Source organism: Carettochelys insculpta, chromosome 28, assembly GCF_033958435.1.
Source record: "Carettochelys insculpta isolate YL-2023 chromosome 28, ASM3395843v1, whole genome shotgun sequence".
In the NCBI taxonomy this organism is placed as follows: domain Eukaryota; kingdom Metazoa; phylum Chordata; order Testudines; family Carettochelyidae; genus Carettochelys; species Carettochelys insculpta.
In genome coordinates, this window is record NC_134164.1 from 16492075 (window position 1) to 16561185 (window position 69111).

Consider the following 69111-nt stretch of genomic DNA (forward strand, 5'->3'; position numbering starts at 1 on the left):
CTATTTTGCTCTTTTTTGGCACAAAGGTTCTGTTGCTGCCTTTTCCCAAATTTGTAATTGTGCCCTTCCCCCTTCTCAACGTGCCTGGAGAACTTGCAAAAGGGAGAATTCTGCCTGTCCAGGGTCCTCACAGGTGCTCTGTTTAACTTCCCCAGGTTTGTGGGTGGGCAGCATGAGTTTTTTGTCCAGACAGACCAGGGCTCCACTGAACCTGTCTCTGACTTTTGCTGTCCCCACAGGCAGGAGTGTTACCCGAGGAGAAGATGAAAACAGCTTTTGCAAGATTGTTCCCATAGTCCCTTTTCCAGCCACCTCAGTGGCCTCCTCCAGCCGGGTCACCGAGAGCTCTGGTGTGGTGGACGGGGACAGGTAGCAGGCGAGTTCCCTCCCACCTGCACTTCAGGCCATCCAGTGCAGGCGGGTCTGCTGCTCTGTCTCAGTGTCTACCTTTTTGCCACACTTCCCTCCCTGCCAGTGAAGGGGCAGGGTTTGGAGGCCAGGGTGGGTAGGTGGCTGTGGAGGTGGATAGGACTGTTCCAGTGTCTCTCCCTGTGGGGGAGGGAACTGGTCCTGTCCATGCTCCGGCATTGCCTCAACACCCCAAAGCTGGCCCCAGAGATCTTGTCCAGGTTCCAGAAAATGCTGCTGGGGGTTTCCTGGCCAGGAAGACACTGGTTCTGTGTAGGAGTCCTGAGTCTGTCCCTGGAGGAGGGAGGCCAGGGCCTGGTCTGTATTTGCAGCCACATCCGTGCATTTCACCTCCAGGCTCCGCAGAGACTCATGTGCTGAGCGGGTAGGCTGGTGTGGAGCGCATTGGCCAGCTTTCAACTGCAGCATTGCCCCCACTTCAACCCTGTTCCTGCTTGGCCACTGGGGCTTGGGCTGTGATACAAACCCTTGTTTATATGTTGCCCCTGTTCTGCAGCTGACTGCAGAGGATGCCGTAACACCTCCCCCCACACCGGGGTGCTCTCCCAAGGGCTGCATGGAGAAACCGAGGGGCTTCACTCCTTTCACTGTTTCTTGTAGCACCATTCCCCAGGGGCTGCCAGGAGCAGGCAGAGCCCATGAGGCCCTGAGCCACCAGCATCTGTGCAAGCAGCCTCACTCCTTCAGCTGAAGACACACCAGCCTCCTGAACACCACTGAGCCCCAGTCACTGGGGGAGGGGAGGGACAGTGCCCCTGTGCAGAGGGCGTGGGTCATACGCTGCTCTGCATAACCAGGAGACTCAGCAGCAACTAGCACCAATGTAAAATGGCCCATCCCTCTGCCAGCAAAGCTCCACCCCCACGTTCCAGTGTACGCTGGGTGAGAGCTCATGGCCAGTCATAAAGCCTGATTGTGTTACCCTGCATCCCAGTGACACTGCATCGGTGCAGGGAAAGCCAGTGGCAGTGTGGAGAGAGGTGCTGAGCTACCCAGACAGCATCTGGCCAGGGTTCTGGGAAGCGCTCGTTGCTGTGCCTGGCCAATTGGAACCAGATTCAGAATCAAGTGGCTCTCAGGAAAGTACTGAGCAAACCCTGCACACCACAAGTGTTACCTGCACAAATGTCTTTATCCCTTCCACACTCAGGGACACACTCGCGTTTACCCAATCCGGAGGGCTCAAGGCACGACCCTCTTCATTTAAACTCACACCCTTAACCAGTTCCTAGGGCTCAGGTGTAATTCCCTGCAGGATCTGTGCCACAGAAAAAATCTTATGCAGCAATATTCTTATTCTTATTCTCTATCTATTTACACTTACCGAGAAAGCAGAACACATGCCAAGAACACAGTAGTGGTGAGCGTGATCCTGATCAGGCAGGCAGACTTCCCCTGTTGAGACAAACAAAGTCACTCTCTGGCTGATTGCTACACCTCAAGGTTTTAGGGAGGCCTCCTGACGGTGTTCCTTCTTCCCTTTCTGCCCACCTTCTTTCCTGCTTGATGTTCTTTTCCTTCCCTGCTTTTTCCTTCTTGGACCCCAATTTAAGAAGTGAAACGTGAGTCCTGCTTAGCTATACCTTGGTCAATTATTTTAGGAAAATTTTACTAACCAATCATAACTGAGCATAACAGAATTGCCTAACCAATAACCCACCACCTTAACTGATTTGCACCTAGCAAAATTAATTATACAGCAGCCAGGAGCAATTACAAACCAGACGGAGATTATACAGAAAACAGAAGAAAAGTGAAGACAATCATCATAGAATGGGGATTTCACAGCCTCAGCTATTGCTAGGTCGTTTGCCAGATGAACTGTTTCTTTACCTGGTGATAGTGGGTGGCATTAGGATGTGGTCTTCTTCTTAACAGCCTGGTGTGACACTGTTGTACTGAAACGTAGATGGAATGGGAGTGTGTGACCTCTAGCTACACTATGGGTGTCCAACCTTTTGGCTTGCCTGGGCCTCATTGAGTGAAGAGGAATTGTCTTGGGCCGCATATAAAATATATAATATAGTTGTAGGGAATGTGGCAGAAGGAACGCAATGCTGCTGAAGGCTGGGAGGAATGTGTCTCCCAGAGGTCATCTGCATGAGAATGCAAAGAGCGGCAGGTGTGACACTGAGGCTGGGAGGAATGTGTCTCCCAGAGATCATTTGCATGAGAATGCAAAGGTGTGCATGTGTGATACCTTTTCAGAGAAAGCCTAATGGGTAGCAAGTAAGCCATGAGATTTGGTCTATTGTGAACATGTAGTTGTAAAATCACAATTTAAGCTGACACTTAATGCGGGAGTTGTGAGATCTCACCTATGCTCTGGGTTGTTGTGGGGGACAAGGCAGTCACCATAGTTGTGTAAGACATTGATTACACAGGGCTCCCTGGTTTAAAGCATTGTTGGGGGGGATTGGATTGGGCCGGGGCTGGGGCCATAAGCCTGGCTTGACTATCCCGCCCCACCTGTTGAAAGATAGAGCTGGATACTAGGGTGTTTGTGAAACCCCATATGAGAGATACTAAGAGCTGAAATCACAGAGTGGCAGCTGAGGCCATGCAGAGCTGACATCACAGGGTTCTGCCTTAGGGTGATCCCAAGCAGTGGGGTTGGGAGTGATGACAGCAACTGGCAGGCAGCCTGTAGGAGCGGCAGTGGACTGGTGGCTGGTGGGCAGCTGGTAGGAGCGGCAGTGGACGATGGCGACTGGCGGGCGGCTGGTAGGAGAAGCGGCGGACTACAGCGACTGGCAGGCGGCCGGTAGGAGTGGCGGCGGACAACGGCGACTGGCGGGCGGCTGGTGGCAGGAAGGGGAGGCTGCAGACAAGTGGACAGCTAGTACTGCCCTGGTGATGTATCTGCGGGCTTTGGGTTTGGGACTGCACCGCAGAGGGTACACCCTGTAACTGTGTGTGGGGTAAACGGCCAAGAGCCCCAGCAAGAGACTGGGTTCTGCTGCATATGGGGATGGTATCTGGGTAAAGGGGGTTTGTCTCTTCTTTGCTTAGATATACTGCATCTGTCACTGTAACCTTGGGGTAGGTTATGGTCATCAAACAAGCCATTTCTATCTCAGACTGTGCTTGCGAGGGGGAGGGGAGAACCGCCAGGCACCCAGCACAGGGGTGAAATTGTCCCAGGCCACTGGGTGGGGGCTCAAGCCGGTTGGTTGTATCCTTGACAGGAAAACCCCACGAGAGTTGAACCCGGCCCTTCTGGCAGGCATCTGGCATTAATAGAAGGGTTACATAGTTAATATATATAAATCACATAATAATGTTAAAAGTTTACGATCTTGTGGGGCCGCACTACTAGCTGTCCAGGGCTGCATGCAGCCCGTGGGCCGCAGGTTGGACACACCTGAGCTACAGAGTTAATGGCGGCTGCTGCTCTCTATTCCAGCTGCAGAAGAGCTCTAGGCCTCGCAATATGGGGAAACCATATTGGTTATACTGCTACCCAGGGCAAAGGTAGAGGGTTCTGGAAACAGGGGACACCAGAAGAGGAGGGAAGTGGAAATGGGTGCACTGGACCAATGGGTGCCAGAACTGGGGGCCCCAGAACATGGGATGCCAGAACTGGGGGTGCTGCAGGTGCCCCAGCTCGAAGCAGGATGAGCACCAAAGGCTGGGCTGCCATCCCAAGCACTGTTCATGGTTTGTTTGGGATCTGGCCCACCCTGGGCAAAGACCAGGAACTGTGTGCACCATGCCAAGCTGGCGAGGGACACGCCTGCCCTGGCCTCTGGAAGGTGGCACAGAGATACCAGTTGGGGGCCTCTGCCCGCTGGAGGGGCTGGTCCAAGGTGGCTACACTTACACCTGGGTTGGTGGGCAAGGGGTGGGCAGGAGTCAGACCCAACTGGAGTTGACACCCCCACCCAGGCGTGCAGCACAGTGGTGGGAGGGACTGGCCCCTCTGTGCCCAGGTGGGCCCCCAGCTTGGCCATACTGCAGGGGTCAGGCTGTTAGTCACTTCAGTGAGTGCATGGGTCTGGGGCCCAGAGGACATCATGACACCCCAGGTGCAGGCGGAAAGAGCCCCAGAGAGACCCTGATCCTGCTGACCCATCTGGCCCAGAAGGAGGGTGGGAGAGACTCACTCAACTGCAGAGCCAGGGCCCACAACTGCGCCTGTGCCGAGCCCTGGGGCTGTCCCACTGGGCCTTGATTTACATCAACAGGAAAGTCCTGCCCTGCTTCGCCCCAGCTTGAACACAGACGCCCGGAACAGCGATAGCAGCGTCTCTGCAGCCCAGTCAGGGGACTTGATGTTTCCTTGCCATCTTACCACAGCAATGGCTTCCCTTTACAAGAGGCTGGCAGCATTCTGCCCGCAGCTCTGCCTTTTCGTCCTGCTCACAGGTAAGGTTAGCTCTGTGCGGGGCTGGTGGCTGGCGCAGGCGGTTGTAACTCTGGGGTGGAACGCTGTAGAATGTCACTTGCGACTGGGGGCTCAGTTGTTTCTGAGCATTTCAGCCCACACACCTGGCAGCTTTCAAATTGCTTCAGCCACTGTTTGCGCATGGCAAATGTTCATGGGAAACAGTCAGTCCTGTAGTGCCTGAAAGACCAGCGCTAATAGATAGATCTGTCAGGTGCTACAGTACTGGTCGCTTTTTGTGAAACTGCAGAGTAACACAGGTCCCCCAAGGGACTTTTCACAGGGAAGCTGGCACTGCCACAGTGTATGCAGCAAGGTGGGATCCCAGGAAGCCTCACACTGGTGCACCTACTGCCAAAGATGCCCAGGACTTTGCAGAAACCCAACACAGCACCCAGCAGCCCCGCTGAGACTTGAGCTCAGAATGCTGCCCATTACACCATGGGACCTACTAAGCAGGGCTATGCTAGGAGGCCTTGCTGGGTAGGCAGAGTAACTTCTCCCCTTTTCTATGGCTGGAGCCCCTCTTGAGCTGTGCTGGGGTAACCACCCATGGGCAGGCTCTAACCTGGGACCTCTGGAGCTCTGTGCAGGAGCCACTACAATTTAAGCTCAAAGCCAGCTGGCTCTCAGCAGCGGCTGCAGAGGAGACTGGTTCTGTCTCTGTGTAAGTGGCCTGGGGGCCATTCTGAGGGACGGCGACCCACCCCTAGTTGTGTAGGCTACATCAATATTCCCTTTCTATGCTGAACCCATTCCTAGGGGCTGTTATTTCCCTGGGGCATACACACAGTGTGATGCTACCCGGAGGGCTGCGCCTGACGACTGAGCTCGCATTTCATAGAACCACCAAAGAGCAAGCTGTGCACTGGAGCGATGTGGTAAACAGCATGGTGCTTCCTGCCCAGCTGCGACAGGGTGTCTGGCGGTGCTGGGGTTGGGCTGGCGAGCGCCGGTGGCTGGGTAGAGGTGCTCCTCTTGGCAGGAGAGTCATGGCAACATTGGCAGCTGGCTGCCCCCAGCACAGCTCCTTTGGGAGTGGCTGGTGTGGGGCACAACAGCTGCAGGGTTTAAGGTGTGCCTACACCAGGCTAATACACTGTGGCACTGTCTTGGAGCCCAGGAGAGCTGATCTGTGCTGTGCTTTCCAGCCCCGCAGCAGAACCCCCCAAGCCTGCCGTAGCCGAGCCGGGCCAGCCCTTGCCATGCTGCAGGTTTACTGCAGTGTAGATGGGCCCTGAGTTCCAGGGCCATGCCAGCCCTCCTGGGGAGTGATGTCTTTCCATTGCCCCTGCCATGGCCTTAATACCAGGGGCACCCCATAGTGAGCCTTGGCCTGGCCCCAAAGACCTGAGTCTCTGCTTCCCAGCCAGTTCAGCTGCACCACATTCTGTCCACATTAAGTCTGACCCCCAGCACCCTCACATGGAGCCAGTGTGGTTTAGTTCATTCACAGGAGGGGCTAGTGGGTATAAAATTGGGTGAGTAGCTGCTTGTAGACAGGCCCTGTGGGATGTGGGGTGAGGGTCACAGCTGGGAGGCCAGGCAATGCCTGCCCTATGGACTCCACGTGCCCTGACAAGTCAGTGAAAATTAGGGTTTGTAATGCTGGCATTCTGAAATAAGTCTCTACAGCAGCCAATGAGGTGGGGTGCACAGCATCTGTGGTGTCCTCACACATTACTATCTTTATCCTCACACCCAGGGGTGGGGGAAGGCAGAAGAGTGCTCAGCCCTGGTTTAAACAGCTGAGGAATTGAAGCAGAGGTCTACTTAGGAGCCTGGGTCTCTCAGTTGGCCGAGCAACAGCCTTTTACTCTGTGGGTCCAGGATTCAAGCCTCTTTTTGGGCAAACTAATTAGGGGGCTGGAGTGCATGACATGAGGACAGGCTGAGGGATTTGGGGTTTTTTAGTTTGCAGAAGAGAAGAGTGAGGGGAGATTTGGTAGCAGCCTTCAGCTTCCTGAAGGGGGGCTCTAACGAGGATGGAGAGGCTGTTCATAGGGGTGACAGATGGCAGAACAAGGAGCAATGGTCTCCACTTATAGAGGGGGAGGTGTAGGTTGGATATGAGGAAAAACTGTTTCCCCAGGAGGGTGGTGAAGCACTGGACTGGTGGAATCAGAGAGGTGGTAGAATCTCCATCCCTAGAGCTTTTTAAGTCCCGGCTTGACAAAGCCCTTGCTGGACTGATTTAGTTGGGGTTGATCCTGCTTCAGGCAGGGGCTGGACGCGATGACCTCCTGTGGTCCCTTCCAGCCCTGGGATCCTAGCAGTCTATGACTTGCCAAAGGTCTGCAGCAGAGCAGGAGAGGCCCCTCAGCTCCAAAGTAAGTGGCTGAACTGCCACTTGGGAATGCTCAGGGGGCCCACCAGTGCTAAGCCCATCCTGCTACCCCCCCGCTGAAGCCAGGCAGCGTGGAGCCCATGTGACCCCCCAGCCCATGCTGCTGGCTGCTGTGGAAGGGGGGCAGAGCCAGCACATCTTCCAGTTGGGCCCCTGCTCCCACAGCACCTGGAACATGTGTTGCCATGATGTGTGTCTGGGCTGCATGGCGCTGGTTTGTGGGGCAGCGGAGGTGGTTCACTGAGGGCCTCCAGCAAGGCCTCTTCGTATCACGCCACTGAAACGCCTCTCCGCCTCCTGTCTTGCAGGCGAGATCTCAGCCTCCGGAAACACCACCATACAGACGACAGGTCAGTGCAGCTGCGCCGTCCCATCCTCCAAATCCCTCTGTGTCCCTTGGGCCTCACCTCATGTACCTCAGGCGCCGCTCTCCCACCCGCCAAAATACAAGCTGGCTCGGGAAACGCACACCCCAGTGAGCTGAGGTGGCTGTGGCTCCTAACGACTGCCTGTGCTTTCCCCATTCCAGCAGATCACACATTTCCTTCTTAAAGATACCGAACGCTTCAGCGGTCAGAGAACGCATCACCCAAACCACTCCCCATGTCCCTTCTCCTCCCCAGCGATAATCCGTCTGGTCCTTATAGATGAGCCCATAAGAGGGGGAAAGCAATTCTCAGCCCCCTCCGATGGACAGCTGTCCTCTGACAGTACCTGCTGTTCAGGTAACTTGTGGCCTCTGGCTACAGAATTTGCCCCATCCACAGAGGGGTGGAGCCAGAGAAGACTTATGTGTCTGAACTGGTGTCTGCTCAGCGTGTTCGAGCCTTTTGTGGCTCCCTCCCCTGGGCCTTGACACGCAACCAGACAGACAGACCCCAGCAAACCTACACAAGATCCAAATCTCAATGCCAGAAGTATTGGGGCTACTTCCCAGCTAGCACATCCCAAGCTCTATACTCCTGAGAGCACCTCGATGGTCTGCTCCCAGTGCCTACATGGCACAGACTACACAGCCTTCACCCCTTGTGCCCTTCCCAGCCCTGACCCTGCAGAGCCTTCACCCCTGTGCCCAGCCCAGCCCTGACCCTGCAGAGCCTTCACCCCTGTGCCCAGCCCAGCCCTGAGCCTGCAGAGCCTTTCCCCTGTGACCATCCCAGCCCTGACCCCGCAGAGCCTTTCCCCTGTGCCCATCCCAGCCCTGACCCCGCAGAGCCTTCACCCCTTGTGCCCTTCCCAGCCCTGACCCTGCAGAGCCTTCACCCCTGTGCCCAGCCCAGCCCTGACCCTGCAGAGCTTTCACCCCTGTGCCCAGCCCAGCCCTGAGCCTGCAGAGCCTTTCCCCTGTGACCATCCCAGCCCTGACCCCACAGAGCCTTTCCCCTGTGCCCATCCCAGCCCTGACCCCGCAGAGCCTTCACCCCTTGTGCCCAGCCCAGCCCTGACCCTGCAGAGCCTTCACCCCTGTGCCCATCCCAGCCCTGACCCTGCAGGGCCTTTACCCCTGTGCCCAGCCCAGCCCTGACCCTGCAGAGCCTTCACCCCTGTGCCCAGCCCAGCCCTGACCCCACAGAGCCTTTCCCCTGTGACCATCCCAGCCCTGACCCTGCAGGGCCTTCACCCCTGTGCCCATCCTAGCGCTGACCCTGCAGAGCCTTTACCCCTGTGCCCATCCCAGCCCTGACCCCGCAGAGCCTTACCCCTGTGCCCATCCCAGCGCTGACCCTGCAGAGCCTTCACCCCTGTGCCCAGCCCAGCCCTGACCCCACAGAGCCTTTTCCCTGTGCCCATCCCAGCCCTGACCCCACAGAGCCTTCACCCCTTGTGCCCAGCCCAGCCCTGACCCTGCAGAGCCTTTACCCTTGTGCCCAGCCCAGCCCTGACCCTGCAGGGCCTTTACCCCTGTGCCCAGCCCAGCCCTGACCCTGCAGAGCCTTCACCCCTGTGCCCTTCCCAGCCCTGACCCTGCAGAGCCTTTACCCCTGTGCCCATCCCAGCCCTGACCCCACAGAGCCTTCACCCCTTGTGCCCAGCCCAGCCCTGACCCTGCAGAGCCTTTACCCCTGTGCCCAGCCCAGCCCTGACCCTGCAGAGCCTTTACCCCTGTGCCCAGCCCAGCCCTGACCCTGCAGAGCCTTTACCCTTGTGCCCATCCCAGCGCTGACCCCACAGAGCCTTCACCCCTGTGCCCAGCCCAGCCCTGACCCTGCAGAGCCTTTACCCTTGTGCCCATCCCAGCCCTGACCCTGCAGAGCCTTTACCCCTGTGCCCAGCCCAGCCCTGACCCCGCAGAGCCTTTCCCCTGTGCCCATCCCAGCCCTGACCCCGCAGAGCCTTTACCCTTGTGCCCATCCCAGCGCTGACCCTGCAGGGCCTTTACCCCTGTGCCCATCCCAGCGCTGACCCCGCAGAGCCTTTACCCCTGTGCCCATCCCAGCCCTGACCCCGCAGAGCCTTCACCCCTGTGCCCAGCCCAGCCCTGACCCTGCAGAGCCTTTACCCCTGTGCCCATCCCAGCCCTGACCCCACAGAGCCTTCACCCCTTGTGCCCATCCCAGCCCTGACCCTGCAGAGCCTTTACCCTTGTGCCCATCCCAGCGCTGACCCCACAGAGCCTTCACCCCTGTGCCCATCCCAGCCCTGACCCTGCAGAGCCTTTACCCCTGTGCCCAGCCCAGCCCTGACCCTGCAGAGCCTTTACCCTTGTGCCCATCCCAGCGCTGACCCCACAGAGCCTTCACCCCTGTGCCCATCCCAGCCCTGACCCTGCAGAGCCTTTACCCCTGTGCCCATCCCAGCCCTGACCCCGCAGAGCCTTTACCCCTGTGCCCAGCCCAGCCCTGACCCCACAGAGCCTTCACCCCTTGTGCCCAGCCCAGCCCTGACCCCGCAGAGCCTTTACCCCTGTGCGCAGCCCAGCCCTGACCCTGCAGAGCCTTTACCCCTGTGCCCAGCCCAGCCCTGACCCCACAGAGCCTTTACCCCTGTGCCCAGCCCAGCCCTGACCCTGCAGAGCCTTTACCCTTGTGCCCATCCCAGCCCTGACCCTGCAGAGCCTTCACCCCTGTGCCCAGCCCAGCCCTGACCCTGCAGAGCCTTTACCCTTGTGCCCATCCCAGCGCTGACCCCACAGAGCCTTTACCCCTGTGCCCAGCCCAGCCCTGACCCTGCAGAGCCTTTCCCCTGTGCCCATCCCAGCCCTGACCCTGCAGAGCCTTTACCCCTGTGCCCTTCCCAGCCCTGACCCCACAGAGCCTTTACCCCTGTGCCCATCCCAGCCCTGACCCTGCAGAGCCTTTACCCCTGTGCCCTTCCCAGCCCTGACCCCACAGAGCCTTTACCCCTGTGCCCATCCCAGCCCTGACCCTGCAGAATATTTACTCTGTGCCTTCTAATTTTCAGTCACTCAATAGTGAGTATTAAGTCTTCATGTGACCCTACTATTTGTGAACTCATTAATGACTGTTCAGCCCAGTTCAGGAGCCCCAGGTCTTATCACAGAAGGGGCAGGTGATGTAGCTGTTGGAGGCATGTCTGGTGCAGTTTTTGCTGCTCTTTTCTTCTCCGCCTCTCCTCGTGTGCGTTGTGGTGGGACCTCTTAAATTGTGCCACCCTCCCTCACAGATTACTGCTCTCCACAGGGAATGGTCTCAGACCAGGTTCTCCCAGGTGTTGGAACTGATGCTGCACTTTTTATGTGTGCCTCAGCACGTCCTTGTATCACTTCCGCTGTCTCCCAACACTCCTCTGTCCTTCCTCCAACTCGAAAAACAGAATCTGTTTTTGAGAGGTGCTGATGAGACATCTGAACCATGTGACCAGTCCAGCAACATTGTTGGTGAAAGATAATGGCTTCGATGCTGGTCATGTTCGACTCTTCCAGCATGCTAGTGTTCGTGTGCCTGTCCTCCCAAGAGATACTTAGAACTCTCCTCAGGCACCATTGACGATACTGTTCAAGTGCCTTCAAATGATGCTTGTACGTTGTCCAGATTTCACATAACCACTACACAGTATTCAAGGAGCTTTGTCTTGTCATAGATGTCCAGGTTCTTGAAAACCCTTTGTCTCAGGTGGGTGAAAGCAGATCTTGCATGGCTCAGATGATGCTGGATTTCTGCATCAATGTCAACTTTAGTGGAAAGATGACTTCCAAGGTATGGGAAATGCTCCACATTTTCCAGCAGTTCTCCGTTAACTTCAATGGAAGGTACATGAGATTGTCCTCTCTGCAAGGTTTGGTGGAGTATCCTGGTCTTTTTGATGTTCATTGTGAGGCTGAAATTCTTGTATGCTTCAGCAAAGGCCTTTAAGATGGTCTGAAGGGCTTGGGGAAAGTGCAGCAAACATATTGTCATCCGCGTACTGGAGCTCCATGGTTGAGGTGATGGAGGTCTTGCTTTCAGCCTTGAATCGCCTGAGATTGTCTATAGAATGAACGGGAAGCTTTTCAATCTTCACACCATCTGGAAGCTTGCCATCAGTGAGGTGAAGGGTCTTGCTAATGAAGATGCAGAAGAGTGATGGGGCAATGGTGCAGCCTTGTTTGACTCTTGTTTTGACCTCAAAGGAGGCACGTTGGGATCCACTGTTGCTCAATACAGTGACATTCATGTTGCCATGAACCAGCCCCAAGATGGTAATGAATATTTTGGGGCAGCCAGTCTTTGAGAGGATGGTCTCCAGGGCACTACAACTGATTGAGTCAAACACTTTGGTTAGCTTTATGAAACACATGTGTAACCCTTAGTTTTGTTCACAACATTTTTCTTGCAGTTTCCAGGCGGTGAAGATCATGTCCACTGTTCCTTGGAATGGTCAGAAGCCAACTGGAATTCTGTGAGAATTTCTTCTGAGAGTGGCAGGAGTCGATTTTCATTGATTTGAACGGAGATTTTCCCTGCTGTTGCCCGGAGGGAAATGCCACAATAGCTTCCACGGTCTGACTTGTTGCCCTTCTTGAAGAGACTGATGCTCAGTGTGTCTCTGACCCCTCACAGCATCTGCTCCCCATCGCAGATATCGAGAATCTGGAGGCGGAGTTGTTTGTGGAGCTCTGGCCCACCTTCTTCGAACACTTCAGCAGCGATTGCATCTAGTGCCTTGTTGCACTTCATCACTGATGGCAGCCTGGACCTCACGCAGGGTAGGAAGTGTTGCAAGATCATCCCTAGGTGGCTGGTGAGGGATTTGGTCAAGGGATTCTAGGACCAGAGTGGAAAGGCCGTTTAAGAGCTCGTTAGAGGGCTCCCTCCAGCAAGTAGCAATGGTTTCAGTGGCTTTCAAGAGTCAGGTACCATCCTTTGATCTCAGGGGATGGATTCCTTGGTTCATAAACAGCTGTGGTAGCATTGAAGAAACCTCCTTTTTCATTGATGTCTGTGAGATGCTGGCTTTCTTGTGCCTTCTCGGTCCACCACTGTTTTTTCAGAGTCCCTGTTTTACGTCAGACTTCTATTTTGGCCGTGGCATGTGCTTCTCTCTTCATTGTGCAATTGATGTCAATTTGCCAGGCCCTAAAGGCTTTCCTTTTCACCAGAGTCAGGCATTTAATTTCCACATTGTTCTCATCAAACTACATCTGATGTTTGCTGGACTGGTAGCCATTGGTTTCTCCACAAGCTCAATGATGGCATATTTCAACTCATGCCAGTGTTCTTCCACATCTTCAGGGTGTACTGTCAGCAGCTTCCTTTGGACTGCTGTCTGGCAGTCGCTTTGTCTGATGGGTCCTTCAAGCCTTGTGCATTGATCTTTTGTTGAATCAGTTTCCTCTGAGTTCTCCGTTTGATGACAATCCTAACTGCGATTGTGGGTCAAATAAGGCAGTGATTGGTCCAGCAGTCATCAGTTCTAGTCACTGCACATGTGAGGAGGACATCATGCCAATTCTGAGCACAGATGATGACTTAGTTTATGAGGTGCTGTGCTCGAATCAAGGATGTTGCCATGACGTTTTACTTAAATTTGTTGTTCTGGTGGAAGAGGGTGTTTGTGATGACAAGCTCATGTTCCACACATTTTGTCAGGAGGAGCACTCCACTAGAGAACTCCCTAGATCTGCTGGAAGTGCTCCTCCTAATGCACCCCAATATGCCATTAGCCTTCTTGGCTACAAGGGCCCACTGTTGACTCATATCCAGCTTCTCATCCACTGTGATCCCCAGGTCCTTTTCGTCACAACTGCTTCTTAGCCACTCAGTCCCCAGCCTGTAACAATGGTTGGGATTCTGCACTTGTCCTTGTTGAACCTCACCAGATTTCTTTTGGCCCAATCCTCCAATTTATTTAGGTTACTCTGGACCCTATCAATACCCTCCAACATATCTACCTGTCCTCCTAGCTTAGTGTCACCTGTAAATTTGCTGAGGGTGCACTCCATCCCCTCATCCATAAAGATGTAGATCAAAATCACCCCTGAACCAACTCTTGAGGGACTCCACTTGCTACCAGCTGCAACCAGACATTGAGGCATTGATCACTCCCCACCGAGCCTGATGATCTAGATAGAGAAACACATCTCGCAGAGCTGGAAGGGACCTCAGGAGGTCATCAAGTCCAGTCCCCTGCCCTCTTGGCAGGACCAAGCACCATCCCTTCTTGTTTTTTCAAAATCTATTTGACCCAGATCCCTAAATGGCCCCCTCAAGGATTGAACTTACAACCCTGGCTTTGCTGTTGCCAACTCCTTTCCCAATGGTTGTCTGTCAGAGGTCCATGTCTCTTCCAACCTGGGTATTGAAATCCGACAAGAGAATAATCTTCTCTTCTTTGGGGATGTCATTCAAGACTGTCCAATTGGGCATAGAACTTCTCATTCGTGTCATCTTTGGAGCTGAGAGCTGATGCATAAGCTCTCACAACAGATGTCTGTTGGCTTTTGGCAAGTGTCAAGTGGAAACTGCGTGTGCCCTTTCCGGCCTTGACCACGCAGACCCTTCCCTATGTTCCTATTCCCCATTCCCACCTCCCCATTCTCAGCAGGCCCTTAGACTCCCACCATGAACTCCTCAGTCACCCCCTTACAGCTTCTGACCATGTTCTGTTTGCTGGAGTCATTTGTCTGGGGCTTCATCCCACCCCTTTGGCATCCCAGGGCAGGGGAAGGAGGTTGCAGTTTGGCCAGGGCCAGGCTGTTCTTTGGCTTTTAGTGTTTCTTGTGCCTCCCTCCCACCCACTCCCCACACCCCATGACACTCCACCCTACCCACCATTCCTCTTTGCCCTTCCTAACTGGTGGCTTGATCATGGCTTGGGAGAAGAGCCTGGCAGCTGGCCAGCACGTGCTGGCATTATGCTGCCTCCCTGCGCTGTCTCCCACAGTATCCTTGCCAGCAAGATAAAGAGGTACGGCTTGGATAAATGGACTGTAAGGTGGACAGAAAGCTGTCAGGGAGGGGATAGCTTAGTCGTTTGAGCTTTGGCCTGCTAAAGCCAGGGTTGTGAGCTCAATCCTTGAGGGGGCTGTGATGGGGTTCAGGGGTCCCCAAGCTCTGCACCCTGTTCGCAGGCAGGAGTGACTCTCACTCATCAGGAGAGCAGTGGGTTTATTAGTTGACAGAGGCACAGCTCAGCACAGAAGAGTCAGTGCAGCAATGAGAGCCAGCCAGCCCAATCCATGCTGGGGAGAGGAGTCCCCTAGGGGCCCCCCCAGAGCTCCCTCCTTCATCTGTCTCTCTCCCAGCTCAGACTAACTGCTTCCCAACTCCTAGTTCCAATTCAAACCCCTCAGGCTCCACCTCCTCCTTTGTCTGCAGCCCAGAGGTGTCAATTGGTCACCTGGTTACCCTCAGTAGGAGCCCCACAGCCTGTGTGAGCCACACACATATCCCCCACTACATCACAGGAACCATTTAGGGATCTGGGCAAATAGATTAAAAAATAAAAAAACAAGAATGGATGGTGCTTGGTCCTGCCAAGAGGGCAAGGGATTGGACTTGTTGACCTCCCGAGGTCCCTTCCAGCTCTGTGAGATGTGTCTCTCTATCTAGATTATCAGGCTCAATGGGGAGTGATCAATGCCTCAATGTCTGGTTGCAGCTGGTAGCAAGTGGAGTCCCTCAAGAGTTGGTTCAGGGGTGGTTTTGTTCTACATCTTTATGGATGAGGGGATGGAGTGCATCCTCAGCAAATTTACAGATGACACTAAGCTAGGGGGACAGGTAGATATGTCAAGGGGGTATTGATAGGGTCCAGAGTAACCTAAATAAATTGGAGGACTGGGCCAAAAGAAATTTGGTGAGGTTTAACAAGGACATGTGCAGAGTCCTGCACTTGGGATGGGAGAATCCCAACCATTGTTACAGGCTGGGGACTGAGTGGCTAAGAAGCAGTTGTGATGAAAAGGATCTGGGAATTAGAGTGGATGAGAAGCTGGATATGAGTCAACAGTGGGCCCTTGTAGCCAAGCAAGCTAATGGCATATTGGGGTGCATTAGTAGGAGCATTTCCAGAAGATCTAGGGTAGTGATTATTCCTTTGTATTCAACAGTAGTGAGGCCACATTTGGAATATTATGTCCAGTTCTGGGCCCCCCCATTACAGAAAGGATGAGGACACATTGGAGAATGTCCAGCAGAGGGTAACAAAAGTGATTGGAGGGCTGGAGCACATGACCTACAAGACAATGCTGAGGGATTTGGGCTTATTTAGGTTGCAGAAGAGCGGAGTGAGGAGGGATTTTAATCGTAGCCTTCAACTACCTGAAGCGGAGCTCTAAGGAGGATGGAGAGAGACTGTTCTCAAACGACAGACCAAGGAGCAATGGTCTCCAGTTACAAGGGGTGGGAGGTGTAGGTTGAATATTAGGAAAAACTACTTCACCAGGACAGTGGTGAAATGCTGGAATGTGTTACCTGGAGAGGTGGTGGAATCTCCAACCCTAGAGGATTTTAAGTCTCAGCTTGACAAAGTCCTGTCTGGGATGCTTTAGTAGGGGTAGATCCTGCTTTGGGCAGGGGGATGGACTTGCTTACCCCCTGAGGTCTCTTTCAACCCTAGCGTTCTCTGATTCTAACACTTGAACCATTCTTATCCCTTCCCACTGTACTGACACACCCATCTGGCCAGTCAGAAGCCACATGCCATGTCTGTGTCCTTCGCTCACACATAGTAGAGTATCAAAAAGCCAAATCCAAAATTCCATCAGAGGGTAACAAGCCTGTAGATGAACACCGCACCCTTACTTATGTGGGAAAGTTGCCCCCATTTAAGTTAAATCTTTGCTTAATCCAATTGAATTAAAGACATGCAGACCCCTGGTTGGGGCGGGCATTTATGTAATTTGAGGTAGGTAGATAGGCCTCTTCAAATCTGGCATCTTGGAGCATAGGCCATTCGCCAGCATCCCCTGTCCTGGGAGATCTTTTCCAGGTCTACCCATGTGTATTCCCTCTTTCTAGTGCCTGCCTGCAGGTCTCTATGCCAGGTGTCTCTTGGGCGCCCTCTTTTCCTTTCCCTTGTGGGTTTCAACTTAAGGCTTGCCTGGTGACATTGAAAACAAGAAGTCCTGTGACACCTTATAGCCTAACAGATATTTTGGAGCATAAGCTTTTGTGGGCAAAGACCTGCTTCGTCAGATGCACCTGATGAAGTGGGTCTTTGCCCAGGAAAGCTTATGCTCCAAAATATCTATTAGTCTATAAGGTACCACAGGACCTCTTGTTGTTTTTGAAGATACAGACTAACACAGTTACCTCTCTGATACTTGTGATGCTGGTGGTTGGTTTTTTTGAGGGTACGTCCAATCCATCACCATATGCTCCTCCTGATTCCTTCTTTGGCAGGAAGTTAGTGAGTCAGTTGCCAAGGGGGCTAATTTGGGGTTAGCTGAACCCTGTTCTCCACTGAGCTGAGCTGAAAAAGCCACTCTACTGAAATCAGCATCCCTGCCTAGAGTTTGCAATGGCCACTTAATTGGTTTCAGCTCACTCCTTAGCTGAAGTCAGCACAACCTTCCCAGACTGGTGAGCCACAGCACTGCTGCACTGGGAGTCTGCACCCTGCATGCTGCCAAACAGCGTGGTACCAATGCATACCGGGGACATCAGAGCCACAGTAGGGGAGGGAGGACCAGAGGACATGCAGAAAGAGCAGTGCAGAGGGCTTCATGCTTGGGGCTGTCTAGCTCACAGCCTGCAGAGTGTATGCGTGTGTGTGTGTGTGTGTGTGTGTGTGCACGCGCGTGCCTGGGTGGGGATGGTTGAGCAGGTAGACCAAGAGACTGGGGTTCAGCAAATCCGCCTTTGGTTCCCAGTTCAGTCAATGGCCTCCTGTGTGACCCTATCTCTGAGTGCCCCGCCCAAAAAAGGGGCTAAGGCTCCCCACCTCGGGAGGCTCAGCTGCATTTGCAATTTGTTCTGGGGGTCAGCAATGCCCATCCAGGCCAGGATGAGGGGTCGAGGTGCTACAACAGTAACTCCCAGCTGCAAGAGTTATGCAGGCAGAGTTGGTCTCACCTGCCTGGCACCCCTGTGACCAGCTGGCTGCAGGAGGGCTGTCTTGTGATTGGAATTTTCCCAGGATGCTGAGCCCAGAGCCAGCCTAGCTGGGGAGGGCGGATAACTCCGCTAGCATTTCTACCTGTGGTAAGAACTGCAGCCTATCTCTTGGCTGTGGTGGGACAGTTCCTGGCACCATGCAACACTGTGGCTGGGCACTGCTGCACTGCAAATAACTGGGATTAGAACATTCATCTGCCAGCCTTGGGTCCCCTGCACAGGCCGGAACAATGACCACTACAGCCCCAGTCAGCCTGGGAACTGGCCTTGCACACCCAAACAGCTTCAAAAGAAAGGTGCAGGGCTGCTTGTGAGCCAGCGAGATCTGACAGGTTGTTTGAGTGCTGTTGGCAGCATGGGTTCTAGACAGAGATATTTTGCACCAAAAGTGATAGCTCAGCACCCCTCCCGGTAAGGAGACAGACTGTAGGTTGGGAAGTGGAGCTGAGACACATGAAGCTAAATGGGACTCTGGGCTGCTTTGTGTTTGATAGTGCTCAAGGCTTATTCTTTCCCTGTTGTCAGTGGGCTGGGAGTTATGGGCGCTGGCACCAGAGGGGTTCTTCTCTACTGCTGCTTCCAGTTACTAGTGGAGCCATTTCGTTTTCTGGCTTTTCCAAATGGCTTCTTGGTTTGTGATTCTGAGGGGCAGGAATCACTGGGGAAGGGATAAAATCAAAGAGTTCAATTAGCAACTGCAAGAAACTTGCTGGATAAGTGGTTCAAATGAGTAGTGGTTATTTTTGTTCAGGAGCTGCTGACACAGCTGAATTGAGAGCTACTTGTAAAGAATAAATCAGGACAAATGCAGTCCTGTGTATATGTAATTCAGCAATTTAGTATTTAATTGCTAAATATTCTGATGAATGTCTTCAGAATAAGCACAGGATTGATGCACTTCTTCACCATTCCAAAGAACAGTAACTGCTGGAAGAGAGCTAGTGGTGCTGTGCAGTGTAATATGCAGTGGAATGGTGCTATGAAGTGTAGTGTGCAGTGGGAGGGAATTAATGGTGCTGTGCAGTGCAGCCTGCAGTGGGTAAGAGTTAATGCTGCTGTGCAGTGTAGCATTCAGTGAGGTGGAATTAATGGTGCTGTGCAGTGCAGCATAGAATCATAGAATACTAGACCTGGCAGGGACATTGAGAGGTCATCAAATCCAGTCTCCTGCCCACATGGCAAAACCAAGCACAGTCAACAGTCTCTAGACTAGGGTTTCCCAACCTATAGGTCAGGACCCAAACATGGGTTGTGATTACATTTCAAAAGGGTCATGGGCTGGGCTGGGCAGCTCCACAGGTGGCTCTTAAGAAGCCATTCAAACTGCTGAAGTGGTTCTCAACTTCCTAATTGGATTAACAGCTGTCAGGCAGTTAAACCAATCAATTAAATTGAGAACCATTTCAGCTGTAGGGCAGAGAACTGCATACCTGTGGAGCAGTGGCCAGGTCAGGAGGGGTGGGGCCCTGAGTCTGAAGTTGGGAAGAAAGGAGGGCAGAGCTGATCAGCTTCCTGGCTTCCAGCTTCTGCAGGAGATGGGGTCCCTGCAGACCCCAGCAGGGTTTCCGCAGCTGGTGCTGCCAGCCAGAGCTCTGCGCCCCAGCTGGCTTCCAGCTGCAGGGGTCCCTGTGCCTCCCCTAGCTCCCTCCAGCCTGTGAGTGACTCCTAGCCCCTGAGTGTAACTCCCCTAGCCCCTGAGTCAGATACCCTTAGCCCCCTTAAGCCCCTGAGTGTGACCGCTAGCCCCCTGGAGCCTGAGTGACTCCTAGCCCCTGAGTGTGATTCCCCAGCCCTGTCTAGCCCCTCAGTATGACTCCCCTAGCCCTGATTGTGGGGTTTAAGCAGGGGGAGCAGTGTGGGAATGAGTGTCTTTCCACCACCACAACTCTGATTAACTGTAGTAAATGTAGTGTTATTATGTTGTTAATATATTTCCCCTTTTCTATGAAATAACTATTATGAATAGAAACATGAGAGGGCACAATTTTATATGCTTGCCTCAGGCACAAAATTAGCTAGTTACAACTCTGATCTCCTGCCTCTCTCCCTCAGCCTCCTGGTTTTGAATTGCCTTGGGTCACGAAGTCTTCCTGAATTGTCAAAATGGGTCCCTGTCTTGGAAAGGTTGGGAACCGCTGCTCTAGACTATCCCTGATACATATCTATCTAACCTGCTCTTAAACATCTCCAGTGATGGAGATTCCACAGACTCCCTAGTCAAATGTAGTATGAGGTGAGGTGGAATTAATGGTGCTGTGCAGTGTAGCTTGCAGTAAGAGGACGTTTATGGTGCTGTGTGGTGTAGTATGCAGTGGGGTGGAATTAAAGGTGCTGTGCTGTGTAGCATGCAGTGGGGTGCACAGTGAGAGGGTGTTAATGGTGCTGTGTGGTGTAGCATGCAGTGGGGTGGAATTAATGGTGCTGTGCAGTGTAGCGTGCAGTGAGAGGACGTTTATGGTGCTGTGTGGTGTAGTATGCAGTGGGGTGGAATTAAAGGTGCCGTGCTGTGTAGCATGCAGTGGGGTGCACAGTGAGAGGGTGTTAATGGTGCTGTGTGGTGTAGCATGCAGTGGGGTGGAATTAATGGTGCTGTGCAGTGAGAGGATGTTAATGGTGCTGTGTGGTATAGTATACAGTGGAGTGGAATTAAAGGTGCTGTGTGGTGTAACATGTAGCAGGAGGGCGTTAATGGTGCTGTGTGGCATAGTATGAAGCAGTGTAGTCTGCAGTGGGGTGGAATTAATGGTGCTGTACAGCGTAGCATACAGTGGGGTGTGCAGTGACAGGGTGCTAATGGTGCTGTGCAGAGTAATAGCAACAGTCCATGTGGTGTGGGCAAGACATGTCAATGGCCCTGTGGGAACCTGGTTCATGCCTTGACTTCCTTTGTGTTTAAGGCCCTAACTTTCACAAGTGTGGTGGTGCTTTGGCACATGCCCGATGCACACCCAGGAGCTGGGCCGTGCTTGGTGCCCTCAAAAGCAAAGCTACAGTTTGTACATTTCCGTCCTTCTATTCAGCTGCCTCCAGGTCTGCATTTTGTGAGCCTTGGCTAGTTACTTGCATGGAAGCAAGCTGCATTAGCAGGCCCGTGGTGACCTCCTTTAGCCCACTGTAGCAGCAACGAAGGGTCCTGTGGCACCTTATAGACTAACAGAAAAGTTTAGAGCATGAGCTTTCGTGAGTTAACTCACTTCTTCAGATGCATTAACTCACGAAAGCTCATGCTCTAAACTTTTCTGTTAGTCTATAAGGTGCCACAGGACCCTTCGTTGCTGCTACAGATCTAGACTAACACGGCTACCCCTCTGATACTTTAGCCCACTGGTGGCCCATGGAGGCACTGGAGGAGCTAATCAAGTGCAGTGTCATCCACTGACTTTCCTGGCCTTGCTTTGTCTCCTCCTCAGAACTGTCCTGTTCCAAGTTCCGGCAGCACCCCCGGTACGTTGCTGCCAAGAAGAACACCCAGGTCCACTTTGTCTGCCATTCCCACAACTCCAAGGACGTGCAGTGGTACAAAATGAGTGGGACGGACAAAATGCCGCGGGTGATCGATGTGCATGGCCCACGGGTGTACGAGGAGAGGAATACGTCCTTTGTAATCATAACCCTCAGCAAAATCCAGCCCGAGGACAATGGGATTTACCTGTGTGAAAACAAGAGCCTGGCTCGGGAGCCGGGCCAGGTACGCACGTGTGGCAGTGAACTGCGAGTCATAGGTGAGAGGCATGAACTCTGTCTCTGTCCAGGCACACCTGTCCATCTATTTGTTCCCATACTCATCGATCCCTCTGTCTGTCTGTCCCCCTTACACACTCATCTATCTATCTATCTATTCTTGGCAGTCACTCAGTAACAAGTAGTGTGTCTTCATGTCACCCTCCTATTTGTGAGTCTGTTGGTGGCTGACAAGCCTGATTCTGGAGCCACAGATCTTATCACAGAAGAGGCAGGTGCTGGTAGCTGTTGGACGGGGTGTGGGGCAGTTTTTTATGCTCTTTCCTTCTCCACTTCTCCTTGTCTGCGGTGTGGCAGGACCTCTCAAAATATACCACCCACTAACGGATTACTGTTCTCCGCTGGGGACAGTCCTGGGCAAGGTTTTCCCAGGTGTCAACACTGATGCTGCACTTTTGCATGTGTGCCTTCAGCATGTAATCCACCTGCATGCAGCCTCTCTCTCCCACTATCTCATAAGGACTTTTCCATGTTTTCTACTGAAAACCTTTGGGTGGGATTTTCAAAGCCAGCACAGGGATGTTGGCCTCTGGAGGGCCCCACACTGGTGGGATTCCTTATGATTAAGGCCATGTTTTTTTCATGGAGGTCACAGAATCTGTATCCTAGCTGCCCAGTGTGAGTACCTTGCAGCTCCCAGATACCGTGGGCAGCAGCGGCAACCACAGAGTTCCAAGAGGCCCCTGCAGCTGCCTAACCACAGGAGACACTCCTGTTGGCTGGTGCTTCCCATTTAGTTACATTTGGAGGTCTGTGGGTTGGGAGGTCAGAGGAAACCCTAGCGCTCTGCCCAGGGCTCTGTGAGGGCCTCCAACTACTTACACTGCATTTTATATTGTCATGGTCTGGTCCAGGCTCCATCACACACCTAGCAGCATGCCCACGGTACTGTGCCAAGGGGCCAGCTTCTGCTTTGTGTCGGTGCCACGGAGGAGGCAGCTGGCAGCGCTGTGGGGCAATGAGTCAGGAAGATGCTCTCCGTGCCCAGAGTAGGGCTGCCCATGGAGCTGGAATACCCACCCCTCGCACTGGCTCTCTCTCTGCACTCCCAGGTCATGCACCAGCCCACACAGCTCAAGACAGGCTGGAGATCATAAATCTGGGTCTTTCTATTTCCCCTCTGGGTCTGGATCCTTCAGGGTTTGTGTCTTCAAGTTTTTCTCCCTGGCTGGGAGGGAAGGAACTCAGGTTTAGAAACAAAGCAACACCCCTCCCACCCCCGTGCACTTCCCATCGCTGACACACTCATGCAGCACCTGACTCCTGGAGCTGGAACTTAGCACCAACTCTCATGACCCTCCTCAGACAGCCTCAGTGGCAGTGACATGCAGGCTAGTGGCTCTCGTCCACCCTTTGCAGTGGAGCCCAGGAAGTGCCTCAGTTATTTAAGCATAAAAGTCTGTGTCATTCCATCTGCCCGTCACCTTGAGAGTGGTTCCCCCATCCCACCATGCTGCAGGTGAATGGAGCCACTTCCAGCTCCTGGGGTGAGCCAGGCAGAGCATTTTAGAAAGTGCTCAGCATTTCAGGGCAGCCAGGGGCTACTTATTTGCAGGGGTTCCTGTCTCCGGGGGCTCCAGGACTTTGTGAATCATCTCCTAGCTTGCCTGGCTCTGTACCAGGGACTCCTGGTCTGGCATCAACAGGTCATGCCCTGCACCTTCCTGTATCACTGAGTGGGGGGGGGATGTCCGGCTGGCTCTGAGTAGATGGAGGGGCCAACAGGTCACTGTATGGAACAGGGTAGGAGAGGGTGCAGCAGCACAGACAGGTGGGGACAGGCTGAGATGACAGAGAGTCAGGGAAGCTCTTGGCTCTGCTGGGAGGCTTTTTTCCATCAGAAAAGCAAGTTGGGAATGTCACGATAGCAGAGCAGAGATCTGCTCTTTCTTTCTTTCTTTCTGTTTGTTGCTTTCAGACCCTGCTCACTCATGCAGAGCCCTAGGGGGTGCTCTGGAGTCAGGCTGGGATAGAATGGCCCTTTCACGCTAAGTTCCCCCTGCCCAGCTCTCACAGCTGGTCTGTAACAAACGTGCTCCTGCCCTGCCCTGCCCTGTGCTGTCCAGGGTTCCAAACGCCCCTCCTGCTGTTGCCCCGCTTGCAGGGTTCAGCACCATCGAGCAGGTCCAGAGCCGGAACACCATCAAAGACATCATCATCATGATCCAGTCTGTCCTCCTGGTCATCTTCATCAGCGTCCCCATGCTCCTGCTGATGGAGAAGGTGAGTACCAGGCACCTCCCACTGGAAACCCTGGTGATATTCGGGGATCCTCTGAGCACCTCAGTGTGATGGGCTGGGGACCCTATTCCTACGCCCCTCTGGGCTCTGTCATTCCAGGCTCCTGGCTGTCGTGCTGAGCCAGACACAGACTGGGGAAGTCTCCTATATTATCCATGGGGCAGGGTGTACAGCTGTGTCCCAGGAGGTTCCATTTTTAGCATGTCTGTTGAACCGGGGTGCTCCTCCTGACAGGATGGGTGTACTGAGCCGGGTGTGGGCCCCAGAGGCAATGCACAGGGTGGAGCAGGGTAGCTAGCCCCTTCCACCCACTGCCTGGGACAGGTTGGGGTGGGGGGGCTGTACGCGATACAGCCATCTGGCCCCCCCAGTGGCTGACAGAGCCCAGGAGGAACAGTCAGAGTTCACTGCTGCAGCCTGGTGGCCCGTCATGGCTGTTGACCATTGTAGGCTCAGGGGCATGACCTGACCTGGGTTAGTCCAAAGCAGCCCTGGCTCAGGGCTGGCCTATACTGCAGGACTCAGGGGGCATGGCTGCTTGGAAGTGAGCCCATAGTGTAGATCCATGCTGCCACAACAGATGTGGGTTTTCAGGGCCCCCCAGCCCACCCCCAGCGTGGCCGAAGGTGGCTGCCATTGGGAAGCACCTGGAATTCCCATGGGAGGCTCTGGGTCGAGACGACAGTGGGGGTAGGAAATAGATGTGGGGGTGGCAGAGTGAGCACAGCCAGCTTATGAGGTGTTACTGAGCATGCTCAGTAGCAGTGAATCTGTGCGGGGGGGTCATGTGATTCTATGTGCCCCCCTGGCCACACACGACGCCCTGGGAGGGACCCAGTAATGTCTCTGGCTCCATCAGGGAAATTGTCCTCAGGTGGGAAGGGCAGCAGCCTGGGACCTGACAGCGCCCACCTGGGGTGCAGGTCTGGAATCAGGCCAGTGTGGCTGGGAGCAGAATGAGGCCCCCAGCACACAGACAGCTCGTTGGTATCACCAGTTGTATGTATGCACCGCACAGCTTAGCCCAGGGTGGTCCACACCAAGGACTCGGTATGACTCCGGGAATCTCAGTCAGGGACACGCCCAGGCCATTTATACACAACCCTACTGAATGGGCTGTTCTGGAATGGCCGCACTGCCCCGAGGGCACAGCTGCCCCTCAGCCTGTGCCAGGAAGGGCCCTGGTCTCACACCCATTGAGTGTACCTCCACAGCTGAACCCCACCCCGTGCCAGGCAAGGTCCTGGTCTAACACCCACCTGGGACACTTAGCAAAACACTTAATGACACAGACTCTCTGGTGGCCACACATGGGAGAGTCAGAAATGGCAGGACACCATGGTAAGGAATTGCCTTACACTTACCCTCCTTGTCTCAATTCCCACCAGGGCGACAGCAAAGCCAGCTCGGAAGAGGACCATACCTACGAGGTAAACTAATAATGTAACGTTAATGGCCGTTCAGACTACAGGAACGGTTTCGAGGCCGTGAGCGCGGGTGGGTGGCGTTTGTTGAGCGATCAGACGTACTCTGTAGCTGCCAGGAAGGAGGAGCAGCTCTTTAAGCCAGATGTCCTTTGTGTGTGTGGGAGTTAAATAAAACCACCAAAGGGTCCCAAGCAGCTAGCCTCAAGCTTGCCCCGTCTCAGATGCAGATCTCAGGCTCTGGGGCTGTCTTAGTGCCACTCATTCCTCAGGCATCCCCAGAGCCTGCTGGGTAGACAAGGCCGAAATCTCTGTCCAAACGATGCCGAAGGAAAGAGAGAAACCCGTTCAGGTTCTCTGTAAGTCACGAAGGGACGAAAAAGGCACCGATCCATTTGATGCCCAGGCACAAGCCTGAGGAGGCCACAGCCACGCCAGCCTTGGAGACAGGAGGGGGGGCCGGTGGCGAGGCTTCTCTGTCCAGTACAGCAGTGCTCCCCAAAGTGTGTGCTGCGACCCACCGACATACACAGGGCTTCAGTGCGCCACCGACATTTTGCCATCGTTCAGAGAATTTCTAGTTAGTGAAGAAAATCTTTTATCAATGAATTAGATTCTTTGGGTTTCATTTTTTTCTCATTCATTCCCGCCTTTTTCAGTCCCAGCGCTCTCCTCCTCAGTCTCGCCTTTGAGCACTCACCCTGGGATAGTTTGGATGACACATTTGCACGCAATTGCTGCTAACTTGACTCGATAGCACAGCACTCGGCTTGATAAAGCAAAGTTGATTTCACAGCATTTAGTTTGAAGAGTTGATTTCCCAGCAAGAGCCAAGGCTTTCCTCCTACCATATTTTAATAAGATAGGAAAGAACAGCTACAATCTACAATCTCTCTATTTGAGTAACCAGCATAACTCACAACTGAGGCTCTGGGCAGCTGACACTGGGCCGGAGTGCAGAAAAGCAGCGTCATGGCTGGGGTTTGTGAATTCCAGAACAACACCCACTCAGTGTCCACCCTGCGTCCCTCTGTGCTGCCTGTATGTACAGTTGGTGGGGTCCTCTGCTTTCCCATCCAGTGTCTGCTGCCCACAGCGGCTCCCTGTGCAGTGCAGCGAGCCCCCCATTGTCATCTTCAGGCAGCCCCATGCTGTCCCCACCAACAAGGCAGGGGCAGCAGGTGATCAGGAGCCTGTGCTGGCATGTGAGGTGGGCGGGAGGGGGCTAAATTTTGCTACAGGGAGGGTGGGTCACTGACCTCCCACCTGTACCTCTCTCTGTAGTAGTCCGTCATGTCTGATGATGATGTCAAACTTGCACAGGCTCATCGGTTGTAGACTCACATGTGGCTGAGGAGTCCAAGCTTTGAACAGCATGGGTGTTCACAGTGGGGGCAAGGGAATTGTCCTGGCTCTGTTGGTGCGGCTGCTGCTGTTGCTTTCTCCCTCTCACAAGCATCAGAGGCGTATGCATCGCTGCTCTTCAAAGTTGTCATACGTGTGTTGTACAAGAACACATCAGCCTGGTCGGTCTTTTGCATGCTGCTGTAGCTGATCTGGTTTTAAACCAGCATGAGCAATGCTGGCCTTCATGCAGTCTTTATATCTCTTGCGAGGCCTACCTTGATTCCTTTTGCCCTGGGAGAGTTCACCGTAGAGGAGCTGCTTAGGGATTCCCGACTCCTCCATTCGTATGATGTGCCCTGTGCAACGAAGCTGGGCTTTCAGAATCATGGCTTCGATGCTCGTGGTTCCTGCTCTGTCCAGGACTTCCAGATTTGTAACTCAATCCTGCCATCGAATGTGCAGTACTGACCTCAGGCTGCATGTGTGGAAGTGCTCCAGCAGTTTTATATGTTTTCTGTACCAGGTCCAGGTTGCACAGCTATACAGGAGACTGGTCAGGACTACAGCCTTGTACACTTTCAGTTTAGTGGACTGTCGGATATTGTGCTGATTCAACACTCGCGCTCTCAGACAGCCTCGTACCCGGCTGGCCTGGCAGATTCTGGCATTGATTTCTTTGTCAAGGGAGCCATCATTGGCTATCACACTGCCAAGGTACTTGAACTCCTCTGCTGTTTTTAACTCTGTTCCTTCAAAAAAGATTGAAGCGGGGGGAGCAGCAGATCCTGGAGCAGGTTGAAACAGTACCTTGGTCTTTCCTAGGCTGATGGTCAAACCAAAGAGGCGAGTGGCTTCAGCAAACTTGTTGACGATGAGCTGGAGATCAGATTCCCTGTGTGCCATAAGTGCACAGTCGTCAGCAAAAAGGTTTCAAGGATGAGCCTCTCAAGCATCTTGGTTTTAGCATTCAGATGACAAAGGTCAAAAAGTGACCCATCAAGTCTGTATTTTATGTAGACTCCAGGGTCCAGGTCCTTTACTGTGTGGCTGAGGACGCATGTGAAAAAGAGGTTGAATAACACTGGAGCCAGCATGCTCCCTTACTTCACGCCACTGGATATCTCAAATGGATCTGAGGACTCGCCATTTGAAAGAACAAAGCCAGTCATGTCATTGTGGAACAGGCGTATGAGGTTAACGAACCTTCTCGGGCAGCCAAGTTTTGACAGGATAATCCACAGGGCTTCTCTGTTGATGGTGTCAAAAGCCTTGATCAGGTCTATAAAGACAGAGTACAGATCCAAGTTCTGCTCTGTGCACTTTTCCTGGATCTGATGACCAACAAAGATCATGTCAATGGTGCTGCGGCCTGGGACAAAACCACACTGTGCCTCTGGTAGGTTCTCCTCTGAGATGTTGGTGATATGACAGTTGAGGATGACTTAAGCCAAGATCTTCCCAGCAGTACAGAGAAGGGAGAAGCCCCAGTAATTTCCACAGTCAGCTTTGTTGCCCTTGTTCTTGAAGAGCGAGATGATTGTGTTGTCCTTAAAGTCGTTGGGCATGTCGTCTTCTTCCCAGATGCTGATCAAGATGTTGTGAAAGGCTTCAATTGACATTGGTCCTGCCGCTTTGAAAATTTCAGCAGGGATAATGTCCATCCCAGGGGCTTTGCCAGAGCTGGTCTGGCTGATTGCCTTTTTGACCTCATCCACTGTAGGGGCAGGTCAAGACTGCCTATTGTGGGTTTCTGAGGGATCTGGTCTAGGGCCACAGAGTCAACAATGGAGGGTCTGTTGAGAAGGTTGCTGAAGTGCTTTCTCCACCTATTGTTGATGCTGTTCTTCTCTCTCAGAAGGGTCATGCCATCTGCAGACAGGACAGGTGTAGTACTTGGCTTGGAAAGTCCATATATAGCTTTGATAGCACTGAAGAACATCTTGGAGTTCTTCATGTCAGCGTAGTACTGGACTTCATCAGCTTTACTCTCCCACCACTCATCTTGCATTTTGCGAAGTGCCGTTTGCACCTGGCCCTGAGGGTGTTTGAAACGATCACGTTTGGAGATTGAGGACTGATCGTTTTGCCATAGCAGAAATGCGTTCTGTTTTTCCTCTAAGATCTTCATGATGGCCGCATCATTTTCATCAAACAAGTACTGATGAACTCTTTTTCAGTCCTCGTGTTGACTTGGCTGACTCCGTCACCAGGGTTTTGAACTGGTCCCACTTTTGCGTTGGGTCTCCAGTCACAGGTCCATGGGATGTCAGCACTTCGTCAAGGCAGGCTGCGAATTTCTCACGATGTATGTTGCAGCTTCACGATGTTGAAGGACAGTCTGACAACCTTGAGCTTCTTGCGGTGCAGTGTTGTGATGTGCAGCAAAAGGACTGATCTGATGAGTCTATAATCAGTCCAGCACTCAGCTCCCCGCATGGCCCTGGTGATCTTAGCATCTCGAATGTCCCACCTGCGACTGATGGCATAGTCAATCAGGTGCCACTGTTTTGATCTCAGGTGCATCCATGTGGTCTTGTATTTATCCGCTTGCCTGAAGAGAGTGTTGGTAATTGTCAGGTTGTTTTCTGCACACAAGCTCAGCAGAAGGTGGCCATTGGCATTCATGTTACCAACACCATGATGCTCCAGCACTCCTTTCCAGGTCCTACAGTCCTTGCTGACCCTGGCATTGAAGTCACCCAACAGGGGAAGCTTGTCACTAGGAGGAGTTGCTTTCACAAGATGGTCAAGGTCCTCATAGAAACTTTCTTTTGTTTCATCGCTGTTAGTCAGTGTGGGGGCGTAAGCGCTGATGACTGTAACGTGGTGAGAGGTGCTGAGGGGGAAGCAGAGCTTGATCAGACCCTCACTGGTGCAAGTTGGTAGGTAAGGAAGCTGGTGCAGAAGTGATGTCTTGATGGTAAGTCCCACTCCGTGGATTCTGTCTTCATTTTCTGGCCTGCCTTTCCAGAAGAAGGTATAACCTTTTAGTTCACAGATGGAACCTTCCTCTGCCAGTCTGGTCTCACGCAGGGGGGCTATGTCAATGTTATAACAGGCCAGCTCTCTTGCTATGAGGGTCATTTTTCTCTCAGACCTCATTGCATTCTCCCTGTCCAAGAGGGTGTGAATGTTCCATGCTGCAAATATCACCTTTCTTTTCACTGTTTTTTGACTGCTGTGAGGGTAAAACTGCCAGCTGCAGCTTGCTGACCATTTTGGTTGGGACAAGCAATTTCTGGGACACTTTTTCTAGTCCCCTCCCTCTTTTTGAAGGTGAGCATGTTCTGTTACTAAAAAGGCCTGCTTAGTTGCCTGGGATGCCACCGAACTCGTCCGTTGTCCCGGGGTCAGAGTCAAGTGACCAAAGTCCACAGGCCGCCTACGGGCAGGTTTGGAGCTACGACTCCCAGTGGTCACCTCCGCCTGTCGCTTCACCCCTCTGCCATCGCTGCAGGACTTTGAGTGAGACAGAAGTGATGAGAATGTGTAAAGAACCTGTGCAGGAGAATGTTTAAAGTGGAAAAGCCGTTGCACAGGGGCAGTTCCACTCTCTTGAACTCAGAAGACTGGTTCCAGTGGTATGAAAAGTCGTCACGGCTGGGACTTCCTAGGCTGCAGTGGATGGCCATGCCGTCTTTGGTGCCTTGTCATGCCCTTCGCTTTTCACAGAGTGTTGCAGAACTGCCTTCCTGGTCATTGGATATTGCTTTTGAATCTCATCCGTCCAATCTGCTGGGGCTGACATTGCATGCTGGGATAGGCAATTCCCTATCTCACCACAGGTTTCAGACCTGCCGGCTACCCTCACCTGGTTTAGCCTGCCCGTTGAAGCGGTTTATCAGGGTATGGTTGCTGCATGCTACGGTTTCTTGGAGCCACAGGTGAGAGCTGGGTGCCAGGTGGGGACCAAAGGGGCACGAACTGCCCCTGAAGAGACACGACATGTCCCCACACCAGAGGTGCTGCCCCTTCCTGGACACCCCATATACCCCTGTACTTCTCTATTAACCAGAATATTTGCATATCCAAACTCCTGGTCCCAGGGCTGCCAGATATGAAAGAGTTTACAGTATATGTTGTGGAAGCCATCTTACATAGAAGCCATTTCTTGTTTCTTATTTCTGTGCATACACAAGAGCTTGAACTTTTCCTCACCTATTTGGGAGTGGTAGGGAGGATGAGCTAAGTGGAATACGTTAATGAACTGTTTGGATTTGGGGCTCTTACTCCCTAGTACTTGTTCCTCCTTGCTGATAACAGTTTTCTCTCTGAAAACGATTGATGTTTCTCTAATTGCTTCTGGACCTGAACTTGTTTGTGTAAGAGTATAAAATGCTAGAGTTAGCTGCGTCAAGCAGCCTTGCTGGACCTGATTTTACTGGCGTCCTGTTTGGCTCATCTGTTGTCTTATTGAATTCAATAAAGCTGAACGTTAGCCACCTAAACACAGAGAAGTCTTTTGCTTCAACAATATTATTGGCCTTGTATATATAATTTGCCCAAGACACAGGGTTCTGTTTGTCTGGATCTGTGGAGCACCTTAGGTTCCTGAGCTGCACGAGCAGGCTGTGTATTGCCGAGTGGTACATGTATATCCACAAGCAGAGAGAAAACACGGGTCACAGTTCTATTTTATTTAGTGCTTTTGCTACATTGTATTTCATTGGCATGTGTGACAGCTTGAAATTTTTGATTCTGTTCAATTTTCTTCCTTCTTTGAAATGCTACACTTTTCACCACATTTAAACACTAACAATTTTTATGCTGACTGTTTCTTTGAATTTTGGTGTGCCATGAGATGAAAACATTTGGGAAGCACTGCAGCAGAGGGCTCAGTTCCGCCCCGAGCTCAGCTGGGACCGTTATGGGTGGTGCTTGGGCATATCTCAGGACCAGCCTGTGGCCTTTTACTCCTCAGTCTCCTCTGCTTTGCACAGGGCTTGGAGATCGAACAGACTGCCACCTATGAGGACATTGCACCCCTGCGGGACATGAAAGCCAAGTGGATGATCGGGGAGCACCCGGGCCAGGAGTGAGGTGGTCTGCACCAGGCGACTTGCCTAGGTTAGTGGCACCACGTCCCACACTGCCAGGCCAGCGACTGCCCACTGACAGCAGAGGCAACAGGATTCCAGGCATCCTGCCAGGGGCCGCGGCTGTTACAGACTCACGTGTGGCAGTGTGAGATCCCGAACTGGTGGAGTACCACCTCTAGCTCTCACCCTTCTGCCACATGCAGCTGCCCCCCCCCCTGTAACTGTCAGCAGAGCTTGCTTGAGTTTCTGTATTGTATATTAGGTGCTTGCTTTTCTGAGTCTGTAGCTGGGTCTGGCCAGGAGCTGACCAAGATTATTTTAGTCTGGAAGTTGCTGTTGTTATCTCAACACACGAGCCCTTAGGGACAGGTACAGAAATGGTAGCAAACAGGCACCACCTGGCAGCAAACAGTGCAGTAACTTTGGGCTGACTCTGGTAACTCAAAGAGCTGGGTACATTTAAAGCAGCAGTTGCTTTCATCCCTGGAGAAGAGACAGCTTTGCCAAGCTGACATGTTCCCAGAAGCCGGAGTGGGGTCCCTTAACTTGTGCTGACTGAGTCTTACACCCCATGCAAAGTTATTAAAACTTCTTGTAGCCAGGTGCTACACAGCAAGACTGAAGTCCTGCTCCATGGTGCCAGGGCATCCCAGGCTGGCTAGAGCCAGCAAAGCATGGCAACTGGGGAATCAAAATGTCCACCTGCTTTGTAAAGTTTTAATAAACATGATAGATCAGTGTCCTTGTTGGCCTGGTAAACCCCCAGGAATCAGATGGGTTCCTTCCTGCACAAGCCCCGGATCTATGTCTCTAGGGGTGAAGGCCACACTCATGAGGCTGGGACGTGGGGCAGGTTCTGCACATGGGCTGACTGAGGTCATGTCCTGCTGACTCACTTCCTGGCTGTGTAGGGCGTGAGCACTTTGTCTCTCTTAATGCCATGCCTGTAGGGACAGAGAGAGAGCCAAGACACACTAGTGCAGTGGTCCTGGCACTGCACTAAGGATGCATGAACCCCTGCCAGTGGTTTGGGACAGGCTGGCTGGGAAGGGGACTCTGGGTCTGCTATTCTACCCGGGTCAGATACCACAAGTTAGCATTCCTGCTATGCATGAACATGAATGTCTGTGCAAAATTCGTCTCTGCTCCTGCCCTTACAAGAAGCAGCTCCAGGCTGCTGTGCAGACCCATCTTTGCCTCCAAACTGAGCAGGCCTGTGGCCAAGACAGTTTTGCTCGGCTTTACCCCAGGGACCCAGAATGCCCTCCTCCAAGCTGTGCGCCAGGAGTTCCACCCCAGCGCTGCTTCCTGGGGCACTGACACTATGGCAAAGTTAAGAGCATAAGAACAGCCACACTAGGTGGGCCCAAAGGCCCATCTAGCCCAGTGTCCTGTCTGCCAACAGAGGCCAATGCCTGAGGCCTCAACAGGAGTGAACAGAACAGGGAACCACGAAAGTGATTGCTCTGCCGTCATCCATTTCCAGCCTCTGACAAACACAGTCCAGGGACACCATTCTTACCCAGCCTGGCCAACAGCCACTGATGGACCATTGAACCCTGGGTAAAGTCCTGATTTTACAACATCCTCTGACAAAAAGTTCCACAGGTTGACTGTGTGAAGAAAAAACTTCTTTTTGTTAGTTTTAAAGCTGTTACCCATGAGTTTCATTTGATGACCCCCTAGTTCTTTTGTTATGGGAACAAGTAAATAACTTTTCCTCCTTCACTTTTTCCAACCGGTTGTTATTTATAGACCTCTACCTTATCCCTTCCCACTTTGTCTCCTTTTTTCTAAGATGAAAAATCCCAGTCTTTTTAATCTCTCTTCATATGGCACCTGTTTCAAACCCCTGATCAGTTTTGTTGCCCTATTCTGAACCTTTTCCAATGCCAGAATATCTTTTTTGAGATGACAAGTAACAGAGAGGTAGCTGTGTTAGTCTGTATCTTTGAGAACAACAAGAAGTCCTGTGGCACCTTATAGACTAACAGATATTTTGCCCACGAAAGCTTATGCTCCAACATATCTATTAATCTATAAGATGCCACAGGACTTCTTGTTTTTTGAGATGAGGGCCGTGTCTACACGTGCACGCTACTTCGAAGTAGCGGCGCCAACTTCGAAATAGCGCCCCTCACGGCTACACGTGTTGGGTGCTATTTCGAAGTTGAAATCGACGTTAGGTGGTGAGACGTCGAAGTCACTAACCCCATGAGGGGATGGGAATAGCGCCCTACTTCAAAGTTGAACGTCGAAGTAGGGCACGTGTAGACGATCTGCGTCCCGCGCTATCGAAATAGCGGGGTCCGCCATGGCAAACATCAGCTCAGGGGTTGAGAGACGCTCTCTCCAGCCCCTGCGGGGCTCTATGGTCATCATGTGCAGCAGCCCTTAGCCCAGGGCTTCTGGCTGCTGCTGCCGCAGCTGGGGATCTATGCTGCATGCACAGGGTCTGCAACCAGTTGTCAGCTCTGTGGATCTTGTGGTGTTTAGTGCAACTGTGTCTGGGAGGGGCCCTTTAAGGGAGCGGCTTGCTGTTGAGTCTGCCCTGTGACCCTGTCTGCAGCTGTTCCTGGCACCCTTATTTCGATGTGTGCTACTTTGGCGTGTAGACGTTCCCTCGCAGCGCCTATTTCGATGTGGTGCTGCCCAACGTCGAAGTTGAACGTCGACGTTGCTAGCCCTGGAGGACGTGTGGACGTTAAATAGACTATTTCGATGTAGTGTGCACGTGTAGACGTAGCCGAGGTGACCTCATCTGTGCACAATATTCAAGCTGTGGGCATACCATGGAGTTATACAGAGGCAATAAGCTATTCTCTGTCTTATTCTCTCTCCCCTTTTTAATGACCCCTAGCATTCTGTTTGCCTTTTTGACTGCTGCAGCACATTGAGTAGATGTTTTCAGAAACTATCCACAATGACTGCAAGATCTCTGTCTTGAGTGGTTATAGCTCCATTAGTCCCCATAATTTTTTATGTAGAGTTGGGATTATTTTTTCCAATGTGCATCACTTTACATTTATCAGCATTTTGCCATATTTTTGCCCAAAATGTTCATTGGTGCTGTTGCAGCGACTGTTGGGGCAGCTGGCTCTGGCACTGGCATTGGAACTGTATTCAGCAGTTCCTTAGATTTGTCGCCCATAAAGGATGGCTCAGATTTGGGAATCTCTCTAACGTCCTCAGCTGTGAAGACTGAAGCAAAGAACTCATTTAGTTTTTCTGCAATGGCATTATCTTCCTTGATTGCTCCTTTTATGTCTCTATCGTCCAGGGGCCCCACTGCTTTTTTAGAATGTACTTAAAAACATTTTACTATTGTTTTTTGAATTTATGGCTAACCGTTCCTCAAAATCTTTTTTGGCTTTTCTTATTGCATTTTTACATTTAATTTGGCAGTGTTTATGTTCCTTTCTATTTTGATCACTAGGATTTGACTTCCTCTTTTTAAAAGATGCCTTTTTTTCTCTCACTGCCTCTTTTACATGGTTGTTAAGCCATGGTGGCTCTTTTTTAGGTCTCTTACTGTGTTTCTTAATTTGGGGTATACATTTAAGTTGGGCCTCTAATATGGTATCTTTGAAAAGTTTCCACGCAGCTTGCAGGGATTTTACTCTAGTTACTCTACCTTTTAATTTCTGCTTAACTAACCTCCTCATTTGTGTGTAATTCCCCTTTTGAAATTAAATACCAGAGTGTTGGACTGTTGCAGTGTTCTTCCCAACACAGGAATATTAAATGTTGTTATGTTATGGTCACTATTTCCAAGCGGTCCTGTAACAGTTACCTCATGGACCAGATCCTGTGTTCCACTCAGTACTAAATCAAGAATTGCCTCTCCCCTTGTGGGTTCCTGTACCAGCTACTCCAAGAAGCAGTCATTTAAGGCATCAAGAAATTTTCTCTGTGAATCCCTTCCTGAGGTGACATGTACCCAGTCAATATGGGGATAATTGAAATCCCCCATTATTAGTGAGTTTTTTATTTTGATGGCCTCTCTAATCTCCCTTAGCATCTCAGGTGGTTGATAATATATCCCTAGTGCTATATATGGGTCACAGAAGCAGGGCCGGGAGGCTGTGGGGGCAGAGCCAGCACAGTGGGTCACAGAAGCAGGGCTGGGAGGCTGTGAGAAGAGGAGGCAGGAGGTGCCAGACGGGAAGTGGCGTGAGCTGCAAGGCTGGAGGCAGAACAGGGGGCGGCTGCACTGCCAGCCAGACAGGTGGTGGTTTCCCCTCCTGGCAGAAGCAGGACCAGCTGGGGAGAGGCAGCTGGGCCCAGGGAGGTAGAGCCTGGCTGGGGGCAGTGGCAGTGCTGACGGGGCCTTGCCAGCCCGTCCCAGAAGTGACCGCAGGGCAGCAACCACTGCATGCCCCGTGCCCCACGTTTAGTGACGCCCTATGCAGCTGCGCATTCTGCATAGGCCCAGGACCTCTCTGCACAATTGCACTAACCCGCCAGCCCCCAGCCCCAGCGCGCTGAAGGGTGGGTGGCCGGGTGCAGGAGGGACGTGTGCTGCCAGCTGCTTCACCGGCAGGCCGCGTTTCCTGCGACTCACCGGAGCGAGTTGCTGCTTTCCTGTTGTTGGCAGAGCGGGCGACCCTGCCCCCACCACAGGCAGCAGAGAGAAAGTGCAGCACATCCTGTGTACGCAGAGCCACACGGCTGGGGGAGAGAGATGAGGAACTGCCACCTGCTTCCTGCCAGCCGGGGTCAGCAGGGGCCAAAGAGCCCCCAGCCAGTCAGGGCAGGTGTCCCATCCTGTCCAGCCATGCTCTGCCTGGTGCAGCAGGGCATTGCGACAGCAGGCGGCTCAGAACCATGGTGGGGTCACCCACCAAGGGTGCCCTAAAAATCATGAGCTCTGTAACAAGCAGGCATGTGGCGTTCCTGTCTCCCCTGCCTGGGGAGCCCCTGGAGAGCCCTTGTCCAACCTGGTCTCAGGACTGGGGTGTGCGTGTGCATGTGCGCGCGCAGTGACTGCTGAGATTCTCCTGCACTTGCAGCAGGCCTAGGCCTGGGCCTGGGCCTGGGGCTTCCTGCCAAACACCAACCGGAGGAGGCTCAGGCAGTGCTGCCGCCATCAGCTCTTGGTACCGGCGTGGAGGATGTGGCAGCAGCTGCTTCCTCTGGGTGGCCTGTTCCTTCCCACTGGACAGGAGGCTTGTTACCTCTGCGCGGGGATGCTCTGCTGCCTCCCATGCGTAAACCCAGGGGCACTGAGCCCCAAACAAGGGAGGGTGAACCTCTGTTCTGCAGCCTTAGCTGAGTGCCAACTGGCAGTCGAGCACACGGCTTTAGCCTGAGGTTGCAGGTTCATTACCTTCTGTCGACAATCTGGAGACTTGGTGCCTCTGGGGTTACACTTGTTTGCAGCAGCTCCTGGCCGCACAACCTAGCCTGAGCTAGTGAAGTGCCTCTGCTTTGCTTCCTCAAACCCTGCTGTGGCTTGCTGAGATCTCAGGAGGAAAATGTTGCCTGCCCTGGGAGCCTTCCACCAGCCCACCCAAATAAGAGCTCAACCCACAGGCCTGCGAAAGGGCTGGGCTCCCGCCTCCCCAGAGCAGCAGCAGCAGCAGCAGCAATGCTCTGGGCTGGGCACAGCTGGGAGCTGCCAGAAAAGTCCTCCAGGGCTGGACTCTGCCTGTGGCCCCTTCCTACCCTCTTGGCGTAACACGAGGGGCTGGAGTTCTCCCAGTTCCGGAAGTTGGAGTTGGCGAGGGGGCTGGGGGCACAGCACAGTGGGCCAGCTCCACCTCCCCCCAGCCAATGCAGCACCTGGGCCCAGCAGTTTACCCACCAAAGAACCCCTTGCCGGGTCCAGGTCTATAATGCTGAAGGGCTGCTGGCCCAGGGCTAAACCCAGTGGCTGATGCGCAGCGTGGGGTTCATCACAACTGTGCATAATAGTCAGGTTTCACTGTACCCTCCTGCCCAACCCCCAGGACATTACACACAGCAAATCTTGTTAAAAGGCAGCTGTGTAGGGTGCAGCATCACTGGCTCAAACGTTGGGCAGTGCCGGCCCAGACCCTTCTGCCCTCCATACAGACGCAGCCTGGCACACTCTGATAATGAGATCCCACGCAGGTGCAGAACATCCCTGGCCCCCACAGGGTGCTGCTTAGGGGCTGTACTTCCCTGCAATACTGCCTGGGCTGCCCACTGCAGGAGGTGCCATATGCACATGGCACTGCTGGTGGTACTTCCTGCGGGAGCTGCATCTGCCCCAGTCCCTGCTGCTAGCAGGCACCTCCCAGCCTGCTCGCACCTGACGTCTTCCCAAACAGCCTAGAGTGGTAGGAGAAAAACAGCCCCAGATGTTGCTGGCTCCTCGGTTACCAGCTCAGCAGGATCTGGAGGTCTCCTGGCTCAGAGAGCTGACATTTACTTGCTGACGTTGTCGCGCCCACAGGGTACAAACACCCTCTGCTTCCAGGAATACCCCAGGCTCCTCCGCCCAGCAGTGTGGTTATTAATGAGCCAGCGTCAAACCCTTTGTCCCCACATCCAAGGCCCTGAGGGGCTGCCTGCCTAGCCCATGAGCCCAGCCAAGTGCTGGATCACATGCACAGGTGTGTAAACCAAGTCAGATGCCCCTGGGCTGTCCGGTCAGCTCAATGCACCACATAGGAGCACCAGGAGAAGGGCCCCAGTGGCCAGACTCTGGGGAGATAGAGGCAGCTGGAAGCCTGCAGCAGAGCATGGCAAGAGGCAGGGGCTGCCATGCAGTCCTTCTCCCACCTGCTGCACCCCTGGCCTGGCCTGACTACCAGAGACACAGGCAGATTTCCACCACACACTGAGGTGAGGCCTGGCCACTTCACACCCATGGCTGGATAACTAGAAAGTGTTTCTGAAACACCAGGAAACTTGGGCATCCCCTCTCATCCCAAGCTAGATTTGCCTGTTCTGGGGGTGTACGATTATTGGGGTTGCTCTCCTCTGGGGGAGCATCTGCTAATTGTATCAGTGCACTGCTTGCATCACCTGGTCTCCCGTGGCACTCTACTGCTCCCTCCTGCCAGTCCCCCCATGGCACTGTTTAGCAAGACCTCAGTTCCGCAGGGCTGGGCTCTCCCCACCCCCACAGTCAGGTGAACACAAACTCCCACCCCCTCCCAGAGCACATCCAACAGGTTAACCTGCACTCCTGAGCTGCCCCCTTGGCAGTCCCTGGGCTCAGGAGTCTGCGTAATGGCCTACAGGCGGGCTCAAACCTGAGCCCTCTGTGCAGGTGTCTCCACAGTTTGAGCTACAGGCCAGCTGGCTCTCAGCTAAAGCTGAGAAGGAGACTCATTCTTTCTGTGTAAGTGGTCTGGGTGCCACTCCCCAGGGCAGTGACACACACCCAATAGGTGCGTGGGTTACACTGGCACAGTAGCGCCAATCGGTGACCCTGTTGGGCTCAGCAGATTGGTCTAATCTGCACTTTTTAAGCTGCTGCCCATGTGCGCCTGCAGGGTCAGCATGTCCCTACCCTCACCTCGCCTCCACGCCACAACCGTGTGCCGTAACCCACCTGAGAAGCCCACCCAAGGAATACTGGGCACTGCAGGGAGCTTTAGCTTTGGTACGAGAGCTGCTACCAAGCAAATGGTGAAGGGGAATGCCCCATGCCCACAAGGGAGAGAGAGAAGCAACCCACTTAACCATGAGACTCATTCATCACCAGGGAGCCTGCGGTGCGGGAGGGTGTGGTAGCTAACACTCCACCTGTGAGAAATTTAAGAGTGAGATGGCAGGTGGAGGCTCAGGGCAGGGGGACATGGGTGGGCTGCAGGAGTCAGAGCTGGGGCTGGAGTGTGGGTGGGAGGTGCAGGAATTGGGATTGAGGTGTGGGGAGGCTAAGGGGAGGTACCTGGGTGTGTGTCTAGGGGCAGTGCAGGGTCACAGGGCTTGGGCAGGCCCGGTCGTGGCCAGGCTCCCTTACCTGGCTGGTGGGTGGACCCCCGCCCTGCTGCTCCTGTTCACTGCTCAGGGAGCTGTGGGACCCATGTGAGAACCCTGGTCTGCCACCCCCCTTCCCGCCCCGACTTTTTCCCAGGGCTGCTGGCAGCTGCGCTTGTCTCAGGGGCTGTACGTGCACTGCCCAGTGTCCAGCTGGAGAGGGACAGGATGGCCGGAGAGGCCTTGACACCCCACAAGGAACCTGGCTGGGAGTGCACATGTCCCACCAACCCTCCAGCGTGCCTGCAGCCGGTCTTTTTCACCCGCCTGCCTCACCTGGGGCCTGCTGCTCACACCAGCCTGCTGCTAGAGCCCTGGGGTGTTGGCGGGGGCCTGGCAGGGGTAGTGCACCACAACCAGGCCTGCATGCCTCCGCCTGCACCTGCCGTGCTCAGTGGTCTCCAACCACCGGTGCAGAGTGCAGCGCCTCCCTCAGCCCCACAGGCCACTCTCCCTGCTGGCTCCACTAGAGGAGTGAGTCATGTTCAGGTCCTCAAGGGGCACAAATGACTGAGCCCAGGTCATCTAACAGGCTGAGGTGACAACCTCCATGTCATTCCTCTGACCTGAGTGGAGCTGCTGTGTGCAGGACACAGACTTTCCATTGGGTCTGGTGCAAGGTTGCTGAGTGAAACCCTCACAGAAACTCCCCACCTTCTGTTCCAGACACAAGGTGGGTTTCTTTGACCAGCCAGTTCTACCATCAACACCCAGCAGCCGGTGCATTTCAGAACCCAAACAAACCAACAAGGAAACAAAACACACCTCCCACCCAAGGAACCCCAAACACCCTACCAAGCCAGATGCTCCTCAGCCGCGCTTCTCCCTGGGGAGAGGCTGAGAGAACACACAGCACAAGGCAGGTGTTAGATTTGTGCCCCACAGGAAGATGCTCAGATGCAGGGGTGATGAGCACCGGAAAAGAACTGATGCAGAATAAACCAGAATTCTGTGTTTGCTGTGAAACTCAGCGCATGCAGCTCTGCTGCATACCTCTGGGGCTTTGTAAAAAACTGAGGGCTAAAGGGTTTGGGATCTGGTTTTGCACTGTTTAGGGCAGACAACAGACAAGCATCACCCAACGCACCATCATTCTGCTCTGGAAAGCGGCTGACATTTGTTCTTCCAACAACAAATACAGCAAAGTAGCCTGACTGCTTCTGCTCCAGACTTTCCTGAGCCATCTCTTCTCTCTGTCGGCTGCTGAAAGCTCTGCCCCATCCCGCAAAGAGACGGGTACAATCTGGAGTTACGCAATAGTTGCTGAAATGGGAAATGTACATCTTTGCTAGATGACCTTATTTACAATAAACAGGACATGGTGTGGTAGTGAGGAGGGTCATTCAGTGCTAAACTTAGCACCAGACAAACATCCTTGATACACTTTACATTTATGTATAAAACAATTCTGAGTAGGTGACACCATTGCGAACACCTGGGCATATATGCATAGACCAATATGGCGGGAGGGACTGGCGTTTCATGGTCATGGCAACATACGTAAATATTACAAAGACCCCCAGGATATAAGACCGGCTCAAATGTTCCCACCACCAGCCGAGACACATCGGCGTCAAACGGCACCTGACCAAGTGCAGCTCCCCCAGGTGAAATGGCTTCAGGTACTTTTTATATATTTTTTATATTTCATTTATCTTAGAGTGCTGTTCACATGAAGGCAGCTCAGGGGGATGGGGCCCAGTGCAGAGGGAGGACCTGTTGCTGTGTGTCATGTAATGCCAATGTCTGTGGTAAAAAACAAAACAAAACAAAAATGGGGAGGCTGTTAAATATGATAAAGGAAATGTGTTTTCACATCCTGTATAATTAGCTTGTGGAACTCTCTGCCACAGGAAGATACCAAGGCCAAGAATTCAGCAGTTTTAAAAGGGGAATGTCCATTTCTCTGGGCACTAGAATACCCAGAGTTGTAGGCATTTCTCTGGGCACTAGAATACCCAGAGTTGTAGGCATTTCTCTGGGCACTAGAATACCCAGAGTTGTAGGTGTGTCTCCCCAGAAGCATTGAAGCCACATGGGGTTATGACTGCTATTACTATCAGAAAATATGAAAACATATTAAACCTCCAGCTTCTGGGCGTTAAGCCAATCTCTTCCTATCAGGGACCAGGGTGAGCACTGTCTGTGGGCGCAGCTTATTTCACACCTGGTAATGTGGGGCCTTACATCTTTCTCTGAAGCAGCTGGTGCTGGGCACTGTTACAGCCAGGATGCTGGGCTAGATGGTCCTCAGGTCAGTGCCAGTCTGGTGATTTCTGAGTCCCTAGGCAACAGGGAGGTGATCATTTTAATCCTTCAGAAGTCAGGGAGTTCTACATTATGTAAGTTGCGTCCCCTGGCACTGTTCCTAAGGAGCCCAGCCAGTCTAGCGGGGCTTTAAGCTTGCGGGGCAGGGATCATCTCTCTTCTGTGTTTGCACAGTGCCCGGCCCAATGGGGTCCCATCCACAACAGATAATGAAACAGGAACAATTTGCCCTCTCAGTCTCAGCTAGTTTCCTGGGTCATACGTGCACCTCCAGGGGTGCTGGAGCCATGGGGACATTCCCTCCTTGATGTAGAGGAGCCTTACTCCAACCTTAATGGCTTTCCACCCCACAGCTCTCCTCAATCAGCACTCCTGGGACACATACTGCCTGGCTCCAAGCAGAAGAGGCAGCTGGTGGGGTAGGTCTGGCAGGTGGAGTAGAGGGGGCTTGCTCCCCAACATCAGCTCCCAGCAGTGAGGGCTCTCTTTCAAGAAAGGGCAGGGAGGGGGCAGGAGACTAATGAGCCCCATTTGCTCTGTCCCCCACCCCCACCTTAACCTCATCTGCAGGAGCCAAAGGGTTACCCCCTGCTCCGCATGCACCACGACAGCAAACCTGTTTCCCCTCCTTAGCTGCAGGTATTTTCTCCCATTCCAGGGGCTTCCCCTGGGAACATCCTTTGGGCTGGGCCCAGTGGCACCTCATGTTCACTCTTGTTTCGGATACACCCTGCTGGTCCGGCCCTTTGCTCTGTGCCGCTTCACCCCCCCCGGCATTCCCTTTCCTCTCCTTTCTCTGGGCTGGTGACCCTGGTTCTACTGAGAGCCACAGACCCAAACTCTGACTCCTGCCTACGAGGGAACCTGTGTCAAGCCTGGGGGTGCAGCAGCGCCTGGGCCCCTAGTTCCACACCGCTGCCACATTCAGCTGCAGGGAGAGTTGGTGGCTTTCCGTGGCAATGCACCGCTCCCCTCAGCAGAGTGGCTCTGCCTGCCGGGGGATTGCCCGAGCCAGCGGCTGGTGATGGTCTCAGAGGTGCGGCAGACAGACCCGAATGTGACCCCCTCCCATAGGACAGCTGAGCAGTAGTGGTAGAGCCAGTTCTCTGGGGTGGGTCACAAGATGCCAGACACCAGGCAGCCCATTACTCTGGCTGGGCCTTTGCCTTTTTCACCCCTTTGGTTCTGGGCTGCTCTTGGAGGCCACTCTGTCAAGAACTCAGGGGGCTGACAGCCACTGTGGGCCCCGGGGCAAGGTGTGTGTGGGAGGGGCTCTGCACCCCAGAAGGGGCAGGGTGGGATGGGTGGGGCAGAGGTAGTTAGTCCTTAGTGCCACTCAGACCATGGCGCACTCCACCCGCTCCCCACTGCCCTCAGAGCCAGGCAGCATGACACTCTGGCGGTGATTCAAAGGGGTCCAGGGCTCCGGCCCCACAAATGGGAGCTCATGGCCCCTTTGAATCTTGGGCCCTGGTGCAGTTCCCTGCCCCCCATTGCCCTGCTGGTGGGCCTGTCAGAGCGAAAACCAATGCTTCATGCAACCCGACAGGCTGGGATCCCAGGGAACAAAGTAGTACAGGCAGGGTTCGGGGCAGAAACACAGATCACACATAATTGCCTGCGGTTTTGCTTCTGCAGTTATTTACACACAGTTTTGACCACCTGGATGTTCACAGCCACAGGATGTGGGAACATCCAGAATGTCTAAGTGGCACAACCTGGGCAGGGGAGTTTCAAAATTATGCCCCAAATATTTGCACCCACAAGCATTCCAGCTGGGTGCAGGCCCATTTGTATGTGGGCATGTTACTCTGTGACTTAGGGAACTCATGACATCTCTGCCGGCTACAACATAGCTGGAACTGGAGTAGAAGGAAGCCAGTCATCGCAATGACCCATTGATGAAGCCTGGCTCTCATTTTGTTTGCTATGGTAAGGACAGTGTTGTTATTACTGAACGCCAATGCTTACTAGGTAATTTCACCAACCATGAAAGTTTTATATTTGTCCCTCATGTCCTGGTCCCTTGCCTACAGAAGCCATTGAGACCCATGGTGCTGTGGAGATGAGAATTTTTCTTTTCTGTGAGGAAATCCACACTTAGATCTGTGCTAGGAGAAAGGTGGTGTCCGTCCCAGATTCGGGTTAGGCAGCAGCTGGAATTCACACAAGGTAGAACCAGAGAGAGACCAAGGCAAGAATACCCCACCCATCCAAACCCACTCCAACACCCCACAACCTCTCTCAGGCTCTGTTTTTGCTTTTGCTGGGCTGGCACCCTGAAAAGTCTGGCTTTATTTCTGCCTTTGGAGGGACGTATTTTTCTGGCTGCACTGGCGGGAATGTGTCCATCTGCTGAAGCCTGTTATCATAGTGTGCTGCCCACTCCACCCCTGAACCATCGCCTGCTCCGATAGCAACCACAGCAAGATTCCCAAGCTCTGTGCCAGTCTTAACTAAACCTCCTCTCTCCCCCAGGAAGGTGTGCGACTATTGGTACCCCAGTGGGCCGGGGGGAACTGGGACACAGAGTGTTTAAGTAACATTTTCACACCTGGCTGTCTAAAGTCAGGCCTTCTACATCCATATTTAGGCTCCTAAAGAAGTGCCCTGAGTTTCAGACATGCTGGGTTCTGTCACTAGCTGCAGGGGGAGCTGTGGACACCCAGCACTTCTGAGTCAGCCCAAGGGATTTAGGCACCCATGTTTGCAAGCTTCAGCTTTCATCTCTCAAAGGCACAGTTTCCCTGCCTGTAAAATGTAGGCCAGGATTCCCTGTCCCCTTTGCAAAGCACCAAGGAGTGGGACATACTGGCTCAGCAACTGGGGGGCAGAATTTTTCCAGCTAGCGCAGAACAGGCCAGTGGGGGTTGAGGAGAGCAGGAGAGAATCTTAAAAACACAAGAAAAGACCTGTCCCTTTGCCACTGCATTGGTCTACAGCTGGTCTAATTCACTGTATTTGATGTGTAAAGAGCTTCATGGTAATAACAGTGGGTCAGTCCAATGAGTGCAATGGCCAGGGTTCAGAAACCAGCTGAAAAGGGCTCATGTCTGGAAACTGGCCCCTCTGGGAAAGCCTAAAGCTCAGTCTCTCACTTGGCTCAAAAGTGACTTGTTCATCCAGCTGGAGAAGATTTCTTGATCATAGGCAGCAAAGCAGAAGACAATTCAGTGGATGGAAGCTGTGGCGAGATAAATTCAGACTAGAAATACAGCACACGTTGGTAACCGCAAGGGTGATTAATCACAGGAACAACTTCACTGGGGACCTGGGGGCGGGGGGGGTGCTCTGTCCCTTGCTGTCAATCAGCCAGGATGGCATGTCTTCCCGAGAGGTACTCTCCAGCACCCCCAGAAGTTCTGAGGCATGAGACCGGAACCGAGTGAGGCTGACTGGCCTGTGATATACAGAATGGCCCCCCTGGGTCAGAAATGTACAATCAGTCACCAGCTGCTCCCTTTGCCTCTTTTTGAGCAAAAACATGACCCCCTTCCAATATTCCCACTAATCTTTTCCAGCCAGGTGTGATTATTTTCCACACGTGCAGAACTAATTGTTACTGTGCCTTGAGGCTTGTGCAAATGTGCACCACCAGTAAAAACACACGACTTGGGTGCACATGCTCTCCTAATCAGCTGGGCAGCACTTGAACTTCTCCTGAGCAGCTGCACAAGTGCACAGCTTACAGGGAACACTAGCCCCACCTCCCCAGCCTATCATCAGCTACCCCTGCAGCCAGCCCTGTAACAAGCAAAGAGGATGGAGAGAGCTTCATTGTAACCTGCTGAACTCCCCGCGGGCAGTACTTAGGCCACTGCCTCAGGATGACCAATATATTCTCTTTCTTTTGCAGGATCACGTTTTTCCCCTTTGCTCTTTGTTGCAATCATCCTGGGGCTGCAGTGGGCCCAAGGGGCAGCAGCCTTCCCCGCCATGCCCCTCTCCAACCTGTTTGCCAATGCCGTGCTGAGGGCCCAGCACCTCCACCTGCTGGCTGCTGACACCTACAAGGAGTTTGTAAGCATTGTGGGGTCCTGCTGTTGGGTCCCCATGTGACTGGAAATGGGCTCGTTGTTCTTTGCAAACGCAGACGTGTTCGGCTTGTGGAGTCCGCCCCCCCCACCCAAGTCCTCTTGTAGAGCAGTGGTACCAAACTCCTGGATATCCCGATCGCCATGGTCCTGTGTGTCCCTCACTTCCCCCACCTTCTCTAGCAACATCTTTGGTCTCCTTCCTGCACCCCAGTATCCTCCCTCCTCCTCTCATGCTCCTTCTTCCCTCCCTACCTTACCTTGTCCCCTTGTGGTAACTGACATGACAGTTCAGTTTCCAAAGCCCAGAGTAGCTCAGCCATCTGCCCAGAGAGAAACCTGGCTTCATGGCCCCTGGAAGCCATGGGAGACGACAGACATCTATACAAGACTTACCAGAGTGCACAATTTACATATGGAGTTTGCAGACCTGGGGCTTTCCAAAATCATCTGGGTTTTGCTACCTTAGCTTGCAGAAATACAAACAGGAATTGCCCACTGCTGTCCTGTTCTTCCTCCGAGAAGCTAAACTGAACATTGCATGAATAGTCTCAGTTGTGTTAGTCTGTAGCTTCACAAACAGCAAAACAAAACCAACCCACCAAACAGAACTATAGCACATGAAAGATTAACAATTTTATTTATTAGATCATGAGCTTTCATGGGTTACTCACAAAAGCTCTTTACTTAATAAAATTGTTAGTCTTTAAGATGCCACAAGGACTGCTTGTTTCTGTGAGTATTGCGTGCTATTCCACGGCACAGACCTAGTCAGAGGATGATAAGTAACTAGTTGGCAAACCTGCTGACTCATCCCCTGGAATTACTTGCCATTTCCCATCACGTAGCCCTTCATGGTCTCTGTCACCTTTAGTTGCATTTTCCTGTTCTGTTAATGGAAACTCCTGGGGAGAAGGGTGCCAAGCCCCTCCCCTGGGCACCAGAAAATGCAGTTCTCAGTGTGTTTGGGATGTTTTCACAGGAACGGACCTACATTCCAGAGGAGCAGAGGCATTCCAATAAAATTTCTCAATCAGCATTTTGTTACTCAGAAACCATTCCCGCCCCCACAGGAAAAGATGATGCCCAGCAGAAATCAGTAAGTTCTCTTCCCCCAGAAAATACATTCTGACAGCAGAGCCGCTTCTGCGGGTTTCCAGAGGGACTCTGCTGAGGTAGCTCCTTAACACCTGCACGGTAACTCTACTTCTGACCATAGTGTGGGAAGCTAAACAGGGCTCGTCCTGGGCTGCACCCAGTGAGAAGTCAATGGATACCTTGACATTAAGCAAAGCTTTTGATACAGTCTCCCACAACATTCTTGCCCATAAGTTAACGAAGTATGGATTGGATACTCGGACTGTAAGATGGACAGACAGCTGGCTTGATGGACAGGCCTAACAGGTAGTGGTCGATGGCTCAAGGTCTGGTTGCTTGTCGGTTTCAAGTGGAGTGCCTGAAGGATCAATTCTAGGGCCAATACTGTTCAACATTTTTATTAATGACCTGGCTGAGGGATTAGATTGCACCTTCAGCAAATTTGCAGATGACTCTAAGCTACAGGGTCTGGTAGATATATTGGAGGGTAGGGATAGGGTCCAGAGTGACCTAGACAAATTGGAGGATTGGGCCAAAAGAAATTTGATGAGGTTCAACAAAGTGAAGTACAGAGTCCTGCACCTAGGATGGAAGAATCCTAAGCACTGTTACAGGCTGGGGACCAACTGGCTAAGGAGCAGTGTGACAGAAAAGGAGTTGGGGATTATAGTGGATGAGAGGTTGGATGTGAGTCAACAGTGTGTCCTTGTAGCCAAGAAGGCTAACGGCATATTGAGATGTATTAGGAGAAGCATTTCCAGCAGCTCTACAGAAGTTATTATGCCTCTCTACGCAGCACTGCTGAGGAGACATCTGGAATATTGTGTCCAGTTCTGGGCCCCCCAGTATAGAAAGGATGTGGACCCAGTGGAGAGGGTTCAGCTGAGGGCAATGAAAATGACTGGACTGGAGCACATGACCTATTAGGAGAGGCTGAGAAATTTGGGCTTATTTTGTTTGCAGAAAAGAAGACTGAGGAGCGATTTGATAGCAGCCTTCAACTTCCTGAAAGGGGGGTATAAAGAGAAGGGAGAGCGACTGTTCTCAGTGGTGACAGATGGCAGAGCGAGGAGCAATGGTCTGAAGTGACAGAGGGAGAGGTATAGGTTGGATATTAGGAAAAACTATTCCATCAGGAGGGTGGTGAAGCGCTGGAATGTGTTACTGAGAGAGCTGGTGGAGTCTCCATCCCTAGAGGTTTGTAAGTCATGTCTTGACATAGTCATGGCTGAGATGATTTAGTTGGGGTTGAACCTGGGTTTAGGCAGGGGGCTGGACTCGATGATCTCCTGAGGTCCCTTCCAGCCCTAGAATTCTATGCTTCTGTGAGACCTTGGAGCACCAGGTTCAGGCTACTGTGTATTCCATCAAAGACAATGCTAAACACGGTGCGCCAGCTTGTTGCTAGATGGATGTTGCTAACTTCCCAATGGGAGATAAAAACAAGAGGCACTTAGCTACTTGTGCACATGAACTATCCAGGGGCGTTTTTCTGAGCAGCCATTTCAGGCATCCTGTCCAAATTCTAGGTCGGGGAACTCCAGTCTGCCACTTTAAACTCCCCTTACAGAAATATCAGGATTCTTCACTTCCTGTCCCACGCTGCTGTGTAGTGTAGCTCTGACAGATCCCTCCTCCTTTGGGGGTGAAACAATGCTGGCATATGAAAGGTGTGTACACAGGTGCTGGAACAAGGGGTGTGGAGGCTGCTGTAACACCCCCTCACTTGAAGAGCTTTCCATAACATAGCAGCTTTCTAGGTTGGTTCAACTCCTCTCAGCATCCCCTGGATGTGTAAATGCTCAGGGATGAAAGGTGCTGTATACATGACGGACACTGTGCTGCATCTCCTGCTTCACCACGTGACCCTGCAGGGCACTGCCTGGGGAGAGGACAGGCTGCCTTTTCAGCTGAGTTGTGGACTGTCACAAAATTGCACCTTGGGAAGACTTGGACAGTTTATTGTCCATGCAGAAGAGAATTTCTGGACAATGGTCCCTGGACCACATAGAGCTGCTATCTTGGCTTCAGCAAGCCAGTGCTCCAGAGATGCTTTCACTCACGGTCTGTTTCAGAGCAGGAAGCACAGGCCTGTTGCTTAGAAGACACCTTTCCTGCCCAGTTATGACCTCACTTTTTTTCATTTCAGGACATGGAACTGCTCCGGTTTTCGCTGATTCTTATTCAGTCCTGGTTAAACCCCGTGCAGTTCCTAAGCAGGGTGTTCACCAACAGCCTTGTGTTTGGCACTTCCGACAGAGTCTATGACAAACTGAGGGACTTAGAAGAAGGGATCCAGGCTCTGATGAGGGTAAGCAGCAGCTTGTCACTCAGTTACAGAATCATATTGCCCCCCTAGATTTCATCAGACAGAGCTTTCTTGGGGGCTGGCTGAAGAGTGCAGAATGAACTCACCCAGAGATTAGAAACCAGACCAAACCTCCCCGTCCCACTCCTCATGCAGCCATCCTTCTCTAACACAAACATAGGGCAACACGTAGATGTGTGTAATGCCCACAGGTAGACTTCAGCCTGGGACCTCGAGAGCCTCTGCAGTTAGGGCTCAAAGCCAGCTGGAGCAAGAGACTCAGTCTTTCTCTGTGTAAGTGGTCTAGGTGTCACTGCCTGTGATAGTGACCCACCCCTAGGTGTGTGGGATACGTGGGCACCAGTGTTATCCACAGGAATTAAAATTATAGGCAGTGTTCAAATTTACCGGTGGGTCAAGGTTGGCAAACATTAAATTGGCAGCCCTCTGTGACGTGACTGGTTGAGCACTGGGGCGAGGGATTGAGAGAATTCAGGGGGATCCTGTACTGAAAAGAAAACACACTGCTACACACGTCTCCCCCAGGGAGAAGAGGGGAGGACAAACACATGACACACTAGTCACACTGCTTATTGAGAAGGGAAAGTTCATTCCAAGCCTATCATCAAACAATACTTGAATAGGCTCTGTCTGGCTTGTAAGCAGCATGGTAAAAATGTCTGCTGTATCCCTGGATGAGTTACTGGGAGCTCAATGTGCTTAAGAACAAAGAGGGTTATTTCACCAGCTCCTCTGAGCCAGCTCTTTGGGCAACTCTGTCACTGAGGCACCTGGGCAGTGTCCAGCCCGTTTCACAACCCCATCCCTGCACCTCTTGTCTCTTGCCCATGGTCCTGTCCAGCTTTCTGTGTGCAGATACATCCACAACCATACACATGTAACAGCTCCATGTGAGAAAATGCACTTGTGAAAAAATGTGCACATCAGCTCTGAATAGCAACGTGCAACCACCCCTTTGTGGCTAGAAGGGAAATTGCTGTCTGGTGTAATACGGTTTCAGGGCTGGCTGAGGGTTGAGACTCAGTACTTTAAAAATATGCAGGGCTGACAAGTCTTCCCCAGGACCTAGGTGGAGGCTCTGTGCCCCCTGGAAGGGGAGGGGCCTCGGACAGAAGGGGCAGGGCTGGAAGCTAACCTCCCCTAGCCCTTCAGCACCACTTGAGTCTCTGGGAGCAATTTATAGTGTCTGGAGCATTGGCTGCTGCCGAGGTAGTGTCGGTGGAGAGCCACAGGCCCTTGGGCAGTTGCCCCATTGCCCACCCGGCCCCAGAGACTGCCCTGAACATATGTGCTTGTAGAACCTAGGCTACAAGGCTGTGTCTACACTAGCAAGTTCTTTCAAAGGCTCCCATGGAGCATCCATACACAAAAAGTGTTCTTTCAAAAGTAAATCGAAAGAATGTGGTGCTCCTTTCAAAATTGCTCTTCCTTTTCCATTTCAGGAAGAGCACCCGCTTTTCAAAGCGTCTTTCAAAAGAAAAAAACATTTAGACACTCCAGAGGCCCTTTTTTTCTGAAACAGCAGTCCTCAGGGGGCCTTATTTTTTAATCCCTGGCCTGTTCTCTTGAAAGAGCAGGGGCTGTGTGGATGCTCTCTTTCGAAAGAGCAGATCACTCTTTTCATCCACTTTTTTGTGTGTGGATGCACTGTTTTGAAAGAGGTTCTTTTGGAAGAGATCTTCTAGAAGGGCTTCTTTCAAAAGATCTCTATAGTGTAGATGTAGCCCAAGAGAAAACTGGAGGGTGTGGGAAGGAGGAAAGCAGCAGAAAAGGAACCAAGCCACAACACCTGCTCCCCTCTGTCCCACCTTTGCACCCCCTGAGCCCCCCTTTCATAGCTGCTGTCCTGGGTAGCTGTGGAGCTCACCTATGAGATGGGGCATGTGGGTTTGACAGTAGCTCTTTTCCCAGTACACTGCCTCTGGCAGGCCAGGGCTCACTCCCAAAAGCACCAATGCAAGCGTGCTAATCTGGCTCCACACCACGTCCCAAAGGCTACCTCCACGCCCATGAAAGCCCCTTCTTCAGGAGCTCAGAGACTGGGAGCTACTCGGCTGTATTGGCAACTGGGCATTTGTGTCCTGGGTCCCAGGATTTTGAGTGCCTGCCCAAGGGCAGTTCCCTCCCATCTAAGCTGCCATGTCCCTGCAGGAGCTGGAAGACGGAAGCCTCCGGGGACTTCAAATCCTTAGACCCACCTATGACAAGTTTGATATCAATCTCCGGAATGAAGATGCCTTGCTAAAAAACTATGGCCTGTTGTCCTGCTTCAAGAAGGACCTGCACAAGGTGGAGACCTACCTGAAAGTGATGAAATGCCGGCGCTTCGGGGAGAGCAACTGCACCATTTGATGGTGGTGGAAACACCATCCTTTTTTCCCAGTGCACTAACACATCCCTTTGTTCAGAGACCTTTGGGCCAATGCATCTGTGAGCTACCATGCTCTCCTGCCTTGCTGTGAAGTCCCAGAGGGGCTGCATAACAATGCTCCTCCCTCTGTGTAAAGAAAGCCCTTTTTGCCTACATAGAATAAATGAGCTGCCAACCCAGCATTGTGTAATGTCTCACTGCAAGGCCAGGTGCACTTGCTCTGCAGAAACACAGCACTCATATTTCCATTGGATGGAGGGGCCTGGCAGTTCAGCCATATTCCCCACTGAGTCAGGATTATGGGCCAGGGCAAGGGGAGGGCAGCAGAGGCCACAGCTGTCAACCAGGGCCAGGGCATTTTCTGAGGCTGGCGGGCAAAAGGCCCCTTGCATGCACCCCTTTCCTCCATGCACTGTTCTCGCTCTCTGGGCAACCCTCTGCATCCTGGGGCATTCCAGTGTGAAACACCAGGAACCCCAGATGGGCTTGTGGTGCCCTAGTGTGCACCAGACCCATGCATCCTCGTGCACTCTGGGGGAATGCTATGGCCCTTGGAGGGGCGTGTCAGGCCCTGGAGTGCATATGCTCCATGGGTGCTTGTATACCCAGAGGTAGTGCCACAGCTTCACAAGGGCATGCTATGCCCTGAGCTGCATCAGCCCCCTGAGTCCTTGTGCACCCCAAGGTAATGCCATGGCCCTCGGGGGGGCATGCCAGGCCCTAGGGTGCATGTGTCCCATGTGTCCCTGTGCCCTCAATGGGGTGCACCGGCCCTGCTGGCAGCAAGAAACGCAGCTCACGACTCGCAGGGCCGGAGGGGCGAGGCTCAGCCCTGGACTGGGGAGGGGGCAGGCGAAGGGGGCGGGGCTGGAGGCGGAGGGGCGGGGCCAGGCCAGGAGGGGGAGGGTCCGGAGCCAAGGAGGGGGCGGGGCACGGGTCAGGACGGGGGAGGGGCGGGGCCTGGCCGCAGAAGGGCGGGGCCCAGACAGGGGCGGGGCTGTTCTGGCGCTGCCCGCATGGCGCTGGCGGCCGGACCGGAAGTGCTGCGCTTCCGGGTGCCCGCCGGGCGCGGCACGGCGCTGCTGGTGTGGGGGCTGGAGGCGGGGCCGGGGGTGGAGGTGAGGGGGCCCCGATCCCGTGACACGTGGGCTGTGACCCCCTTGTGGTACCGACGGGATCCAGCCTGGGGTCCCCCAAGCTCTCTCGGCGCGCGCTCAGCCCGGGGTGGGAGCCCCGCGCGGCCGGATCCCGCGGGTGCTCCGGTGGGCCCTTTCCCTCGGCTGGAGCCGCGGGGCGCACGGGGTGACTGGGAGGGGTGGGGCTCGGGAGTCGGAGTTGCCCCCCAGGCGCGGCTGGGAGCAGCGCTGGTTGCACAGCAGCCTGGCTTGCGGGTGCGTGGAGGGAAGGGGAAGCGGGTATCAGTGCGACGTTGGGGGAGCTGTAGAAGATTGATGGGGGGTCCCGGGGCATGAGCGACCGCGCCGTGCCCCGAGGGACAGGGCAGCGAGGAGGAGTTTTTAAAGTCTATTAGGAACAAAAACCATCCTAATGGTGGCGCTGGGCCATCGCTGTGTGGCGAGGGTGGAACTGTCAACTGCAACGTGGAGAGGGGAGGAATGTTCCATAACTATTTCTGTGCTGCCTCCAGGGGAGAAACGGAGGGTGGCGTCAGCACAGCTGACAATCTTCTTGCTGTTCTTGTAGTTCTGCGGGAGGATGTTAGCAGCAGCTACTAAAATAAGGCACTTTAAGTGGAGTGTGTGTGTTGCGGGTGGGAGGGCTTCTGTTTGTTTTTTAAAGGTGGCAGAGGTCTCTGGACAGTTAAGTGTGACACAATCCACTGGCTGTAACTAGACAAGTTTGCACTGGAAATAAGGTCTCAAAGTTAAGAGTACAAGTAATTTAACCACTGGGACCATGTTCCAAGAGTCACGGCGGGTTTGCGTCACTGGCTATTTTTAAATCAAGGTGGCACATTTCATAAGAACATAAGAATGGCCATACTGGGTCAGACCAAAGGTCCATCCAGCCCAGTATCCCGTCTGTCGACAGTGGCCAATGCCAGGTGCCCCAGAGAAGGAGAACAGAAGACAATGATCAAGTGATTTATCTCCTGCCATCCATCTCCTGCCCTTGTACTGAAGGCTAGGGCACCATACTTTACCCCTGGCTAATAGCCATTTATGGACCTAACCTGCAAAAATTTATCGAGCTCTTTTTTAAACCCTAATAGAGTCCTGGCCTTCACAGCCTCCTCTGGCAAGGAGTTCCACAGGTTGACTGTGCGCTGTGTGAAGAAAAATTTCCTTTTATTAGTTTTGAACCTACTACCCATCAATTTCATTTGGTGTCCCCTAGTTCTTGTATTATGGGAAAAGGTAAATAATTTTTCTATATTCACTTTCTCCACACCATTCATGATTTTATATACCTCTATCATATCACCCCTCAATCGCCTCTTTTCCAGACTGAAAAGTCTCAGTCTCTCTAGCCTCTCCCCATATGGGACCCGTTCCAAACCCTTAATCATCTTAGTTGCCCTTTTCTGTACCTTTTCTAATGCCAATATATCTTTTTTGAGGTGAGGAGACCACATCTGCACACAGTACTCAAGATGTGGGCATACCATAGTTTTATATAGGGGAAGTATGATATCTTTTGTCTTATTATCTCTCCCTTTTTTAATAATTCCTAACATCCTATGTGCTTTACTAACTGCGTCTGCACACTGCGTGGATGTCTTCAGAGAACTATCCACTATAACTCCAAGATCCCTTTCCTGATCTGTCGTAGCTAAGTGTCTTTAAAGTTCAGCTCTGGGAATTTTTTTGGGGTAGTTGTATGGCCTGGGTTCTACAGAACCTCATCCTTCCGGCTTGGAAATCTTCATCTATGGCTGTAAGGATTAAGGACTAGGGTTGGGCCTTCATGGGAGAAGGGGGATGATTATGCTACATCCACTGTGAAGTTTCTTGAACCTTCCTGTGAAACATCTGTTGCTAGCTATTCTTGGAGACTGGGTACAGTACTGCATGTTGGGACTGATCCAGCCTGGCAGTTTCTATGTAGAGAGTCAGAGACCCTATGTGTCCAAACCAAACACCCAAGTTACATTTCACTCCTGTTAATTGCCCACAGAGGTTTATTATTATTAGAGGAAAAAACTGATAGGAATTAATAACTGGGGCTTGTGCAGAGTTCCTATTCAACGTGTCTCTTCACTATCTCCTTAGCACTGGTCTCTGTTTTTCGCTTTTTTTCCTGCAGCATTCTGTGTTTTCAGCATTTTCTGAGTTTGGGCTGGTGTATTCAGTTCGTATTCACAGAAATGCAGGGGTCGCGGGGCCAGGCTACTATGCCTTGGTCAAGTTCTACTCAGCTAGAGATGCCAGCAGAGCCCAACGTGTCTGCAACAGGCAAAGCTTATTTCAGAAATCTCCCTTAAAGGTAAGTGAATTAAAGCAAGGTGTCACTCCAGATATTGGCTGAGCAATGCCTAGGAACAGGGTGATATCCGTAGGTTGTCTTGGAGTCTCCAGGAATTAAAGATTAATGAAAGACTCTCATATGAGGGAACCTTCAGGGAGACGTCCAATCAAAGTTGGCAACCCTAGATGTCCCTTTAAAGAGTGTTGAGCTTTCTAGTGGTGCTCACTGTGTTCTGTATCTCCAAAACCGTTCAGAGCAGCAGTGTGTGTATGGTATGTTGCATGTTGCATATTGTTAGTAAACATGGTTATTTAGCCCCTGCTGTGGCCATGTGGTTCCTTCATATGTATATGCAACAGACTGCAACTCAATTCTGAGTTAGGACCCCATCAGGTGGTTGGTGAGGTTTCTGACTGGGGAAGGGTCATAGGTTGGGGCCCTGAGATGTCTGCTTCAGGATCCAGGGTGGTGCTGGCACAGGGGAGCAGAAGTGGCTGTGGTGCCTTCTTCCTTTGAGGATGGGGCTCACGGCCTTTGAAACCCAGAATCTAGAAGGCACACTGAGAGTCTTGCTGGACCCTCCTCCCTGAATCCAGCAGTAGGTCATCCCCTTTATTTCTGTCCTCTTGAGGGGTGCCTGCTGGAACACTCAGGGGTGCCTGTTACCATAGCATCACTACCTCTTCCTCCTGGAACCACTGCTTCCGTGGGGTGGGCATCATGTCCCTCAGATGGGGATAGCAAGGAAGCATGTGCAGCCTCCCAGAACCATTGCTGCCTTGGAGGAAGACAGGGCCTGGGATGCCACCATGCTGGTGCTCTTAGAGCTACCTACCAAAGCTGTTTACTCAGTGGGACCCGGGAGGGTAGTCCTGGCCATACAGAACAGGAAGAGCCATTCTAGTGAATACTTAGAGCTTCCTGCCTGCAAAGCCAGTCTCACTAATCCATGTTGGGCTTTTCTTCTCGGGGCAGGTTTGCATTTGCACCAGACAGAAGGTCTTTCAGCAGCAAGTCCTTGCTCTAAGGAGTTACAAGTGCAAGGAGTTAGCCAATTACTATCTTGGCTTCAATGGCTGGTCCAGCCGGGTCGTTACAGTAAGAATCCCCTCTTGTGTTTTGTTCTCTCCATCATCTCCTCCTGGTCCCTGAGTCTTGGTCTGGGGAGCCGACAGAGGGGTTTGAGCCGTGGGAGTGACTTTGACAGAGAGCCTGACCTGCTGTGTTTGTCCAACACGTCAGAGGCTTCCCTGGATAGATGGGCTGGAAGGAGGTTGCCATGGTGTGGGAAGGAATGAGCACAAAAGGTTAGCCTAGTCCTAAGGCCAGACATGGAGGCACCAGATCCTCACACTCTGGGGAAGAGAGAAGAGATGAGGTTTGGGAACAGCCTGCATGACACGAGTAGTCCGAGACAACTCGGGGAGGGCATGCCTGATTGGTGGAGAGAGTGGCGACTGGTGGCTGGAGGTGCTTGAAACAACTTGCTTGGCCTTCAGAGTGGGAAGCTTGGACATACCTACTTTGGCTTCACCAGGTGTTATTGGGCTGCATGTTGATATCGCTGCCATCGCTTCTGGCCGATACATTTGTTTTTTCTTGCCATTCCTTCCCTCACCAGGCCTGTCATGACAAATACCCTCTCTCAGGCAGGTAAAACTAGCTCCCTGCCATCTCCGTGGCTGTTACTGCTGCTGCCAACTCTTCAACCAGGGGCATCTTCCCTTGAGTAGTAAAAAGCCATTGGCACCACTCATACGCACATAAGTACCCCTCTTCGCACCACTTGCCAAGGAAACCAGCCTTGAGCCCCACAGGTGACAGGTCCTGTCCACGATCTAAGGTGTCTCTTCTCAGCCACAGGGGTTCCCCATGCCCACCCTACTCAGTGCCCACATTAGTGATTCTCCAGGTCTTGACAAATGCACAGGAAAATTAGCATCAAAACTTTTTGATGATGGTTTGAACATCCAAATCCCAACAGCTGCAGAACATTTCTGGGTTTGACCTGGAGAATGAGGAGCTGGGTGGGCTGCCACAGAGGCAGTGCCTGAAATACCTGTGCATGGTGGAAGTAACACTGCCCCATCATGGGATCTGCTCCAAAGGCCTGGGCGTTGCCGAGGCATATGTGGAAAACAGCCAAGGTACGTGCCTTTTGCAGTTCGGTAACTCTGCTCACAGGTTATTGCTCCCATGGGGCCAGACTAGCTGAGGCACTAAAACATGGCACTGCTGTTCAACTTTTTGATTAAATCAGGAGTCTGCATGTAGAGCAAGGTGTGCATCACAAAGGTGATGGGTCCAAAGTTATGGGACAGATGCTGTTGTCTGTCTTCTCCTCTCCGTGTCTGTATCTCCCTCACCTCTTTTCCTTCCATGTCTTTCTTTAGTGCGCATTCACGCTCCATTGCCTGCACCTCTCTCAAGTGCATGATGTGAAATGGATTTGTGATAGCTCTCTGGTTCTTACTGGACAGGGTGTCTGCTTCATATGCACTAGCTCGCAGCAGGGCTCCATGCCTGTCATGTTAGCATCTGTGGCATTAAATGTAAACTCTCTTTGTGAGGAAGGAACTGTGTCTTACTGCAGGTTGAACCTCTCTAATCTGGCACCTTGGGGACCTGACTAGTACTGAAGGAGAGAATTTGCCAGACCACGAGAGGACTGCACTGTCTAGCACATTACCAACGCTTCCTCTGCTTACTGGTCTCTTAGAAGACATTTAGGGGTAAAGTAGACCTAAATAACAGCCCAGAACACTGAGAGCCAGGGCTGGTGGTTGAAAACAAACATTATGGGATCATGGGAAATTTGAATGTCCAGCCAACTAAAATCATGTTGGACCATGAATGCTGCTGGACCAGAGAGGTTCAACGTGTATACGTTTGTCCAATGTTTGTCTCATACCCTAGGGTTCTAGTCAGGATTGAGGTCTCATAAATGTTTAAAGTGTCACATTAAACAGTCTTCCTACCAGAGTAATATGAGTTACTGGGTCAGCATTCAGTTATCAGAAGGGATTTAACAGTGTAATGAACTATTGGTAGTACTGCATGTCCATCATGCCTTCAAATATAATCTTTGAAAATAACACACTGCCTTTTTGGGTTTAGATCCCCTTGAGTTTGTCACAAAAACAGGAAATGTTCAGAAGCTTGCAGCTGAGAAAGCTCTGTCGGGAGCATTTCAGAAGATACTTCTCATAGTTTTAGGTAAGGCATTTTTACCCTGTTATTCTAAATATCTGGGGGCTTTTTCTGAGAAAAGTAGGTTTCATTATAGCGAATATGAAATGCTATAAATATGTTTTTTCAAAAATGTCACTTAGGGTCAAAAGCTTCCTTGTTTGGTCTCAGTTAAAAATTAAATTTGTGTGTGCGCAAAGTTTGCACCAAATAAGTCAGACATTTGTCAGCTGAGTGGAAGGAAAATGCACTGGGCATATTCTAAAGGGAAAAATGAGATATTTATGGTGTATAGAGAACTGAAACAGCCAAATGACTAAAAACATGGAAACTTTCAAATGTGAGCCCTGCATTAATGTGATATTAAGTTTGTAAATTTGGACACACATCCAAAATTTGAAGGCGTTAAGGCTTCAGTAACAACATTAACCCAGCCACACCGATACACGTTACTTCTGATTACTGGCTAGCCTTCTCCTGTCTCTGGGTAGCAGTGAGACTGATACTTTCTCTCCATGTATTTTAATTATTTTCTATATCTTATTGCACTGCATAACTACCATTCTTATAGTTCCTGTGTCTGCGCTTGGAGCGAGGGCTGTAATTCTGAGCTGTCAAGTACAAATACCTGTCGGTTTCAGGTGTACAGTAAACCCTTGAGATACGCTCAGTCAAGTTGCATGTGTCTCAGATTAATGTGACTGCTACCCCTGACAGGAGCAGTTTCCCGCTCTTACCAAGGGTGGCAGCCACTGCTGTTGAGGGCAGCAGCTGCGAGTCAGGCTGCCACCCTGATGAGAGTGGTTTCCCAGTCTCCGTAGGGGTGGGGAGCTGGGAACCAGGCAGTAGCTTGGCTCCCAGGTCTGCTCCATTTTCAGAGCCGGGAAACTGAGTAGGGCAGCAGCCCTGATTAGTTTCCTGACTCCCAGGAGCAGAGGGGTGCTGGGAGCCAGGCTGCTCCTAGTTCCCTGCTCCCCTCCACTGACTGGAGGCAGAAAACTGAACAAAGCTGCTGCCCTGCTCAGTTTCCACTCTCTGCAAGCAGAGGGGAGCTGGGAGCCAGGCTGCTGCCTGATTCCCAGCTCCCTACCACTTGTGGGATCCGGCAAACTGACCAGCTGGTCAGTTTCCTGGGTCCCGCAACCAGCAAGCAGCGGGGAGATGGGAACCAGGCTGCCCCCTGGTTCCTGGCTCTCTGCCACTCTGGGAGCCGGGAACAGACCGGTCCTGCTTGGCTGTCAGTTTCCCAGCTCCTGCAAGCCCAGGGGAGCCAGGAACCAGGTGGTAGCCTGGTTCCTGTCTCCCCTCAACTTGCACGAAAATTCAAGTTACACGGGGGCTGCAGAAATGCAACCCCCGTGTAACTCGAGCATTTACTGTATTTGTGCTAGCTCAGCAGCAGCTGCACGTGCTTTTCTTTGTGCTTGATGACAGCTAGCCTGAGTACGTTTGCACGCACTGGGAAAGACACCCTTTGCTCACAGTGTAGCTGTAGCTAACGGGTGACATTTTCAGGCAGATGTGGGCTGCTGAGTCATTTGGACATGCTTCAGAATTTTACTCTAAGTGTCTTGTCCAAGATTATAGAAAATCAGTGGCAGAGCCTGAAACCCACCCCTGGTCACCTGGGTCCCCTCACCCTGGCCATTCTAAAAATAACACCTACAAATAACTGCACTGTCCTCAGGAGACCCTGAGAGACACACTGGAGTCCATGCACTGACACTGGAAAGCCTTTTGTGGGCTTGTAGCTAAGGTCTGGGGTGATTCAGTTGGGGTTGGGCAGGGGCTAGACTTGACCTCCTGAGGTCTCTGAGAGTCTGTGATTCTATGACTCTCCTGCCAGAGCAGTTGAGATCATTCAGGTTACCTGTGCTCGCCTTCTTTCACAGGTCTCTGGTTAGTGCCAGAGCAGAGCTCTCTCTGTGTTGGGAGCTCCTTGATGGGCATGCCAGGGTATGACTGCTCCTGGACAAAAGGACTTGTTCATGTTACTGTCCTCTGCACAAGTGGAATTTGGAAGAGAGCTTGTGGAAGGACATTTGGACCTGACTTTGGGTTAACTATTGAATTGGGCACACCTGCTGTATGTTGGTGGCTCATTGGCAGTGATCCCCCAAGGCTTTGATTAAATGAATAACTTGTGAATGTGCCTTAAACATCAGGAGGAGTCAGCAAAGTTTTTGGGCTTTGTTTGCATTTAAGAAACAGTGCTGGTTTCCAGTCTGATTTCCATAGAACAGTTTGGGTGGTGAGTGTTTTCCTGGAGCTGAGGAATATGCAGCAGTCTTTTTTGCAAGCCCCTATTCCCACTATCAAGCCCTGACGAAGCAGAACCCACGTTTAATGTGGGTGTAAATTCCATGAAATGGATGGGCTTGAGGAGGTTTTTGCATGCTGTGTTGAATCAGGGCCTAACTTCACACCTCAGGTTTAGACTTCTAAAATGTCACTTAGGGCATGTCTGTCTGCACCAGAGCGCCTGTACCAGCAGAGCCCATTGGTATAGACACAGTGCATGCTGATAGAAAAGTTCTGATGCCACAGTGACACTGTTGCCTCCTTCTTAAGGTGGCACAGTGGCAGTTCGTGCCCGGTGTGCAACGCTGGCCCCATAACACACCGAGAGTGGAAGAACAATCTTTATTTGGCATGCCAAGTAAGGTGCAGGGGGATCTCTCCTCAAAGCCTGCACCCCTTGCAACAAGAAGCGAGCAATACTTATACCTCTCTCCTCCTTTGTTCACCCCCCTCCCAACAAACCAGGCGAGAGTTTCTCATACTCCCTTTATCCATTCCTCCAGCTCAAACTGAATTCCTACTGCTCATATGACATTCCGCTCTGGTAATTTCCTATTAATCAGGAGGTAAAGTACCAATAGATTATTAACAGAATGTAAGTTACAGGGAGGTAGAGTTATTCAGTCGTATAGAACACGAACAGGATTTCAGTAACAAAACAATGCTGAATTTCATGAGAAAATTAAGGAGGATTCACTAACAATGCTAAATACAATATTGAACCTCATGGGAACATCAGTAAGCATTCATATACAAAACAATGTTTCTATGAGTACAGAATATAACAACACTTCCCCTGCCAACAACACCATGTCCCCAAGAGATGTTAGCTCGGCCAACAGATTCACTCTTCTGTTGACATAACTTCTTCTGTTGACATAACTGCTTCTGCACTGCAGGGTTAGTCTACAGAGTTAAGGTTGACTTGTTGGGTGTGACTTTTTTTAACACTCCTAGCTGTCATAGTTATGCTAGCAAAAATTTGTGGTGTTGAGCAGGTCTGAAGTAGATTTCTGGAGTGCAGTGTCTTGTGGTCGTTGTGCTGTCTGAAGTGACACTTACCCAGAGGCAGGTAAATAGAGTTGTATTGTATAATATAATACAAACAGGTGTAGAATCTCCAAATTTGGAAATAACTTTTCAAAACGGGTTGGATAAATATTTGGCAGGGATGGTCTTGATGGTGTTTGGTCCTGCTGTGAGGGTAGGGGACTGGACTTGATGACTTATTGAGGTCCCTTACCGGTCTAGGATTCTGTAACATAGCAAGCTCTTGTGTGTTGGTGCCCTGTTTCCCATGGATTCAGGCTACTCTGCTTTTCCCATCTCTGCTCAGTCTAGCAACTGCCTTTTGCTTTCTGCCTGATCCGGAAAGCAGCTGCTGCTGACAAGAGCAAGGGATGAGGTACAGACCGTACAAAGTAATGTCCCAGCCTGGCATTGTGCACAAAGTTAAATGCCACCTGTCCTGGAGGGGATCATGAATCATTGGATTCTCTTCTGAACAGTAACAGCAACGAAGGGTCCTGTGGCACCTTATAGACTAACAGAAAAGTTTTGAGCATGAGCTTTCGTGAGCACAGACTCACTTCATCAGATGCTGGTCTTGGAAGTCGGCAGGGCCAGGTATAAATAAGCCAGAGCAAGGGTGGGGATAACAAGGTTAGCTCAGTCAGCAAGGGTGAGGCTTACTAGCAGCAGTTGATCTGGAGGTGTGAACACCAAGGGAGGGGAAGCTGCTTTTGTATTTAGCCATCCATTCAGTCTTTGTTTAAGCCTGAGCTGAGGGTGTCGAATTTGCAGATGAATTGTAGCTCAGAAATTTCTCTTTGGAGTCTGGTCCTGACATTTTTTTGCTGTAGGATAGCTACTTTTAAGTCTGCTACTGTATGGCCTGGGAGACTGAAGTGCTCTCCTACGGGTTTTTGTATATTGCCATTTCTGATATCTGATTTGTGTGGATTTATTCTTTTACGTAGAGACTGTCCAGTTTGTCCGATGTATATGGCAGAGGGGCATTGCTGGCACATGATGGCATAAATTATATTGGTAGATGTGCAGCTGAATGACCACGATGGTGTGGCTGATCTGGTTAGGTCCTGTAATGGTGTTGCTGGTGTAGATATGTGGGCAGAGCTGGCAACGAGGTTTGTTGCATGGATGGGTCCCTGAGTTAGAGTGACTGTGGTGCGGTGTGTAGTTGCTGGTTAGGATTTGCTTCAGGTTGGTAGGTTTCTGAGCTACAATTCATCTGCAAATTTGACGCCCTCAGCTCAGGCTTAAACAAAGACTGCGAATGGCTGGCTAAATACAAAAGCAGCTTCCCCTCCCTTGGTGTTCACACCTCCAGATCAACTGCTGCTAGTAAGCCTCACCCTTGCTGACTGAGCTAACCTTGTTATCCCCACCTTTGCTCTGGCTTATTTATACCTGGCCCTGCAGATTTCCAAGACCAGCATCTGATGAAGTGAGTCTGTGCTCACGAAAGCTCATGCTCAAAACTTTTCTGTTAGTCTATAAGGTGCCACAGGACCCTTCGTTGCTGTTACAGATCCAGACTAACATGGCTACCCCTCCGATACTCTTCTGAACAGGTGCTCTCAGACCTCCCATATCTCCAACTCCCCATAAAAGTCTAATCCCTCAAACCTAGTCCTGAAGTTAGCCAGAGTCTTTCCACTGACATTAATGGAAGCAAGATTGGGTCCCTTAATCCTCAATCCATATTTGAGAGCAACCTCCCCAGGCTCTTCTTCGTACCCTGTGTGCAGTGTGGCAGTTACTGCGTGTTACTTACATCACTCTGGTCAGCTTTACCTGCCCAGTGAAAGTGTTTGCATTCCTTAAAGGAACAAATGAGCTATAACCCCCTTGCCTGCCCTCGGCCAGCAACGGGGGAATAAAATTAATACCTACTCCATCTCTGATTTTTCAAAACTGCCTGTCCCCGTGTGATGACACATGTGGCTTGCCAGGTAGTTTTAAAGCAGAATGATAAAGCTCAGTCCAATCTTGAGAGAATGCAGAATCATTCTGTGGTCACTAGGTAGAGTATTAAGAACACACCTGCCTGGTTCTCATGTCGCATGCTTGTTTCAGAGAACGGCAAGGTGGCTGTGGCGTATGAATCTGCCCAAGAGGAATCCATCGACTCTTTATCAGATGAGGAACTGAGGAGACTTATTCAGGTAATTGGAGGCTGTTTGTCTTGCACTGGCCCACAGCAGGCAAGTTTGTCGCTCCATTACGAAGGGAGCAGAAGTAGCAATAAAATATCATTGTGCCACCTTCGAGGCAATGTAAACACCGACATGCCCTGACATATCTCCTGAACCCTGCCCATGGAAACAGACTTCCAGTCATAATCATACTTGAATATGAGCAGCAGTCATTACGAGTTCCTTTATAATGTACCTTGTAGACCCTATAGATGCATTTCTTCTCACCGCTTCCTACAGTATGGTTGCAAGTCTCAGAGGGGTAGCCATGTTAGTCTGAATCTGTCAGAATGATAAAGAGTCCTGTACAACCTTAGAGATTAATGGGTTTATTAGGGTAAAACCCACTTCATCCAATGGAAAGGAGAGGAAGTAAAAAGATAGATATATAGGCAAGAAAATTACTGCCAAAAAAAAGTTACTGTCCATTGTAAATGAGGGGTAATCAGTCAGGGTGATTGTTGTCATTCAGTGTAGCTGATGGGGAGATATGAATGTTCATGGAGGGAAAATTGTCTCTCTCAAGTGTTAAACAATTAAGATACTTATACTACGATATTGAACATGGAAGTCATAGAGTCATAAAATACTAGAAGTGTAAGGAACTTTAAGAGGTCATCAAGTCCAGTCCCCTGCCTTCATGGTAGGACCAAGCACCATCTAGATCATACCTGTTAGATATTTATCCAACCTGTTCTTAAATATCTCCAATGATGGAGATTCTGTAACCACCCTAGACAATTTATTCCTGTATCTAACCACCTTGACAGGAACTTTTACCTAATGTCCAATCTAAGCCTCCCTTGCTGCAATTTAAGCCCATTGCTTCTTGTCCTATCAGAGGCTAAGGAGAATAGTGTTTCTCTCTCCTCTTTGTTAACACCCTTTTAGGCACTTGAAAGCTGCTAGCATGTCCCCTCTTGGCCTTCTCTTTCCCAAACTAAACAAACCCAGTTCTTTTAATCTTCATTAATAGGTCAGATTTTTCTAGACCTTCAGTCATTTTAGTTGCTTTTCTCTGGACTTTCTTCAATTTCTCGACATCTTTCTTAAAATGTGGTGCCCAGAACTGGACACAATACTCCAGTTGGGCCTTGTCAGTGCAGAGTAGAGCAGAAGAATTTGTTCTCTTGTCTTGCTCACAACACTCCTGATAATACGTCCCAGAATCATGTTTGTTTTTTGCAGCAGCATCACACTCTTGACTCTCATTCAGCTTGTGGTCCACTGTGACGTGGATCCCTTTCTTGCTAGGGACTTACTTCCCAATCTGTATGTATGAAACTGATTGTCCCTCCCTAAGTGAAGTACTTGGCATTTGTCCATGCTGAACTTCATGCTATTTTCCTCAGAACATTTCTAAAGTTTGTCCAGATCATTTTAAAGTCTGACCTTATCATCCAATGCACTTGTAACCCATCCCAGGTTGGTCGCATCTGCAAACTTACTAAGCGTACTCTCTATGCCATGATCTAAATCATTGATGAAGATATTGAGTAGAACTGACCCCAGAACTGACCCTTGTGGAACCCTACTTGTGTGACAGGACTCCTCGTTCTTTTTAGTATGGTTGTAATAAGATTCTAAAACTTTATTTTCTTGGTATCTTTATGCAAACTGATGATTTTAAGTAAACAGCATGGGAGACACTAGGAATGCTGGGTAGAAACTACGTTCTCAGCCACATTGCAATGGTCCCATAGGTATAAGTCATGACAAAACCCAACCTCATGCTTCTTGCTTTATGTGGAGGTGACACTCTAGTCAAAGTTGACAAGTCGTTTTACTTCCAAATGAGTCTTAAGAGTGGTTTTAGAATAAATACCTCTCCTTTGGGTTGAACTTCATTTACTCACTCCATAACCGAGAGCAAAGAGTTAACAAAAGGGGTCCCAGTAAAATGGATGAATGGCAGACAACATGGCTGGTTAAAATGACTGTGAAGCGCAAAGTAATGCACATGGGGAAAATAATCCCAGTTGCACGTACAAAATTACAGGGTCTTGAACTAAATTATCTCAAGGTAGATTTTGAAGTTCTCATGGATTGCTCTCTGAAATAGCCATTCAATGCGCAGTAGCAGTCAGAAAAGCTAATGGTGTTAGGAACCATTAGGAAAGGGACAGAGAATAGAAAATAGCACAGTGCAACTATATAAATTTATGGTGACCTAAAACTTGAATATTTCATGTAGTTCTGGTCACCGCATCTCCAAAAAGCTACTGGTAAAGGTGGAGAAAAGGACGACAGAAATGGGACAGCTTCTCTTTTGGAAGAAGTCAGAAGGGCCGGGGCACTTGAGTTTAGAATGAAATGATTGAGGGAGGGCACAATTTAAATTTATGAACGGTGTGAAGGGAAGTGGTGTCTATGCCTTCGTGTAAAGCAAGAACTCGTGGGCGTCTTCTGAAATCAGCAGGCAGCTGGTTTAAAACAAATGTAAGGTAGTGCTTCTTCACATGGTGCTCAGTCACACAGTGGAACTTGCAGCCATGGAGTTCGTGAAAGCAATAGTATCACTGGGTTCAAAACCAAATTCGTTGAGTTCAGGTCCCTCATTGACTGTTGTCAAAATGGACAGAGATGTAGCCCAGTGTGCTGGGTGTCCCTAATCCACCAAATGCCGAAGCTGGGTCTGGGGTGCTGGGGATGGAGCACTTGATAGTTGCCCATTCTGTTCATTCCCTTGGAAGCTCTGGCGCAAGCAACTGTTAGAAGTCAGTGTACTGAGCAAAATGGATCATTAGTCTGAGTCAGTCTGGCTGTTCAGATGTTCTTTTAGCCCAAGGGTGCTTCCTTTAGAAGGGCAAATGGATATCTGTTAAAGATGAGTTGTTAGCATAAAAATGAAATCTTTTCCAGGTTAAAAAATTCATCATGTTTATGTGGTTGGACTTAAAAACAGGCGAACTTTTAAATTCAACTCTTTGCCCTCCTGTCAGCTGGAATTAGGAAGAGTCGCCTGGCTAAGGCTGAAAGTAGGTGGACTGGCTGGGAATATTCAGGTCAAAATGTTTCGCCTCTAAAGGCATGCACCAGTGCAACCTCTCACATCACAGTTGTCCACAGCATAGCTGGGCAGCGCACTGCATGCTGAAGGAGATGTCCCAGTGAACCTCCTGATGCATGCTTTTGAGGAGCAAGCAAGCAGAGCTGTGTTTGCATGATGACAACATTCAAACAGAGTTTGGTTTAGTGCTGTAGCTAATATATTTACAATGTGCTGTGCTGTGGAATTGCTGTAGGTTATTTTTTTTATCATTTTTGTTAAAGATGTAGCTCTCCTGCTGCATACAACTATTTTGTTCTCCAGTTAAATCTTCCTGACCATTGCACCTTCCATCCGCGTATATCAAAGGGCTTTGGAGCCCACACAGGAATTGATTTACTCACAATCTATGGGAAATATGTGGCAAAGCCCAGAGCAAAACCTAGATCTGATCCTATTCTGTATCTTAACAACAAAATCTGCCTCCTTTGGTCGCACATGAACTAAACAGCCTCCCTCACTCTCAGTGCACAAACGAATGAGGCAGCTACTAATGATGAATTTGAAAGGGGCAGCCTGGGAGGAGAGATTCCTGGTGGGAGCATCCTTTTGTTTTGTTGGCTTGTGGTGATGGTCAGTCATAGAAATGAGCAGAGATGCTGGCCACCCAGAGTGGGAGAGTTGATTGTTGACAGGCTCCCCACCCAGCATTCTCGACAAGATTCCAAGCAGCATAGTTTTTACCCTGTAATCTGGCTAAACTATATTTGTTCATTCTGCATTTCTGGGAGATGGCAAAGAAGGTTAAAATGTGGTGCTGAGTAGCAAATATACTCTGAAATTCTCTTTACCGGTCAGAGAACAACAAGAAGGTGCCACAAGACTTCTTGTTGTTCTTGAAGCTACAGACTAACACGGCTACCTCTCTGATTCTTTACAGGTCAATGATTTGTCCTTGGAGCAGCTGAACCTGGAAGATGAGGAGGAATCCCTGTCTGATTTCAGTTTTGATGACGAACACCTATGAAGACAGCTGACTTAGTGTGGCTCTCTTAGGGCTTATCTACACTACCACTCTCCTTTGAAGGAAGGATGGTAAGTAGGGTGTTGGGAGTTTACAAATGAAGTGCTGCACTGCATACACAGCACTTCATTAAGCAAATTTCCCCTCCCCCCTGCCCCCCACCCTGCAGCAACTTCAAAGTTTTAAACTTCGAAGTACCGGCTTGCATCTAGCCGCAGTTCACGGGGCAACTTCAGAGTCCCTTTACTCCTCAAAGTAATTGGGATTTTTTACAGGGATTCGTTACTCCTCAAAGTAAAGGGACTTTGAAGTTGCCCCGGCACTTTGACGTACTGGCAGGTGAGCCTGTACTTCGCAGTTTAAAACTTAGAAGTTGCCGCGGGGGGGAATTTGCTTAATGAAGTGCTGTGTATGCAGTGCAGTGTATGCAGTGCAGCACTTCATTAGGAAACTCCCAACATGCTACGTACCATCCTTCCTTTGAAGGAGTGTGTTAGTGTAGACACAGCCTTAGAGTTTTCTGGGAGTTTTATAGTATTTCAAATCATTGCTCAGGAATGAAAGCATAAGGCTGCAACATTGTACATGGAAAATGTTTTAGATTTTGTTTTTTTTTCTGACTCCAAAGTGGTGGAAATAAACTGTTAATAAATGTTAATAATGTTAATAAAGAAATGTTACTAAAATAAAGGCGAACCTCCCTAAGGGTCTCACAGTTCATCCCTTTCTTCGTGGGTCATGAGAACACCAGGATTGCCTGTGGTGCATTCAGCATAAGAATGGCCATCCTGGTCAGACCAAAGGTCCATCCAGCCCAGGAGCCTGTCTGTCGACAATAGCCAGTGCCAGGTGTCCCAGAGGGGGTAAACCAAAGACAATGATTAAGCAATTTGTCTCCTGCCATCCATCTCCAGCCTCTGACAATCAGAGGCCAGGAACACCATTCCTACCCTTGGCTAATAGCCTTTTATGGACCTAATCTCCATGAATTTATGTAGCTCTTTCCTAAATTCTGTTATAGTCCTAGCCTTCACAGTCTCCTCTGGCAAGGAGTTCCACAGGTTAACTATGTGCTGAGTGAAGAAGAACTTTCTTTTATTAGTTTTAAACCTGCTACCCATTAATTTCATTTGGTCCTCTAGTTCCTGTACTATGGGCACAAGTAAATAACTTCTCCTTATTCACCCTCTCCACACCTGTCATAATTTTATATACCTCTATCACGTCCCCCCTCAGTCTCCTCTTTTCTAAACTGAAAAGTTCCAATCTTCTTAGCCTCTCCTCATATGGGACCTGTTCCAAGCCCCTAATCATTTTAGCTGCCCTTTTCTGAACCTTTTCCAGTGCCAGGATATTGTTTTTTAGGTGAGGAGACCACATCTGTACACAGTATTCAAGATGTGGGCATACCATAGATTTATATAGGGGCAGTAGCATACTCCTTGTTTTAT

General features: G+C 51.3%; 3 protein-coding genes across 6 annotated transcripts; all 3 read left to right on the forward strand.

Annotated features, from left to right (window-relative positions):
- Positions 1-4444: 4444 nt before the first annotated feature.
- CD79B (CD79b molecule) lies at positions 4445-33140 on the forward strand. Of its 2 annotated transcripts, XM_074979043.1 has the most exons (7): positions 4445-4797; positions 7472-7513; positions 21073-21384; positions 23508-23626; positions 25033-25074; positions 31356-31482; positions 32860-33140. In XM_074979043.1, the coding sequence occupies exons 1-6, from the start codon at positions 4704-4706 to the stop codon at positions 31452-31454; spliced, it is 708 nt and encodes a 235-aa protein (XP_074835144.1). In that variant the 5' UTR covers positions 4445-4703; the 3' UTR covers positions 31455-31482; positions 32860-33140. The 2 variants fall into 2 exon arrangements, with proteins under 2 accessions (XP_074835144.1, XP_074835143.1); XM_074979042.1 differs by having other exon boundaries at positions 31356-33140.
- A 12474-nt stretch (positions 33141-45614) lies between these two features.
- On the forward strand, positions 45615-51677 carry GH1 (growth hormone 1). The gene is made up of 4 exons (XM_074978974.1): positions 45615-45698; positions 46695-46811; positions 48960-49121; positions 51291-51677. Exons 1-4 carry the CDS (start codon positions 45615-45617, stop codon positions 51489-51491), a joined length of 564 nt encoding a protein of 187 aa, XP_074835075.1. The 3' UTR covers positions 51492-51677.
- An 849-nt stretch (positions 51678-52526) lies between these two features.
- RDM1 (RAD52 motif containing 1) lies at positions 52527-68361 on the forward strand. Of its 3 annotated transcripts, none has more exons than XM_074978900.1 (7): positions 52527-52628; positions 54778-54957; positions 55915-56037; positions 56924-57086; positions 58057-58155; positions 63529-63617; positions 67577-68361. In XM_074978900.1, the coding sequence occupies exons 1-7, from the start codon at positions 52527-52529 to the stop codon at positions 67661-67663; spliced, it is 843 nt and encodes a 280-aa protein (XP_074835001.1). In that variant the 3' UTR covers positions 67664-68361. The 3 variants fall into 3 exon arrangements, with proteins under 3 accessions (XP_074835001.1, XP_074835002.1, XP_074835000.1); XM_074978899.1 differs by lacking the exon at positions 52527-52628 and adding an exon at positions 52856-53888; XM_074978901.1 differs by lacking the exons at positions 52527-52628; positions 63529-63617 and adding an exon at positions 52848-53888.
- Positions 68362-69111: the final 750 nt, after the last annotated feature.

What these genes read in the sequence shown, in the direction of transcription:
- CD79B (XM_074979042.1), top strand. Translation starts at nt 4,704, where the DNA reads ATGTTTCCTTGCCATCTTACCACAGCAATGGCTTCCCTTTACAAGAGG. An exon ending in CCTTTTCGTCCTGCTCACAG is followed by an intron (nt 4,798 to 7,471) that starts GTAAGGTTAGCT and finishes CCTGTCTTGCAG; the next exon opens with GCGAGATCTCAGCCTCCGGA. An exon ending in AAGAGGACCATACCTACGAG is followed by an intron (nt 25,075 to 31,355) that starts GTAAACTAATAA and finishes TGCTTTGCACAG; the next exon opens with GGCTTGGAGATCGAACAGAC.
- GH1 (XM_074978974.1), top strand. Translation starts at nt 45,615, where the DNA reads ATGCCCCTCTCCAACCTGTTTGCCAATGCCGTGCTGAGGGCCCAGCAC. An exon ending in CTGACACCTACAAGGAGTTT is followed by an intron (nt 45,699 to 46,694) that starts GTAAGCATTGTG and finishes ATGTTTTCACAG; the next exon opens with GAACGGACCTACATTCCAGA. An exon ending in GGATCCAGGCTCTGATGAGG is followed by an intron (nt 49,122 to 51,290) that starts GTAAGCAGCAGC and finishes ATGTCCCTGCAG; the next exon opens with GAGCTGGAAGACGGAAGCCT.
- RDM1 (XM_074978899.1), top strand. Translation starts at nt 53,694, where the DNA reads ATGGACCTAACCTGCAAAAATTTATCGAGCTCTTTTTTAAACCCTAAT. An exon ending in GATACTTCTCATAGTTTTAG is followed by an intron (nt 58,156 to 63,528) that starts GTAAGGCATTTT and finishes TGCTTGTTTCAG; the next exon opens with AGAACGGCAAGGTGGCTGTG. An exon ending in AACTGAGGAGACTTATTCAG is followed by an intron (nt 63,618 to 67,576) that starts GTAATTGGAGGC and finishes GATTCTTTACAG; the next exon opens with GTCAATGATTTGTCCTTGGA.